General features: G+C 39.5%; 1 protein-coding gene and 1 long non-coding RNA gene across 2 annotated transcripts; one reads left to right on the forward strand and one right to left on the reverse strand.

Moving 5' to 3' along the window:
* Nucleotides 1-5,702: 5,702 nt before the first annotated feature.
* LOC148801205 (uncharacterized) lies at nucleotides 5,703-11,198 on the forward strand. Its single transcript, XR_016083779.1, has 2 exons — nucleotides 5,703-6,114; nucleotides 10,892-11,198. It is a non-coding gene; the product is annotated as an uncharacterized LOC148801205 (long non-coding RNA).
* Nucleotides 11,199-27,360: 16,162 nt separating this feature from the next.
* LOC104609530 (uncharacterized) lies at nucleotides 27,361-53,330 on the reverse strand. Its single transcript, XM_010275859.3, has 6 exons — nucleotides 52,378-53,330; nucleotides 50,277-50,445; nucleotides 49,502-49,678; nucleotides 49,260-49,343; nucleotides 28,124-28,205; nucleotides 27,361-28,028 (listed from the first exon to the last, which is right to left on the reverse strand). The coding sequence occupies exons 1-6, from the start codon at nucleotides 52,749-52,751 to the stop codon at nucleotides 27,592-27,594; spliced, it is 1,323 nt and encodes a 440-aa protein (XP_010274161.1). The 5' UTR covers nucleotides 52,752-53,330; the 3' UTR covers nucleotides 27,361-27,591.
* Nucleotides 53,331-72,089: the final 18,759 nt, after the last annotated feature.

Raw genomic sequence — 72,089 nt, forward strand, 5'->3', positions numbered from 1 at the left:
CCAGAGACCGACCAAGAGAAAAATCTGGAAGTGAAATTAGGGGGGTTTCTTGATACTAGGCCCAAGCATCGATGGTATTTAACTTGCCTCGTGTCTGACTGTCTGTATTTAAGGGGATTTGAGACATTTCATTCAAGAAACTAATAACAATTTTTAAGGGGAACAAAATCATAAATTTCCTTTTCTTCAACAAAATGTTTTTTATAATAACACATAATTCAACATGAAAATTTATCCACCCATTTTACATTGAAACCAGGGGAGCTTAATGGGACTCATTTTTGGAAATAACAAGAGTGATGGATAAAAAAAAAATCCTGCTAAAATATTCGAGTTAATATTTTTTTTTCGTTTTTTATAATAAAACATTATTTTCAAAATAAATTAAAATTTTGGAAAATAAAGCTTTTTGTTACAAAAAGGTGATTGACAATGAATCCATGATGGTGGGTCTCATGTTTAGCCAAAGCTTCTCTCTCAATGGACGAATGACCAAAGATTTTTTTAGGCACTTGTACCAAATTTCTTTGGGCATTTAATTGCAAAATTTGTGAACTGAGTTCACATCAGATGGTGGGGTCACAATCACTAAAGTGGGTTCACTTGATCCATTTGATTAGGCTTGTCTTTTTGTTCTCCATCTCCTTCGCTGGTACTTGTCAAACCTATGCTGTCACCCAGCTGTGACATGAGTCCAAAAGGAATAGCTATTGGAATTAATATTCCCACCTAAACTGATCATCACATCATGTTAATGGGTAATCAACCAATCAATGGTCCTGAGTATACTCAAGGCAGGTAGGTTAGGTAAGCTCTCTTTTTCCCACAAATACAAATTTTGCACCTAGCTTAGATTTGTATCTGTTTTTGTTTTTGTGTTACCATGAATTTCATGAGTTAAATTCCTTTCTACACAAAATTTACATTGCTTGTCAGATCTGCATTCATTGGCAATGCAAATTTTTTATTCTAAAAATTAAAGCAAAATTTGTACCACCTTTCTCCTCCCTTAATTTTATCCTATATAAAGTAATTAGGGACATCAATTTATTCCATGTTTTACTCTTAGAACGAAATCTCCTTCCTACTTTTCATTTGGAAAGAATACAAATACAAAAATGTATAGTGTAAATACATACAAAATAATATAAAATACAAGGTTTTGCACTCTAGATATTTGTATTTATGGCTCAGTTTGGAAAGAGTATAAATACAAATATATACAGTACAAATAAATATAAAATATATAATGTTTTACACACTATAAATTTGCATTTGTACTCTTTCCAAACTGAAACAAACAAATTTAAAACAAAAGCAAAACAAAATCTACACCTCAGCCCATTTACCCCCATGCATTTACACTAGTGCAAATGACTTTTACACCGCAAACAAACAGAGCCCAAAGGATCGTATAAGCATGACATGAGGTATCCAATTAGTCTGAATCTAAGGCTATTAAGAAAGATATTATCAACATGTGGGTGGTTTAAGATAGGATGTGTATGAATTATTTATGGGGCATTTCCATCCATCACGTGATAGGATATGGTAAATCACAAGGTTTTTAAAATTAGATCAGACAGGAACCGTTTTGGGTCCGATTTCTGGGTTGAACGGCTGGCTGTTTGGTCCAAACAGATGGCCTATTCAGACAAAAAAATAAAAAAAAATTAAAAACACAAAAAGTGGCCATAAACTATTCCCAGATCGAATGATTTAATGGTTCGACTGTTCAAGTCAATGATTCATTGACTAAATCAATGGTTTTTGACAAAAAAAATGGTTTTGGGGTTAAACGGAACCGATCAAGTGATCGATTCCTGGTTTTTTCAGTCCAGTTTTGAAAACATTGGTTGATCATGCCTTTAATGCCTAAACTTGCGAATGACCTCACCTCAATGCGACTAACAATATTTTTTTTTTCTTATTTTTTTGGTTGGTTGAGACACGTGCATTGTACATGCTTGATGGTTGGTTCAGAAATGCACATTGCACATGCCTGATCACTAGCCGAAACCGGATTCAGTCAACGCAAAGCCCATTGAACAACCATCATAGCCTTGCATTGAGAATATCTCCCCATGAAATACAGCATAGAAGTACAGAGATGTTCCCGATGCAAGGCTGTAAAGACTGTTCGAACAGTGTTCGAACAGGCCTTGCACTGATTGAAGCCGATCTCTCACTAGCCTTCTTTCTGCACCTAGAATTAATGAAAAAAGAGTTGGACCAGTGGGAGGCACGTTCCATGAGAATATATATCTCTCCTACTGAAGCTTAATTATTAGATATTAGAGGGGGTAGCAACTCGGGTTCGGGTTGGAAAATGCCAACCTTTGGATGCAACCCATTAAAAAAAAAATCGAGTTGAGAACAGACAATCCAGACATGGACAATCATAATATCCAAGTTGGGTTGCTCAAGATCCAGCTCCGGCTTGGGTGTGTTAATTTGGCTTATTTGGTTCAGTAACCCGATTGGATTATCTAAATAAGTGTATGTATATGTGTATGCACCTAGAGTTAGATTAATCAGTGTCTTAACTCAGACCGGACCGAATGGTCGAATGGTGACTTTTTTCGGATCTTGGTTAAATGACATTTTTCACGAATTAAATAGACCAACTGCCAAATTACCCAGTAAAATCGTGACCTATTGAGCATTTCAGTTTTTAGTCCGGTCCAAGTCTTATTGTAAGGAGGTGTTTGGCGCACTCAGTGCATCTTTGGGTTTGCAGGAAGGTTAAAAGATCAATTTAAAAATGCTTTTCCCACTTGATATTAGGTAGAAGGAAAGAGCTTAAGGTGTGTGGAAAGACCGAAAAAACCTAAAATTCACAAGCTTCAAATGAATCTTTTGGTCTTTCTTATGCTGAAAATAGCTTTCCCAGCTATTGTTAACAGCCTGGTGGATTAGGATGCAAGGGCCTGTTTGATGCGTCTTTCTACGCGGTCTTTCAGCAGTTTATAAGCCGGGCAAACTGATTTTCGGTCTATTTTTGTTTGGTTCGCGGAAGATCTAGCCACCAAAAGTTGGAGCGCTGAAAAGATACGAAAAACCCATTTTGGACTGATTTCGGAAAGCTCCAAATGAAGCTTTTCGCATATTTCACATTTTATTCTTGTGCAGAAAGACGTACGAAAAGATGTGCATCTGCCAAACTAGGTTCTGGCTGATCAGATCTTCATGCAAAAGTTCAATGTGCTTTTTGACTCTCAAAACTACCAAGACATCTTCCCAAAAAGATATGCTAAACCAGCGTCTTGAAAAATAAAACCCCAAAAGCTCATTCAATGTATTTTCGCATCTACTGAGCTATTGAGAGATCAACATAAAAAGACTTGCCAAACAACCTCTAATTTAAAACATGAGATCTAAATGGGGTAGGATTGATCTTCACTACTTGTGAGTTTGGGCCAGATTATCATCAATTAAGAAAGGAAAAGATTGGATCTTGTGGTGCAGAAAGATGTAAGAAGGGACAATCATTAATAGGTAGGAGTGTACCCCATCTTCAACATCTCCAATGGCTACAAAGTACATCACTGCAGAGAGAAAAAGGAGAAGAGTCCCTTTCATGTTGTCTTGAAAGCTAGGGACAATCCATGAGCCACAACCTTGTGGTTCTGTAGACAAGTCCAGAGATTGTCCTTTTCACATTCAAAAGTTCTGATAAGGCTGGTAATTGTGAATTCTAATGGCTGAATTTCCACAAATATAGCCTGTGGGTATTCTGAATTATAGCCATAGCTAGCAGCCAGCAGAATTGCAATTAAATGGTCCCATGTGCCCTCGCTGTTACATCACTGGCCTCATGTCTGGAAAGTAAAAGAGTGAGACCACACAACAACCTATGATGAACCACATATTCTATCAAGTACCAAATCCTTGTCTGTGGATATTGCTGGGTGGAAATGGATTTGAATTCCATTTCTGGCCACAGTTTGATGCCATTAAAATAACCAGCCTTCTAGGAGTTTCAAAAACAGATTTTACATCACTAAGCCTCTCCCTTAGTAAGTTAGTAGTCTTGGGTCATGTTTAGAAGCCTTAGGTCTATACCTCTCATTAGATGATCCTATTGAGATATTTAAGAGAGAGTATTTTATTTTATTTTTTTCTCTTCACAGTATGTATCTAAGCAGCTGTTGCAAGTTGAAGAGATCAGAAGGACCAGGGATAGAACAACAATGATATGGATATCTAGGTAGCGAGAAATGATTTAAGCGTTTCTAATTTAAGTTGATATGATAGTAATAAACAGTACAGAATGGCCAAACAGGATTAATTCATACAGTTGACCCCATATAGTCGGAATAAGGCTTAAATGATGATGATGATGATTATCATCTTAGACTTGTTGATTCCTAAGATAATTGTAGTTATCTCTTTGAACATGGCTAAAAGATTAAATAAAAGTTAAGAGAGTAAAGAAAATAGTCAAGTGAATGTTTAATTAGAGATAAATGGAGATTCAATCACTTATAAGGACTTTTCCTAGCATGATGGTCAGTATAATATTCACATATTGATATGGTCAATGGTATTTTCAGTCTAGCCATGGAGAATTAATAGAGGCCACTGATATATATATATATATATATATATATATATATATATATATATATATATATATATATATATATATATATATATATATATATATATATATATATATATATTTCATCAGCAAATGTTCATATATAGTTTATCAAAGCCATAACCAATTAAATGATTATTAGTAATTCTTTTTTCTTTTCAAAAAAATATAATTAAAAGAAAAGTTTTCAATATATATCATCAAATATGTAGGCTTTAAATCAACAATTCATACAATTCACACTCAGACAGAGAGAGAGAGGTAATGTTTGTGATGATTCTTTTTTGTATATATAGAAGAGAGAAGTTGGCTCTCAAATTTTTTACTTCTTTGTTTGTTCCCTTCTAACTTTACTCTTTCCGGCTGCATTTGGAAATGATGCAAATAAGTGTGAATGCAAATATGTAGAATGTGAAACGGTTTATATAAAAAATTGTAAAGTTGGGTTAGTTTTGCACTTACAAATTTACCTTCTTACCAAATAGACTTTTAGTTGTAATGGATGCAAATATGGATTTCAATAAAGCATATACTTTTTTTTTTATCAATAGCCCACTTGAATGCAAATTTACTTCTTTTTTATTGATGTACTTTTACATCTTATTGTCAATGTAAATATGCATTGGTTTGTCATTTGTCAATACATAAATGTAATGTTGTCAAACACAAGCAAAAGTGAACCTGAGTGCTAATTTACCCTGAACTGGGATTTACACTCCATTTGCATTGTTTCCAAACACAGCCTCCATGTATTCCATCTTTATTAGAGTATGGATCTTCCACCCACAACCTGACAACAGCTGTGCATTAGGAATATCTCAATTTTCATTCATAGGGAGATGTTCCCAATACACGGCTATAGTGTCTTGTAGGTACATGCATGTCGGTAGTGTTTTTGTTGGTAGTAGATCTGAGCTACCTTTAAATTTGTTCTTCTCAATTGGTTGCCCTTTGCTTTTCATATGTAATAAACATGCCATGTGTGAGCACCGCCATGTAGTTCACTTGGAGGTTGATATGGAACCACCACCCATCATTTGGTTAAATTGGGAGTGATGGATTACGGATGCAAATGGATTAGATAGGATTTGAGCTTGAATTCAGCTTGACTCAAAAGCTTAGATGTTTGAGTTCGGCTCAGCTTGAGCTCAATAGTTAGTCGAGCTTTACATAAAAAATAAAAATTATTTATTATTATGCATATAAAAATTAAAAATATCATATTTGAATCCCTCTTTCCAATGCTTAATGGAAGAGGGAGCTCCAATGAGCACCTTGGTATTCGGCCTGATCGACAAGTAATAATACCCTTGCTTGTGGTTCTTCAGCTGGAGAAATTGCCTAAGCATTGATAGGGTGATCTCTATCTCCTTAAGGGTGCAGTAGCAGAGCAGTTCGACCAAGTACTGAAACGAGTTCGACATCAACTAAACAGGCAGAACCTGGTACCACCTCAACACTGTCACTACCCCAGGGTGATCTCTAATTGCCTCTCACTCATATAGATTAAGGTAAAAATCTCTCTCTATTTTGTAACACACACAACTATAAGTTTAACTATTAACTTTCCAATTTTTTGAATATCAACAAAATTTTATTGATTTTTTTGAATTTCTTGTTGATGAGATCAATGACAAGTTTTAACATCTTTCCCTAAGTTCTCTATATTTTTTCTTGGCAAAACTAGTGAAATATTTCTAAAACTTCCCCATTTCTTCATGGCAAAATATCCACCAAAAGTGAAGAGGGAAATAGGAGAATTGTAAAGTAGGAAATAAAGATATAGGATAATTGAGAGTCTCACCAGTGTCACCACAAAGTGGAGGGAAAACATTTATCATCCATTCATCGTCTTATAAAGAGAGAATTCAAAGAAATCCCTATCATATCTCTTGAAACACTAATTTATTAAGAAATGACTATTCATAATAAAATCTTCTAAACATAGAATAAAGATAAATCTAAATACCTTATATATTCAATCAAATATTTTAACTAAAAAAAATTTTTGAACTTGTTCTATTGCTAGATCTCATTAGCTGTTAAACCAACTATTTGATTTGAAAGTTGAAAGCCTAAGTATTATGCATACCAAAGCCTTTCTAGCTTTAACCAGTCGCCTCAATGTTGGGAAAGATTTTTGCATCAAATGGAGTTTTGACAAAGGCTGTAAGCTTTCTGCAATTTTTTGAGTTCAATATATCACAAGTTGATATCTTCAAAAAATCAAACATATTATTGAGTTGCAAATGTCCACTAAAAGGGCAGCCCAGTACACGAGGCTCTTGCCAATGCAGGGTTTGGGAAGGGATGTCACAACCTTACCCTTGCATATGTCCACTACTAGTACTTATTTTCAAGCAATAGTTCTTCATGCAATTAGGTGACTTCAAGTTTCATCTAAGCAATCATGGATAGGAAAAAAAGCTAATTCATTTCCTGCTCCTTTTCAAATAGGAAATTGACCACAATAAACTTCTAATTGCTTTAGAACTAAGACAAACCTATAGATAACCTATAAAGGCACTTAAATAATGACTCTAATCTTACAATAACTTTTATAACCCATTACTAATCCTTCTAAAACTAAACAAACCAAAGATAATTCTAAGATGTACCAAAAAAAAAACTTAAAAATAAGACTGAAATCTCACATAGATTAACTCCCTATTAATATAACCATTATAACTCTCCCAAAACACATCAAATATACAAATATATTGGTCTAATTGGATAGATAATTCAATAGACTATTTAATGACACCAAAATCAAGTAAAACAAATAAATTTTGTCCTCTAAAAGTAGGCTGAAAGAAAAGGGATGTGATTAGAACCTTAACTTTCAATATTCTCTCTAAAGAAGAGACTTAAACTATTCATGACCATTCAAGATGATTAACCTCATTGCTAAGATAGTAATGAATTAGATCAGATGGATATGACTAGGGGTGGCCAAAAGTCGAGTTGCTTACGAGTTGTTCGAGCTCGGCTCGTGAAAAGCTCAACATGGCTTGGTCTAAACCGAGCTTCGAGCCTAACTTGAGCCTAATATATAAGCTCATTTGCTAATCGAGTCGAGCTTGAGCTTAATAAAGCTCGGCTCATAAGGCTCACGAGCCTAATCGAGTGTGTACATAGGGTATCACCTCGGCCACTAAGGGAGACCTCGACTCGGCACCTCGGCCACTAAAGGAGACCTCGGCTCAACACCTCAACAATTGAGGGAGACCTCAGCTTAGCACCTCATTAACTTAGGGAGACCTCAGCTCGACACCTCACCTGCTAGGGAAACCTCAGTTCGACACTTTTGGAATTAAAGTTTTCGATTAATGAAGTAAGCTAAAACAAAATCTTGCTTTTATGATAGGTAAAATGGTAGTGATTTAAAGTGAAACTCATAGGTGTTTGAGAGTGTCTTAGATTTGACCAAAAAGGTAAATCTTCAATCAGGTGTGTAAGATAGGAGAATGGGTTGGCCAATCTAGTGTCTCAAAATGGAATCGAGGTTTATCCAAAGGTTGAATGGTGTTTTCATGTGAAATTTGACAGGATGGTATAGGTTGGGTTGAAGGATTCAATGAAAGAGTTTGATTGGATCAGTGATATATTGATGGGAAGTTTTTAGTGTTTGTATTTTGGTCAATCAAGGATGTTAAAGTGGAATCTATGGTAAATGGATGGTAAGATCTTGGGGTTAAGGGATCAGATTTGGTATGAATGTGTATTTTTAATTTTCAAAATGTATGGTTGTGTTGGATTAGGTGGTAGGATTGTTGATGAGGGTTGAGCAAACTTGTAGATTAGGCGGTAAGATTGTATTTTTATGTCAAAATAGGTTTACTGGAAATTTTGGACAATTTTAGCATGTTTTACTTGTTTGTTGGATTTCAAGCAAGGTGAAGACTAAAGACCAAACAAAAATCGGATGCTAGCACCATGTGACTAGTAAAGGAGGTGGAAGAAGAGGAAGAATAACAACATTAGAACATTCTATACTCGTTTTTGGGTAATTTTAGCATGCTTTACTTGTTTATTGGATTTCAAGCAGGGTGAAGGGTGAAGACCCAACAAAAATCGGGTACTGGCACCATGTGAATGGTAATAGAGGAGGAAGAGAAAAAAGAACAATATTAGAATATATCCTCCAAAACATAAATATTTTCTCAAGCTCACTATGAATTTTAGACCTCAGGGCATTCTAGTATGGATGCATACTCTTATCCTTCTTATTGCAATGGAAGATATTATGTATTATTAGCATTACTGGGTAACAACCCGGAGATTATATAGGTGGCGGCTGAGATGACAGAAAGGTACTACCAATGGCTAAGAGCTAGTCTCCTTCAAGCTAAAACCTGAGATACTTGAACGCTTATCTTCTCTTATTGAGCTCTCTGGCTTATATTGAGTGCAATGAATGAAAGAGGGAATCTAAGACTCTAAATGACAATCGAAATTGTCCTGTTTTGCCATTCCGTTTTGTTTAGGCTACGTTTGGAAGGAGTACGAATACAAATTTTGTAGAGTGCAAAACAAAAAAGTTTGGTTCATGTGAGTAGGGCTGTTCATAAGAAGGTCCAACCCGACTAAACCGACCAACCCGGACCGACCCAACCCGAGTCATCTGGATTTTCATCAGCATCGGTCGGTTTCGGATTGTACAAATTCATAAACCGACCCGAATCGAACCGACTTAGTTCCTACTTAACTAAAAACTGAAATATCTGAAAATATATATTCCAATGTCTATATCTAAAAAATATATATTATGAAATATGTCAGATATATATTTCCAGAAAATATATATTCCAATATATTTGTATGTATATTTTTGTTTATATATATATATATATACATATTTCAGTTTTAAATATATTTCCAGAAAACTAGGTGGCCATGGGGGGCATGGATGAACTTAGAGCCGAAACCGACCCAACCCGACTCAAACCGACCAGGTCGGTTTTGCTTAACACTGGGTCGGTTTCAGTTTCCATCTCAGGTAACCCGACCAGGTCGGATCGGTTGGAAAAACCTCAATAAATCGACCCAACCCGACCCGTGAACAGCCCTACATGTGAGTGCAAAGTGGTTCAAGCTTTACACACCCACTTTGCACTTATCTCATTTGTTTTGAAAGATGCAAATAAGAATACAATTTTGTAGATGTTTGGCATTTTCATCAATGCAAATACAACTGTGTCTTGCTACGAAATGGTCTATCCCTGCATGTACAAAGTACAAACATTTCTTTTAGATGTTATAAATAGGACAACGAAGCTAGACTGTCTCAACTATACAAAATCTATTAGGAGTGGGTTGAAGACCAAAAAATAAAATTTAATTCACCATCCAATATATTCATCTGTGAGGGACAATTATCAAATGCTCCAGTCTCATTACTTTGATAAGCATCATCAATCATAGCTTTTGAAAAAAAATCATTAGTCCATTGCTGATAGAAGGAAGTATTTCCTGTTTGCTGTCGGTTGATGGAGATTGAGGTACTGCAAATACCTGATATATATATATATATATATATATATATATATATATATATATATATATATATCAAATTATTTGACACCAACTACTGCAAATACACCTGACTTTGATGAATCAACAGCAATACATGAAACCCTATCACCTGATACAAAACAAAGATGAGAAAGGAGAAAATAATCATTTTAAAGCTATATAATTGGATCTGTTGCTAGTGATTTGAATTAAACCACCAAAAGTGGCCATTATGGTCACTAAGGTGTTCATTTTGCTTGTGCTCAACAATTAAAGTTTATATTCATTTTGCATGTGGGAATAAACTATTAGGACTATTTTGTGATGGCATGATACCTATACTAGACATGATACATGCCCAACATGAGCATGAACTCTTGAAATATGTAGAATGATATGTTTTGATAAATCACATTAAAAAATCATATCCAGGATTTAGGAATTAGAGATTTGTATCCTTGTTTTCTACATCGGTCTATATCACTCATAAAAAAATATCTATGCCTGTATATATCTAGTCATCATATGGCCGAAGTGGGATTTAGAAATGAATAGTTGTGATCATGATCATGCCTTTGGTACACTGATTATGGTCATGCCTGTGGAAACAATATTTCTATTTTCTAAGTTTGCAAGTCTGCCATCATTAATGCAATTCTGAATGTTTCAGGCTTTCAGTCCATAACTTTGTAGGCACCTCGATTTTCTTGCTTTTTTTTTTTTGTTTGTTTTATCTGTTAATCTTGTGAATGTGTATTTCTATCTTTGTCACAGACTAAAAGCAGTTCTAGAAATGGATAGATACATGTCGGTAAAGCTCAGGATGTTGTTGCAAGCATGCTAGCTAAAGGCTCAGCTATTGGACAAGATGCCATGAATAAAGCTAAAGCATTTGATGAAAAGCATCAATTGATAAGCAGAGCTAGGGAATTATGGGATTTGAGTTGTGTGTAGACCCATTAGGTTTTTGATCAAAAGTAAAATCACAATGTACTTCATTAATTCTTTAAATGTGCAGTAGAATAGACATTTGGCTCCAATTCTAGCGTTACCCTATTTCAAATGGTTACATTTGTTTGCATATTTAGGGCCCCTCAACAACAGCTGATGTGGCTGAATTGAATGGATCATTGTTTTTTGTGGGTGAACTAGTCATATAATAAAGTGTCAGTATAATAGTAATCAACGCAATATGCCATGTAGCAATTAAAAAGCTCACAAACTACTTAATCATTAAAACACAAAAAAATAAAATAAAATAATGAGTCATTCAGTTCAGCTTCAACCATTATCAAACAATCCTTAGTTTCCATGAATCTTTATGCCTATTTTATGATTATCTAAAATCTAGTGCACCTTCTATAAGGTTTGCATAAAGTTCTGAAATCTTTAAGTACTTGGTCTCCATACTATTTCCATTCCATTCTTTTAGTTCCTCAAAGTGGTAAACAATGGCCTTTGAAGCTCATGTGTTTTTTTATCAGAAACCAGCAAAGAGAGACACCTTCTTAAGCCTTTTTTTTCCTTGAAGTAGTTTCCCCAAAACAACAAATAATTATTAAGATAAATAAAAACTGAATAAAGCACTGAAGATAACCCGCCTTTATACATACGTGGAGTTATTATAGCTATTCTATTTAAACTGAGGTTTTCTGAAGGCCCTGCTTTTCAGTTATAGATTTTGGAGGCAGTTTTGTTTCTGCTATTCTGCCTAGACTTGATCAGAACAAGATAACTGAAATTTTCTAAAATAAATGCATACCCAAATGTACACTGGAAGTGGAAAATGAACCATCATCTTCCTGGACTTTTCTGTGTGATTTTACTCAAGCCTATTGAAATGGATTTAATATAATCCATGTTGGTCCACTTCCATTGAAATCCTCTTTCACGTGCATGAAGTTCTAAAAGGCCAAATGAAGGATAATAAGCATGTGATTTGAAATAGAGAGAAACATATTAATTTATTCTTAAATAGAGGATATGACCTTAGAAATAGTAGAAATGGCAGAGCAAGACTGCTATAGACTATTGTAGCCAAACCCAAATAGTTGGGATAAAGCTTAGTTGTGTAATGCTTTATAGATCACCATTATAAAACTAACCGCAAGTACCTTCAAATAAAATGGCAATCCTGTTTTCTGCACAACTGTCACCAAAAACAGGTCTTAACCAACAGGCACCAGCTAGACATAGTTTCCCATTCATTAAAAGTGTAATGACAAATGATGAAGATTCTCCTCCTGAATTTTCGTTTCTATGTAACATGTATATGATTTGTTGTGCCATTTTTAATTAATTAAAGGAGATTGACATGATGTCTTGTGAGCTTGGATTGATCATGCATACCTACATATTGGCTTAAGTAAAGTTCCACACAAACCTACTATATTTGTTCCACAAGGAGTGATGATGTAGCTAATCTGAACCATTAACAAATTGGAGAATCCCTGGTTTATCCACCAATTCAAGGCCTCTAGATTACCTTTCTTTCTATTTGCTAGAGAGGTCAAGTCAGGAGCTTCCCTATGAGTTGCCATGTTTTTCTGTCTAGAGGGATAATGTGGATAATTTAAATTGCTCTAAGATTCTCTAGATTGGCTACCTGTTCAACCTTCCATCCACATCATTCATATATGCCCCCTTGGACTACTGTTTTCCAAAGCCATTGGAAATTTCGAACGTGACCAAGATCTTGTGAATCATGTATAGTTTTGGGAAAAATATGGTAATTCTATTGATAGGATGAGTTTTCTTTTCTATTTTAAGAATAAGTTGTAAGGGTAGAACCACCTATGGATTCAAATCTATATTGGAATTGAATTGAGTCTTGCCTTGGAAGTACCAAGGCCTATTTTTTCTACTTGTTTCCCTTTAAAAAAACATATTTCTTATTTGATCATCTCTTACTTCTCTTGTATGTTCTTCAAAATGCTTGAATTCAATTTTTGCATATATAACTCTTGGTCCAAATTTTATCATGGTGTTATGGTTTCTTTACAGCATACAAATCCATGTTTCTTTATCCTTGGATCCTTATACAGCCCATCAATGCTTTTTGTCTCATCCATCCACACCCTTCAATGGCTTACTTTAGTTAAAACAAAATATTTAATTAAGTCTAATAAAAAACTCCACTAGCAAAAGGCAAATGGTTAAACCATAAAACAAAAGAAAAAAAATTATTCCCAAACAACAAATGGACCAATCAACGTTAGTAATCAATATGACAAAACAATAAACAAAGATAACAAAATCTATTAAATCAGAAGCTCTCCATCTAATCAGAAACCCCACCAGAAGAAGACAGGTGGTTAAACCATAAAATAGAAGAAAAAATGACTTCCAATCGCTAATTGAACTAATCAGGGTTATTTAACTACAAAGCCACCCAAACCATTTTGTAAACGCTACAAAGCCTCCCAACTCAAGTACGATAATTAACTACAAAATGCAAGGGATACAGGGGAAATGTTGAATAGATCAAAAAATATATATACATCTATAAGTGTTACTACAAGATGCGGGAAAAATTTTCCATATCTGTAAAAACTACAGATCATATTGAGAAAATGAAAACAAAAGAAACAAAAACAAAAAAAAAATTAAGTCCTTACTTTCAGGCGGTCCAAGAATGTCCTTAAAAATGGGTACGTTGAAGGGGGATCGGAAAATGATAAGGATGAACAAACTTTGAAGAAGAGAAAAACTAAAGAAACAAAAAAAAAAAGTATATCAGCATCTATTTGATAGGTCAGATGGAAAAATGAATAAGAAACCTCACCTCACCTCACCTCACCAGTAATAGAACGAGTTGAACAAGAGGTTTGTTGTCTCTCAAATCTCCGTTGTCTAGATTTCAAGTCTTTGGCAATTTCTTAGATCTCACAAACTCCAACCATGAGTTCTCAAACTCATGGTGGTAGGAGCAAGTAATGATGTTGCGCGATTTGACTGCTCCCTACTGGAGGTGATCTGGCTTCCAGGTGGACGGCGAACTAAATTTGCAAGAATGTCAGAGAACCTGGGGTGACTAAACCGGCGAGGTCGCTCCGATGCTTAAGTCAGTAAACTGGTAGCGAGCTGAAATAGCTTAAGGATGTAGGAGAGCTAGAGAGTAAAGAAATCACGCGTACCTTGAACCACCGGGGGGTGGAGCCTTTATATAGTTGAGTCCTCGCGGGTTTTGCGGATCGGTTCCGGGATCTTCGTCACGATAAGGTCCATCAATTCCGCCCGAATCGGGTGGGGAGATAATGCTAGCTGTTACGCGGCATGATCCCGTGAGGTCCAGGATCCGTCGGAGGGGTTTTCGGGATCACCGCGTAGTGGCATGTCGGTATCCCCAAACTGATATCTTTAAGTCCCAAACTAGATTGAGTGCCGAAGTGCCTTGGCATCAAGGTGTTCTTGTTGCGATCTGGTACCGAGGCGATCTCATCCCGGGGTCACTTTAGCCCGGGGTAATTGGGTACCCGAGCTCGATCTGTTGCGGACTGGTCATGTTAGGCTGAGCTGTCATCTATTGGTCAAGTCCTGTCCACGTGTCCCCCTATTACGAGGTCGGGCCAAATCACCATTCATCAACTGCCCCCCACAAGCCAAGGGTCCCGACCCGATGCGGGGAGTTCATTATGAGTCCAGGTGGATTTGGCACGAGGTCTAGGTGGTCTGTCGAGCGGATCAGTTGGTCGGACCTGTTCGAACTTCTGGTTCAACTAACAATAGCCCAGGTCGCGTCAGGAGTACGCGTGGACGTCACGCTGTTTATGGACTCTATGAATGTCAAAAACGCGCTCAACCGATTTCGTCCTCAAGCATCGTGCAACCGGTTTTCATGAGAACCGTTGGATCAAGCAGATCTCAGTCGTTGATCACCTCGCGGTGAACTATAAATAGGGGGCCGAGGGACCCCTCTTCTTCGCCAAAAATTTTGTGATTGAGCTCTCTCGAGGTCGCGTCGAAGTCTTTCAGCTCGCTCTTTCTTTGTATTCCGAGGTCGTTCTTCTTTTGGTGAGTTCATTTTTTCTTAGTTTATTCTCCTTTGTTATTCTTGTTTTAATCATGTCTAGTGCTAGCATAGATAGGCTCCTAGGTGATTCCAGCGAGCTTGAGGGTGTCAAGGTGCAGTCCTCGGCTCCCGCTGGCGAGGTCAGCTCCTCACTAGGTAGCTCCCCCCTTCGCCCCTTAGAGGAAACTTCCTTACCTGAGGTTGGGCCATCTCGGCCTGAGGAGCCCGAAGCTCAAGAGGAGGGACCGACCTCTAGGGAGGAGGTCCCATCTTACTCTCGGGGTCGGGATTTGGATGACTTCGGTCCTTCTACCATGACCTCGGATAAGCTACTGTCTTTGGTAGCTCGCTACCGTCTCCTTGAAAGTTTAGTTTTTAGCGTTCCCCTAGGTCAGTACCCTTGGGCTCACGATCACAATGAGCTCGCAATTTTTGAAGAGAAGCTCGTAGCCAGGCTACGCTTCCCGCTCCATCCCTTAATCATAGAAATAGTCAAGTTTTTTAACATCACTATCAACCAACTTCATCCAAACTCGATCCGAACTATAGTAGGTACCATCTCCTTATTTCATAAATACAACCGACCTCTGTCCTTAGACGTCTTTAACTCAATCTGTTCAATTAAAAAGAACTCTGCTTGTCTGCGTGGGGACGTCCGACAGAGTTACTATATCTCTCCTCGGCCCAGGTTTAAAATCCTACTAGGTAGCCCGAACAAAGTGCCGTCCTGGAAGAGAAGGTATGTTTTTGTTCAGAATCCTGAGGGATGGCCTTTCCCGACTCACTGGAGGGTGGCTATCAAAGATCCCAGAGTGAGCTTAGACGCGGAGACTAGGGCAGTTACTAAATCTTGGAGGGACCTCGGCCTGGAGATGAAAGATTTCTTGGCCGAGGAAAAGCTTGTGCGAGCTGGACTAAACCCTCCTGGTAGGTCTTCACTTCGATACTTACTTACTTTAAGTTTTTCTTAGTTCGTGACTAATCTTTCCTTTTTTTCTTGCAGCAGCCATGCCGGAGGTTGACGCTGAGAACATGCTCAAGAGCTTCCAAAGAGGGAAGAAGAGGAAGGCTTCGAAGAAGTCTCGTCGGGAAGCTAGTCCTTCTGCCCCCGCTCCATCCGAGGTTCTTGCGCTGGAGCCGATCTCCGCTGAGCTCCCGGAGGAGGAGGTCCGTCCTTAGCCTCCCATTGTGGACCTCAAAGAGGATCAGGACGAAGGCATTCTGCCTCACGAACCGGAGAGCACTTCGGCACCCGAACCTCAGCTCCCAAAGGAAAGTATAATGACCCATCGGCTCGGGCTGCTCAAGAGCAAGGATGTTGTTTCACCAGCTGAGGTCGCGGAGTGGGCTGACATGCCTACGAGTCAGCTCGGAGACCAGGCTTCCAGCTACTGCATGGTGGTAAGTTCCTATTCGATAGCCCGAACAAAGTGCCGACCTGGAAGAAAAGGTACTTTTTTGTTCGGAATCCTGAGGGGTGGCCTTTCCCGACTCACTAGAGGGTGGCTATCAAAGATCCCAGGGTGAGCTTAGACATGGAGACTAGGGCAGTTAGTAACTCTTGGAGGAACCTCGGCCTAGAGATGAAAGATTTCTTGGCCGAGGAGAAGCTTGTGTGAGCTGGACTAAGCCCTCCTGGTAGGTCTTCACCTTGGTACTTACTTACTTTAAGTTTTTCTTAGTTTGTGACTAATCTTTCCTTTTTCTCTTGCAGCAACCATGCCGGAGGTCGACGCTAAGAACATGCTCAAGAGCTTCCAAAGAGGGAAGAAGAGGAAGGCTTCGAAGAAGTCTCATCGGGAAGGTGGTCCTTCTGCCCCCACTCCATCCGAGGCTCTTGCGCCGGAGCCGATCTCCGCTGAGCTCCTAGAGGAGGAGGTCCGTCCTCAGCCTCCCATTGTGGACCTCAAAGAGGATCAAGACGAAGGCATTCTGCCTCACGAACCGGAGAGCACTTCGACACCCGAGCCTCAACTCCCAAAGGAAAGTATAATGACCCCTCGGCTCGGGATGTTCAAGAGCAAGGATGTCATTTTACGAGCTGAGGTCGCGGAGTGGGCTGACATGCCTACGAGTCAGCTCAGAGGCCGGGCTTCCAGCTACTGCATGGTGGTAAGTTTCTATTCGAAAGCCCGAACAAAGTGTCGGCCTGGAAGAGAAGGTACTTTATGTTCGGAATCCTGAGGGATAGCCTTTCCCGACTCACTGGAGGGTGGCTATCAAAGATCCCGGGGTGAGCTTAGACGCAGAGACTAGGGAAGTTATTAACTCTTGGAGGGACCTCGGCCTGGAGATGAAAGATTTCTTGGCCAAGGAGAAGCTTGCGCGAGCTGGCCTGAGCCCTCCTGGTAGGTCTTCACCTCGGTACTTACTTACTTTAAGTTTTTCTTAGTTCGTGACTAATCTTTCCTTTTTTTCTTGCAACAGCCATGCCGGAGGCCGACGCTGAGAACATACTCAAGAGCTTCCAAAGAGGGAAGAAGAGGAAGGCTTCAAAGAAGTCTCATTGGGAAGCTGGTCCTTCTACCCCCGCTTCATCCGAGGTTCTTGCGTCAGAGCTGATCTCCGCTGAGCTCCCGGAGGAGGAGGTCCATCCTCATCCTCCCGTTGAGGACCTCGAAGAGGATCCGGACGAAGGCATTCTGCCTCACGAATCGGAGAGCACTTCGGCACCTGAGCCTCAACTCCCAAAGGAAAGTATAATGACCACTCGGCTTGGGCTGTTCAAGAGCAAGGATGCCGTTTTTCCAGCTGAGGTCGCAGAGTGGGCTGACATGCCTACGAGTCAGCTCGGAGACCGGGCTGCCAGCTATTGCATGGTGGTAAGTACTTAACTTTACATTTTGTTTCCTTATCTGCCTTTTAAGTGTACGTACCTCTACTTTCTTTACTAGGTGAACTTCGCCATTCATTCATTGGTCTACCAGTCCGAGGTCCGCCTAAAGAAAGCTCGGGAAGCCGAGGAGAAGGCACAGAAACTTTACCGCGTGCTGGACATAGCTCATGGCGAGGTTCTTCGGGCCAAGAAGGGAGCTCAGAGCCAACAGGAGTTGATCCTAGCACTGACCGAGGAGAAGGGGAAGCTTCAACGGGAGAACAAGAACCTTGAAGTGATGATTCGGGAACGCACCAAGATCTTCGAGACCGCCATACAAGAGGCACGGGCTAAAGAGAAGAAGCACGCCATCGAATGCTTCAAGGAGTCTTCGGAGTTCCACGACCTCCAGGTCGAGTACGGATTGAGCTCGTATTGTTCTGGATTCAAACTATGCAAGTATCTGATGCGGCAGAAGTTCCCCGAGCTGGACCTCGGAGTCATTTCTATTTCCGATCTTACCCCGGAAGTGGCAAAGGCGGCGAATGAAGAGCCCGGCTCTTCCGAAGAAGAAAGTGACGACGAAGTCCCAAAGGCAGGCCCATCAGGTCAAGAGGATGCAGAGGTGGAGCATATGGAGACCGACTTGCCTGGTAGTCTGAACGCGTGATCTTTCTTTTCTCCTTAGATTATTCTGATGTACTTCCCAAGCTTCTGAGCTCGGGTATAGTGAAAGCTTTTTGCTTTTTTCTTCTCCTTTGTACTTAACATCTTTATATCAAACAAAATGGAGACTTTTTGTGCAAAATTTTCCAAGTGTGAGTAATTTCCAAACTGGCGAACTAAACCAGACAGATGTGGAAATATCTAAAAATTTTTCCAAGTGTTGGTTACCCCGAACTGTTGAGCTACCGAGCTGGACTGCTAGTAGGGGTAACTTCGCATGATGTACGCCGAGGTGCATGGACATTGTAGGGTATATACCTAACCTGTCTGTGCACGGGCTACTCAAATGTCGGTTGTCCCTTAGAGCTAGCGGGTTCAACCTATTATTATACGCCAAGGTGGGCTAGACATCGTAAGGTTTATACCCGATCTGTCTATGCCTTAGGCGTGGGGAGTGATCTGCCTATGTCGAAGAGGCTACTAGGACTTGTCTGCCCATCCCGAGGAGGCGACTGGGACTTGTCTGCCCATGCCGAGGAGGCGACTAGGACTTGTCTTCCCATGCCGAGGAGGCAACTGAGACTTGTTGTAATGTCGAGGTCTTGTGTCAGCTCGGCATCATGGCCCTTGGGCTTCTGGGAGTGACTCGCAGTCTTCTCTCCAGTTCGGTGATCACAGGTAGTATCGCCTTAGGTTGCCGATGTTCCATGCTCGAGGTACTTGTTTTCCTTCTAAGGTTTTGAGCTCGTACGTACCATCCCCAAGTGCTCGCCTTACTTGGTACGGACCTTCCCAGTTCGGTCCGAGCTTACCAACGCCGGGCTCAGGTACCATAACATTTTGAAGAACCAGGTCGCCAACACGGAAATGTCATTTCTTGACCCAGGCGTTATAGTACTGAGCCACTCTCTGCTAGTAGGTTGTAGTCCGAATGTATGCTAGGTCCTGTACTTCTTCCACCAGATCGAGGTTGGTGTGGAGCTCGTCGTCGTTTGTTTCCTCGTTGTAGGCCTCCAAGCGTAGTGTTGGCACTTCGATCTCTACTGGGATCACCGTTTCTGTGTTGTAGGTGAGGTTGAAGGGGGTCTCACCCGTGGCGGTCTTGACGGTAGTCCAGTAGGCACATAATACGTTGGGTAGTTCGTGTACCCACAACCCTTTGGCTCAGGCTAAGCGAGCCTTCAGTCCACGGAGTATTGCTCTGTTCGTGACCTCTGCTTGCTCGTTTGCCTAAGGGTCTGCTATCGAGGTGAAATTTTGTTGTATTCCCATCTTGGCACACCAAATCTAGAACTTGATGTCCTCGAACTGCTTTCCGTTGTCGGAGATGAGTACCCGAGGTAGCCCAAAGCGACATACTATATTTCTCCAAAAGAAATTTTGTATGTTGCAGGCTGTGATCGTCGTTAGGGGTTCCGCTTCCACCCACTTCGTGAAGTAATCCATTACTACCACCAAGAATCTCCTCTATCCTGTTGCCAGCGGGAATGGGCCAAGAATATTGATCCCCCATTGTGCGAAGGGCCATGGGCTGGTGAGATATTTGAGGTCGGCAGCAGGTCGGTGGTGGATGTTGGCATGCCTTTGACATTTATCGCACTTCTTGATGAGCTCGAGTGCGTCTGCCTTCATTGTGGGCTAATAGTACCCCTGTCGTAACACTTTCTGGGCGAGAGCCCTGCCCCCCAAGTGTCCGCCACACAAGCCTTCATCAGTGTAGCGGAGAATGAGCTCAACCTCTAAGGGTCGCAAGCAACACAAGTAGGGGAGCATGAAAGATCTCTGGTACAGTTGTCCGTCTATAATAACGTACTTCGCTGACTGGCGCTCTACACTTCGGGCCGCATTGCAGTCTACAGGGAAGGTCCCGTGAAGCAGATAGCTCACGAGTGGGTCAATCCAGCTCGGTTTTGCTTGTACTACTGAAGTGCGTACTCCAGCTTCACCCCGCTTGGACCGTATAGGATAATGCCTGCCCCGCTTCCTTATTGATTGGACGAGCCATCTACATGGAGGATCGAGGGCTCTTCATCCCAGGTAGGCCTTGCTGTAACCGGGATTGGTGCTGCACTAGTTGAAGCTTTCTCCGCGTGCTCAAGCTCAGTCAGTTCAGGGACTATGGTGCTAAAGGTACATTCTGCAACGAAGTCAGCTAAGGCTTGGGCCTTAATTTCCATCCGAGGTTCGTACCAAATATCGTATTCGCTGAGTTCGATGGCCCATTTCGCCAGTCTGACAGACACCTTGGGCTTGAGTAGGATTTGCCTCAGAGGTTTGTTGGTGAGGACGACGACGGTGTGGGCTTGGAATTAAGGACGAAGCTTCCGAGCTGTTGTGACTAGTGCGTATGCCATTTCTCGATCTTCGGGTACCTAGTTTCGGCATCCTGTAAAACCTTGCTGACATTGTAGATGGGTCGTTGGACCCGATCTACTTCTTTTCTTAGTACCGAGCTGACTACCTTGTCGCTCGCGGTGAGGTACAACTTTAAAACATATCCCTCCTTGGGTCGGGTCAGAACCGGGATGCTAACTAGGTACTTTTTCCGCTCGTCAAAGGCGATTCTGGCACTCTGTGGTCCACTCGAAGTCTTTACTTTTCTTAATAGCCTTAAAGAAAGGCAGGCAACGATCTGCTAATTTAGACATGAAGCGGCTCAGAGCAGTCGTTCAACCTCTGAACCTCCTTCAATTTGCGAGGTGGCTTCGTATCTAGGATGGCCTTTATCTTCTCGGAGTTAGCTTCGATGCCACATCAGTTGACTATGTAGCCCAAGAATTTACCTGATGTGACACTGAAGACGCACTTGTTAGGATTTAGTTTCATGTTATACTTACGTAAAATTTCGAAGACGCTTTGCAAATCATTCATTAAAAATTTTGAAAGCTGGATCTTAACGACCATATCATCTACATAGCATTCAACTTTGTTGCCGATCAATGGCTCAAAAATTCTATTTACAAGTCTTTGGAAGGTCGCCCCGGCATTTTTTAGTCCGAAGGGCATGACCTTGTAACAGTACAGTCCAAGCTCGGCTATGAAGGCTATTTTTTCCTCGTCGGCAGGGTCCATCCTGATTTGGTTGTATCCCGAGTACGCATCCAGAAAGCTTAGAAACTCGTGCCCTAAGGTCGCGTCCACTAGACGGTCGATCTTGGGCAATGGGAAACAATCCTTTGGGTAGGCTCGATTCAAGTCGGTATAATCGACGCACATGCGCCATTTACCGTTGGCCTTTTTTCCCAAAACTAGGTTAGCTACCCAACTCGGGTAATGGACCTCCTTGATGAAATCGGCCGCTAAGAGTTTTCCGACCTCCTCGTCGACTATCCTCCAGCGCTCCGGGGTGAGGTTGCGTTTTTTTTGTCTAACGGGCCTGACTAAAGGATCAGTGTTTAACTTGTGAGTTAGGATTTTGGAATCTATGCCGGGCATTTCCGCCGCAGACCATGAAAATACATCTAAATTTTTAATTAAAAAACTTACCAGCTGAGAACAGAGTGGTTCCTCGATCAAAGCGTCGATCTGGAGAGTCTTGGCTGGATCTTCTGTTGAAACCAAGATGTGGATTGTCTCTTTCGTTGGCATAGCTCGCTCCTCGGCGTACTCCGTAGGTCACTCGAGCTCGATGTCAGATGCTAGCTTGGTTTTCCCCTTGAGGGCAGCAACATAGCACTTGTGAGACTCAAGCTGGTCGCCTCGCACAACCCCTACTCCATAGTCCGTCGGGAACTTCATGGCCAAGTAGTAGGTGGACACTACCGCGCGTAGTGCGTGGGTAATGGGCCGACCTACTATGGCGTTGTACGGGGAGGGAGTCATGACCACTAGGAATGTGTGCTCGAATCTTACAATGTTGGGCCACATGCCGACCTCTACGGGTACTGAGACTCGCCCTAGAGGTCTAACCTCTTCGCCGCTAAAACATACCAAGGGAGTATCTGTCGATTTAAGATCACTTTCTTGGAGTTGGAGCTTGTTGAAGACGTCCTTGAATAGAATGTCGGCCGAACTGCCCGAATCCACTAGGATACGCTTCACTTCGAAATCATTCAGTCTCATCTTTATCACCAGGGCATCGTTGTGGGGGTATTGGATCCTGCATGCATCATCTTCTGTGAAGTAAATGGGACCTTCGAGCCTAGGTCGCTTTGGTGGATTCTACTCTTCATGCTCTAGCTCGCGAACTGAAGCTTTACTTGCCGTTGAGGTGCAGCCCGCGATGATGGACCCGCCAGTAATCATGTTGATTACTCCGCGGATCGGCCTTTCTTCTGGTAACTACCTCTGCTGCTGCTCATTCTGCCTACTACTGGACTCGGGAGCATTTCTTCTTTGCTCCTCCTGCCGATCTGCTTGGTTTTTATTTTCTTTTTGTATGAAATTTTTTAGGTATCCGCGACGGATGAGTTCTTCGATCTCGTCGCGGAGGTTTCTACAATTTTTGGTACTATGACCGTGATCTTTGTGAAAGTGACAATACACGTTCCTGTTTCTAGTGGCGGGGTCCCCCCTCAACCGAGGTGGCCACTTGACGTAGGAGGAGTCCTTGATTGCCATAAGGATTTCTCCTCGCTTCGCGTTGAGAGGTATGTAGCTCGTCCGTTCAACTGGCAGAGTTCAGGAACACCGACCTGACCTGTGAGATTGTGAAGGAGATCGGCTCCCGGACTTGTTTCCTCCCCTAGTTGGGGACTTGCTCTTTCTTCGCTCGCTGCCACCATTACCTGCGCTGTCACCTCTTTTCCTCTTTTCTACTGGATTCTCGGTCTTTTGGTTCACCTCTTCCTTGGTCCCGATAAATTGATTGGTGAGCTTGAGGAATTCTATGATGTCCTTTGGCTTATTGGCCACCACATGCCACTTAAATTCTCTGTGTGTTATACATTTCTTCACCGCCGTGAGCCTCACTACTAGATCTAGATCGGGGATCTGCAAGCAGGTGTCGTTGAAGCGTTTGATATAGCTTCTAATTGACTCCCCTTCTCTCTGAACTATGTTTAGGAGGCTTTCTTGGGACCTCGAACACTTCTTGATGGTGATGAAGTGCGAGGTGAACAACTCTACGAACTGCGCCCAACTTCTGATCATCCCTAGCACGAGGTTCCTGTACCATGTGCGAACTACTCCTTTAAATGTTGTGGAGAAGGCTACGCACATGTAGGACTCGTCAACCCCAGCTAGGTGCATCTGGGACTAGAAGGAGTCTACATGATCATTTGGATCGAAGGATCCGTCGTACTTGTACAGAGGAGGCATTTTAAAATCTTTTGGCATTGAAGCCGCCAGGAGCTCGGAGGATAGAGGAGACGACCCGAACAAGAGAGGAGCAGTCTTAGCGGCTGTCGAGCTCGCCTCTTCTTTACCTTTTACTTGCTCTGGCTGGCTGGGCGTAGTGAGCTGACTATGAGCTGTAGTTTGGCATCCCTTACGACGCCTTCGTTGCTGCTTCTTGACCGGCTCCGCATTAGTACTGCTGACTTCTGTATGATCGGGTATTGTTCTGGCACGGAGTGGCTCTGGGTGCTGAGGCTGGCTACCATGAATGGAAGGGCCTTGCTTTGAGTCCGCAACTAGGGGCCCGAACCGGTTGCCTGTGAGTGAGCCCTCTTGATGAGAAGGCCGAGGTAACATGGCCCTGGTGGGCTAAGTATCTCCTGATCTGTTCGCAATGTTGCCCTGTGAAGCGGGCGGGGTGACTTGTCTGTCCCTCCTACCGTGGGACGAGACTTGACTCCCAAGGGGAAGAGGAACTTGGGAGGTCTCACCTCGGCGGGGAGAGTGAGTGTTATGCCGACGAGATCGATTCTATACCTCTGGGTGCCGAGGTGGAACCGGTTGCTGATTTTGCTGTAGAGGAGGGAATTGCTGCTAGTACTGTTGCTGGTAGAAATGATGGAGGACTTGTTCTTAATAGTGCTGGAACTGCTGGACCTTAATGGCCCGAACGCAGTGTACCAGGTCGTCAAGCTGGGATTGCCCGACTCCAGGAGGAACCACAAATGGTTCAGCGAATGTCGCGCCAACTACAAGAGGGAGTGGCGCGTTCACTTGTGCAGTCGCTTGGGGCATGGTCAGCGTTGGGACCCTAGCCGCAATAAGCGGTATGGTGAACTGACCTATGCAGACAGACGGGAACTGAGGTTGCCCCTTGGAGACATTCACTTCGTTGTTTTGTCCGGCGTTGCTGGAGGAAGCCATGGATTTGAGGTGGAAAAAGACTTTTTTGTAGCGTTTCCCACAGACGGCGCCAAATGATGTTGTGCGATCTGGCTGCTCCCTGCTGGAGGTGATCTGGCTTCTAGGCGGACGGCGAACTAAATCTGCAAAAATGTCAGAGAACCTGGGGTGACTAGCCCGGCGAGGTCGCTCTGATGCTTAAGTCAGTAAACAGGTAGCGAGCTGAAATAGCTTAAGGATGTAGGAGAGCTAGAGAGCAGAGAAATCACGCGTACCTTGAACCATCGGGGGGTGGAGCCTTTATATAGTTGAGTCCTCGCGGGTTTTGCGGATCGGTTCCAGGATCTTCGTCACGATAGGATCCGTTTCCGCGTTAGTTGGGGGATAACGTTGCCAACTGATAAGGTCCATCAATTCTACCCGAATCAGGCGGGGAGATAACGCTAGCTGTTACACGGCGTGATCCTGTGAGGTTTGGGATTCGTCGAAAGGGTTGTCGGGATCACCACGTAGTGGCATGTCGGTATCCCCAAACTGATGTCTTTAAGTCCCGAACTGGATTGAGTGCCAAAGTGCCTTGGCATCGAGGTGTTCTTGTTGCGATCTGGTACCGAGGCGATCTCGTCCCAAGGTCACTTTAGCCCGGGGTAACTGGGTACCCAAGCTCGATCTGTTGCGGACCGATCATGTTAGGCTGAGCTGTCATCTATTAGTCAGATTGTGTCAACGTGTTCCCCTATTACGAGATCGGACCAAATCACCCTTCATTAATTACGATGCCCTCCTTGTGCATAGCCGGATGCTCGAGCACTCATATAGACTCTCAGATGCTCGAACTCTCAAATCTCAGATAGCTATTACTTGGACCGCCGTTCTGGTAGATGAGGGTAAATTCATAGCCTATTTCCCTCTATGAAAGAAGAGCGTCAATTTTTACTTGGAAAAAATTGAAGTAGTTGTTCACCCCAATAATGATGTAAGCCATGGCATGTTTGCAATTTTACATCGATCTTAAAAGGTGTTTTTGCAACATTTCCAAACGCATGCAATTGTGAACCGGAATGCAATAATGTACTGAACCGGTACTAACACTCTTTCCAAACGCAGCCTTAATGTCATATCCCTTGTTAAATTATGAGCTCTTAAATAGGTTCTTATACTTTCACACATATTCCTTTTGGTCGGATGAAAACCTTTAACAAAAGAAACAAATGTTTAAGATAAAGGAGCATTAGTGAGAGATGAACTTGGTACGTACTCACCCGATGCTTTAAAATTTAAATTTCCTTGAGTTGGTAATTGTACGATTATGATGAATGCCTGCCATGACTTTTCTTTAAAGCTCTTATCAGTTCACTGTGGTTGTCTTGTCCTCCAGACATTTTACTGAAAATGGTTATATATCTAATTAATATCCCTTCAATCCCAACTTCAAACTCATATGTTTCGTCCAAAGACGGCTTTCATTTTCCTCCAAAGAGAATTCCGTCAAAACTCGTTTTTCTTAGTTACTACTAACTAGGTGTTCATGACATGCTTTCAAATGTTGACTTTATTGACAACAATCGATTGAGGAATCTAGTTCTAGGGTGGGGAAGAACAAGAACCTGCAGTTTCACTGGATTAGCAGTATGATTCAAAGTATCCAAACACCTTGATACATGTGTGTATCAGGGGTTTGAACCACACTTTCTTTTTCTTTTTAGGTTTTTTCTAATTGGATCTTAACAAGGTCTACCCCTAAAAACATTAAAAATATAATGCTCAATATTTAGCATATCAAGAGAGGGACGATATGGTAATAATACACTTAATACATCCAAGGTTCAAACTTCAAAGTATCGATAGATACACGTATCAGCCAGGATGATGAAATTTTGAACCTTGAATACCCCCAATGCATGACAAAACTTTGAACCTTGGTCAGCGGTGATATTGGTGAAGAACGCTAGAACAGGTTGCAAATTTAAGACACTGATAACCAAATCAATAAAGGATGTTTTGGTTAATAAAGGCAAAGGGAGAATGACTGATCAGTCCAGCTCAGAACAGAATTCTGCATTTGACTGCAGTGTACTTAACCCTAAAGACACCTAAATTCCTTGCATTCATGGAAGTGATGTTGTCAATCCATTGGACATCGAAGTCCTGAGCCCACAGCATATATCCTCCTTAAGATCTGTCATGGCAGGTCTCCTCTTCTTGGATTCATATGTTCATGCGCTGTAAACTCGAAAACAGAGAGAAATTGACTAATCGGGACTAATTTCAAACACAAACTTCAATCCAATGCACTCCAGAGTTCCAGACTTTCAATTAGGGGTGCACAGTGGCAGGACTAACCTAGTGAAACACTTGAACCTGTCATCAAATTTTGCAGCAGAAATGCATAGGTGCATCGTGTTCCAAGCAAACATTTGGCTCAGTAAATTTTCTTGGTGGAACCCACTGAATAGAAGATTCAGAGTGTCCAAAATATGGGAAATCAGACTCCCTTGAACTTCCAAAATAAATGGCCTACGTGCAGATAAAGGATATGGTTGAACTTCGACTCAGTCTAACTGATAGAGCTTTGCTGCCATAAACACCTCGCAATCATTTTACTTGGATGTTTAAGATATATAATCTTATTTTTCCCAGTTTGGGGGCTAATATCCAGGAAAAGAGAGTGACAAGAACAATATAAAGAATCAACACTACATAGGTCTGCCTCCATTAAAAATGCACGCATAATGGTTTTTGAATATAAAAAAACAGATTGCCAGGCCAAAATGGATCTACTAGTAAGACCTACAAAGGGACTCACTTCTGTGCAACCCTCCGTGCTGCTCCAAGTAACAAGGCTCTCCCGATTATACCTGTCTGTAGTCCACATACCACAGCCACGGTTCCGCCTATGAATACCCATTTCCAGTCAAAACCATGGTCCACCTTGCGCTGCTGCAAATTCACGGTTTGACCTCTTTCTTCTTCAACAGATACTGGATCTAAAGAATTGGTGCTGTCATTAACAGGAATCGTGGTGGTGATCTGTGCCATCTGTGCACATCTTGATAGTGATGACCCAGATTTCCTTGCAAGCTGGTAAGCTCTCATGCCTGAGTGTAATTTCTTAACAGCACCCCACATCCCATGGCGAACACCCAGTTTTGCTACATCCTTAGGGATCCCCATGTCCTCATAATGCACCAGTATCACCTCACATGCAGACAACTGTCCATCTCCTTTGCGAGATTCCACTGCATTTATAATTCAGATATAAACCAATCACTATAGCCAAACCAAAATGTCCAAGAAACTGTTGAAAGCATCAAGGGTACGTGATAATTATTACCGGTCTTAATGATCCAACTTGAAAAGTAAAGATCCACTCGCCTTGGTTTATCACGCTTTTGTAAACCTGGATATGGGACACCCTGCAAATATTGTTGTAAACAATTAGCAGCTAACGTGCAAATGGATATGATGGGTCCCAACATTAGACCATGAATCTTGTTTTTAAATCTCTTACTAATAGTATAATGCAAAAACATTTGTTGAGACCGATTTAAAAACAAGATACAACAATTCGGGTATTTGTTGAGACCGATTTAAATGGATATGATCAGTCTCAACTTCCAAAAGATACAACAATTCGAAATTGATGCATGTTTATGGCAAAACAAGATTGATGCATGTACGTCTCTTCACATAGATGTATCATTTGCAAGGCTCTACGTGAAACCACGTGCTGTTAATAATACCTACTCCTTTTTAATGGTATTTGGGTTCTTCCTTTTTGGACGCAGGTGGATCTGACCGTTAAGGTGGATAACCTCTTTAGGCTGTGTTTGGTTTGAAGGAAAAAGTAGGGAAAGGAAAGGTAGAGAAACCTTTACAAACCTTGTATGAACTTCCCCATCTTTCCCTTCCTTTCCCTACAATTTCCTTCAAACCAAACATAGCTTTAGTTTATCATATTCTTGTATACCTACGCTGAGGAGTCCATTGTCACTTGTTTCTCCAGTGCATTTTTTTTTTTATCAATAACACTTTCATTAATTCATCAGTAGAAAATTTACAAGTGGAAGACACACACTTATCTTCCAAGAGTCACAAAGAGCTTCAAGAAAGGAAAAAAGAAAATACAAAGACACTAACGTTACAGCTTAGCCCAAAACAATGAATCCCTTTTTGCCCCTTGTTTAGCTAAACCGTCAACTAGGGAATTAGCTGATATTTTAATCCAACATGTCTTAACTTCCATCTCCCGCACCAGCCACTTGAATTTCCTCTTCTCATTATTATACTTCCATAAATCATTTTGATCTTTAGTCAGCCACCCTATCACCACCTTTGAATCCCCTTCAATTATAAGTTTCTTGATGTTCAATTCCTTAGCTTTCCGGATTCTTTCCATAACTGCACAGATCTCAGCTCTAAGGGAGTCACCCACTCCAATTGGACCTGAGAACATAGCAGAGATGACCCCATTTTCATCCCTAAAAACACCCCCGATCCCCGATTGTCCCAGGTTTCCCCTACTACATCCATCAAAGTTTAATTTCAAGAATCCACTAGGTGGGGGGGTCCAAGCCACACTCATTACTGACTTGGTCTGCGTGCAATTTGCAATTTCACCCCACTTCCTCAACATGTCATCCACAGTGTAATCTGTGAATATTTCCAAAGATTTCAGCCACTGTACCGCCCTAAAATGTATGATAGCCCTCAGATTTGCTGTTCCTCTCTGAGTTTCTGAGAATATCCTGGAGTTTCTTTCTTCCCACAGTGTCCAACATACTGCAGCCCTTAGTCCTCTCCACATTGTCCTTTCCCTTTTTAATCGCCACCTGAAAAAGGAAGGGGAGAAAAGGCCCTGCATGTCTGATGGGGGATTCCAGCTGCATCCAAATAAGGAGAAAGCCCAATCCCACAATGACCTCGCGAAGTGGCAAGACACCATTAGGTGAAAACCAGTCTCCCCATCTGCTCTACACAAAACACACCACTGAGGTGACAAGCAAGTATTGGGTCTCTTCTTTTGGAGTAGATCACCAGTGTTGATTCTTTCCAGATAGGCTTCCCAACAAAAACTACCAACCCTAGGAGGTATAGCTCTACACCAAACCTCACCAACAGGGAAAGGGGACAAGGTAGGACTGGTGGACTGACTTAAGACTTTGAAGAACGAAACACAAGAGAAAATGCCATTGGGGGTAGGTGTCCAAATTCTAGAATCCGCCCTAGTGGGGTCTAAGACAACGTTATCAAGAAGTGCAAGAAGGCTCGAAATACAGTCGAAGTCTGAGTTCCTCAAATCCCTTCTTAGACCCAAGTTCCACCCAATCCCAGAAGTGGAAGAGGACGGGGTGGTGAAAGACGAGATCGGCTCATTTTTCAAATCAGAAAGAGCATACAAAGACGAAAACTGATCCTTTAGAGGGGCGCTCCCCACCCAGGTTTGTTTCCAAAATTTTATGGAGTTACCAGAATTCAAGTCATACCTGATATTAGGGAAGAAAACTGGTAGCAGGTCATGAATGGCTTTCCAAGGAAAATTGCTTGTGATCCTAGCTCTAATTCCAGCGTCCCATCCATTGTGCTCCAACCCATGTATACTTGCCACTATTCTAGCCCATAGCATCTCCTTCTCCATAGGAAACCTCCACAACCACTTCCCCAACAGTCATATTCCTTCTCCTAATACTCCCAAGCCCCAAACCACCACACGACTTACTCCTACACACTATTTCCCAGCTAACTCTATGACCCCTCTTCTCCTCTCCCAGCTCCCACAGGAAATCTCTCATTATCTTCTCTAATCTGTTAGCAATCTTCACTGGGATTTTAAACACCGACATGAAAAAGATGGGTAAGTTAGCAAGCATGGCCTTAATTAGTGTAATTCTCCCACCAAGAGAGAGGTAGTTCTTTTTCCAGGATACCAATCTTTTTTCAAACCTTTCCATCACCGGGTTCCAGAAACTCTCTCTCTTGGGATTATCACCTAATGGTAATCCGAAGTAATTCAAAGGCCACCCCGACACTTCACACCCCAGCACTTCAGCACTCTCCCTGATCTCTCCCTCCTCCAAATTCACCCCCACTACATAGCTTTTCCCAAGGTTAACCTTCAAATTGGACATTTGCTCAAACAGTTGTATCACCGACTTTAAGTTCCTGATAAACCTCACATTACCGCCTTCACAAAACAGAATCGTGTCATCAGCAAACTGTAAGTGAGTGAGGGGGGTTTCCACCCTCCCAACCCTCCAGCCTCTAATGAGCCCCCTAGAATCTGCTCTGTGAATCAGTTTCCCCAAAACCTTCGCAATTAGAATGAACGAGAAAGGAGAAAGGGGATCTCCTTGTCTTATACCCCTACTGGCTGGAAAGAAATCTACTACTATCCCATTCACTAGCAGTGAATAATGACAATTCCGGACACAGCCCACGATCAACTTACACCATCTAGCCCCAAACCCGAATTTAGTTAAAACTTTCCTCAAGAACTCCCAGTCCACCAAGTCATAAGCCTTTTCCAAGTCCAGCTTACAGACCACTCCCTTCTTCTTATCCCTCTTAAAGTTCTCCACACTCTCATTAGCAATTAAAATCTGATCTGTAATTTGTCTTCCACTCACAAAAGCTCCTTGATAGTGTGCAATGATATCTGGCAGTACCTTCTTCAGCCTCAAAGACAACACTTTTGCAATGATCTTATACAAGTTATTAACCAAGCTTATTGGCCTAAAATCCTTCGGTGGGATGCATCTTTCTTTTTTGGAATTAAGGCTATAAATGTAGAGTTCACACCCGGATTGACAATTCCTCTCCTGAAAAACTCCTCAAACACCCGCAAGAGATCATCTTTCAAGATATCCCAACAATCCTGATAAAAAGCCATTGTAAACCCATCCGGCCCTGGAGCTTTTGTTCTATCCATAGAAAACACAACCTCCTTGATCTCTTCTAGATTAAAGCTTCTTTCCATCCTTCTCCTGTTCTCCACCCCTACATCTGGCCATTCCAAACCTTCTACCCACACCCTTCTACTCACAGGCCTTCTTAGAATAGATTTGAAGTGCTCCATACAAGCCCTAGCAATCTCCTCTTGCTGTACTAACTCAACTCCATCTACTACCAATTTGGAGATAAAGTTCTTCCTTCTCCTGCCATCTGCTAGAGAGTGGAAATACCTAGTATTTCAATCTCCCTCTTGCAACCATTTACACCGAGATTTTTGCCTCCAGCTAATTTCCTCCTTGTGCAAGCAATCCTCTAACTGTCTTCTCAATTCTCTCCTGAGGTCATTGTCTTCCTCTCCAAATTCTCCCCTTTCCTCTTTAAAGTCAAGGCTTTCAATCTTCTTCATCAAGTCTCCCTTTCTTTCTTCTATCCTCCCGAACTCCATCAAATTCCACTCCTTGATTCTTGCTTTCAAGAATTGTAGTTTCTTATGGAATCTCATCCCCTCCCACTCCACCAGCGGGTTACACTCATGCCACCACTCCCTCACTTTGTTAGGAAACCTTGGATGAAGTAACCACATATTTTCAAATCTAAAGGGGGTAGGACCTCCACACCTTCTTTCCTCCTTACATAACACTATGGGCCAGTGATCCGAGGTCACCCTTGGGAGAGCTCTAGAAGCCAAGGTTCCCCAATGTTCTTCCCAATCCAAAGAGAACAGGAATCTATCCAGCTTAGAGCAAATGGGTCTAGATTGGAGATTTGACCATGTAAATGCCGTATGTGCTAGGGGAATCTCTTTAAGCTCAAAGGCATCCACAAAACTGTTAAACTTCCTCATGCTTTTTGTCACCCTCTGGTTAACCTTATTGGACTCCTCCGAGAATCAAATCACATTGAAATCCCCACCCATGCACCAAGGCCCATCCCACAACCCTCTAAAATCAGCCAGTTCCTCCCACAGCTCCTTTCTCTCTCTATAGTCATTCGGTCCGTAAACATTTGTGAGCACCCACATATAATCATCCTCTTGCTGCTTAAACTTCATGGAAACCGAGTACTTTCCGATCAACTCCTCCAGACCTTCAACCACATCCCTCTTCCACATTGTTACAATCCCCCCGGAAGCACCTCACGATGGAGCCGCCACCCAGCTAATCCCCCTGGCTTTCCATACACTCCTTGCCCACTTGTCATTAAACTCCATTCTCTTAGACTCTTGCAACAGCACAATGTCTGGGTCATACCGTCTTATTACCTCTTTTATTGTTGCTCTCTTCTTCGCACTCCCAATTCCCCTCACATTCCAACTAAGAATCTTCATTCCACTTCTTTTTTAAAAACCCCTTGCCACCTACCCACTACTTTCCCCCTTTCCTTCTATCTCCTTTTACCTTGAGCTTCTTGTCTCCTTCTACATCTCTCTTTAATCTCTCTACTTCACTCAACCTCCTCTTCTTTGTTATGATCTGCATCTTCCTCTTCTGTAAACTTTCTTTCAACTCATTCAAATCTTCCAGCCTACAACCCAACTTCCCTACAAATTCTGCTATTGTGTCTTCTCTCACCGATTCCACCACCCCTACCCTTCCTATAGAATCCCCTTCATCTCTGTCCACCTGCCTTTCCTTCCTCTCCTCTAGTCCCATCTCAGTTCTTTCCTCTCCAACCTTCCTCCCTTTAATGTTACCTCCCTCCTTCCCTGCTTTCTCCCCGTAATCCTCTCCATCTCTACCCTCATTCCTTTCCCTCCTCTCCACTAACCCCTCCTCTCTTCCTTCCTCCCCTTCCCTCCTCCAGATCAGCTTCCCTTCTACTTCCTTAAACACTCTTTCAATGATTTCCCACATGTTTCCACTCCTATGCCTTTCTTCCCGCACCTTCCCACATTCCTTCCTTCCCCTTTCCCCCTCCTCAGAGAGCCCACCTACTAGCTCGGCTGCATATTCATGGGCTACAGGACATGGTACAGGAACGAAATCTGGAACCAAAGACACAGGAGACACATTAGTAGTACAAACTAAAATCACATGGTTACCTGGGACTGATGGACAAGCTAGAAAAGGACTGCTCCCGGCCTCCCTCTCTTGTTCCGGAGGTTGGTAAACATTTATCTTCCTGAGTTGGTTGGGAAGTACTTTTGTCTTTTGGTCAACCTGGTGATCTTTCCACTCTACCCCTGGGTCACCCCTAGATGGCGTATTCCTGCTCTGCTTCCGGTTCTCCTAGTTTTCCCCTTCTGATAAACCTTGCACACTCTGTGGTCTTGGGAATGAGATAAGCCGATTGCAGTCTTCACCCTGAAATAATCTTACAATATTCCACCCTTCCATGTCACCTCCAGCATAGCTGCCTTCATCGTTTACGCTGCCCACGCTAGAGCCATCAACAGAAAGGTCCTCCAATTCATCATCGCCTTCACTGCACTGCACCCATCCTTCAATCTTCTCTTTCTTCTCTTCAGTTCTTCCTCTAGTGAAACTTGGCTTCGGCCTCTCTAAGAAGCCTCGCAAGGGGCTAAGCTCCTTTAGACTTCGTCGGGAGACCCACTGTAAAGCCCGCTTCTTTTCTGGTTTCCGGCGCTGCGCGCATTTCCCCCCTTGCCTCGCGACTGGGGACGATGATAGACCGTAACCGTTGTCTATCTTAGTCGACACCCCAGTCACGTGTTTCATTAAAGGCTCACGCGCCTTTTTAACAAGCTGGGTCGGGCCCGCTGACCTGTTTGGGCCTTTAAAAATACCACTAGCAGTCCACATGGGCTTTTGCTTTGGCCCATTCTTAAACACCCGCAAGCTCACGTGACTTTTAAGAAGGTCACGCACATCCAACCCCGGGCTCGGTTTGGTTTTAACAGGTCTATGTTCGGTTCTTCCTTGGACCAACCCCTTTTCCTTGTTCAAAAAAGTCAGATTGGCGCCGATTACAACCTGTGCAAAGGACCTGCCACCCTCCAGACTGTTCATTGCTTCGACACGCGAAAATCCCACCCCCTGAATGCTACCCTTTTGTTTCTCCAACATTTGTTTTTCCATTTTAGTGAAAGTGTTTTTCTTGTTTGAATCCTCCAACCCTTTCTTGCCATGCAGCTCTTCTTCTTCAACCTTCTCATCTCCCTCCCTACGAGCCTCTTTCCAGAGCACCGATTCAGTGGATGAAGCCAGCCACACTGAGTAGCAATGCCCTTCAACTAGCACCTCTATCTTCCGAGGAATCTCCTTAGGTTTTACTCCATTCAATAAAATGGAAGCTGAACAAAGGTCTCCCCAAAAGGCACCTCCTAGTGATCCTCCACACATCAAAGCAATGGCTTCAGCAGTTTCTTGCTTCCACAAGTGAAAGGGAAGACCTAAGAGACGCACCATCACTCCATCTTCAACAAAGAAATCTTTGGAGTTTGATCCCGGACACCATCTTGATACTGTGAAGTTTCCAAGTTTTGCTTGGATATTTAAAGCCTCAACTTCTACTCTGTTCTCAAGCAGATCCAACAAAGCCTTGTCCTTCTCAAAAGGTGTTAAAATAAATGTGCTCTTCAACTTTAAACTTGCTGTTAACAGATCTGTAACTTTCCTCCAGTCAAGAATGGGAGCTGAAGCTTTAACTCAGTTTACTTTCCCAATCACCTCTCTGTATGTTTACTCCCATTCTGTATTTACCTGCCCCAGCTATCACTAAAAGAGTCTCTTGCTTAATATTGTTCACCATACTATTAGAACTGCTTATCTTCCTTTTTACTATTGCTTCTCTTTTAGCACTCAAGTGTTGCAGCAGTTCACATAAGGCGCCATGAACTGCCTTCCAGCCCTGACTCTTCCTTCCTTCTGGGAAGCAGATCATCTGCTTTCTACCCTTGCCAAAAAATTCTGTCAAGGAAATAAAATAACCTTTAAGGTTTCTCTTACACTCTACAACAAACCTTCTTCCAGTTTCTGAGAGAAGCTCTTTCCAACTATTTTTCTTGCCTTTGTTACTTGCACCTTCCACAAACTCCTTGAGCCCTTCAACTACCCCCAAACCTTCTAACAGCACCATCCTCTCTTTGCTTCCCTGATTTTCAAGCTCAGCTGACCATTTAATCTCAGTTCCTCAAATAGGAGTTCCTTAGATTCAATCTTCAAAGCTTTTTTCCAACGGCCTACCTCCACAAAATCTCCCATCTCAGTTCCTCACCCTCTCACCAACCCTCTCTTTGCTTCTCTTTTTTACATTCGCTGAGTGTAAATTTTACATACCAAAAGCTAATGCAAAATTTGCACCAACTTCCCGCTACCTCAGTTCTTTCTCTATTTCTCATATAAAGTGGAGATCATCTTGCATCCTAGTTACTCTAAACAGATAACCCAGCTCCTATCCCCATTCTCTTTCATAGGTTGTGTTTAGTTTGAAAGAAAGAGCAATTTCTCCAGTGCATTGTTGCATTATCTTGATGGGATTTCTTCTACTTTTCTTTTGGGGTAGCATGGGTCTGCCCCTCCACTATGCATTTAGTCCTGTGGCTTGCTTGTCCTGTTCGTTCTTAAGGGGCAATGTTATGGATAATGGTTCCTTCTGTGATCTGCTGGTGAAGAACAGGAGTTGCAGAATTCTTTACGGTGTTGAAAGGCCCTTCCCTTGCTTATGTACACTTGTGCCTTTTTAATGGAATGGCTATTGTCATTGAAAAGGGGACAAGCCCTCAAGCAGTACAAAAAGCTATATAATATGTCCAACTGTATGCACTCTATAAACAATAATTATGAAAAGCTATATAAAATGATCGTCAAGAAAAACTTTTTGGTAAGCTCATTTTTATGCAAGTTCATACATATGCATTAAGAAATTCTTTTGGGTTACTCAAAAAAAGCATATTCTTTGCTCCTATAGAGAGAGAGAGGATAATGTGGAGATATCCAAGAACCGCGGCAAATTTTTATTGTGAAATGAAAGAAATACTGGAAACTTTGATGAGAAATCACATAGAGAAGCTTCTCTTTTTTAGACCATGCAGGGTTGGAATGTAGTAGCTTCTTAATCATCAAGAACTCTCTTGGCCTACTCAATTGTTTTCTGAAACATGTTGTATTATATTGATATAGAAAAGGTATATCAGAACCCATGTATACCAAGTGTATGGGACAGACTCTTTACCTCTATTCGGTAGTAGGTGTTCTCCACTGAGAGGGTATAGAGATGCCATTCAAAAAAGAATATCTCAAGATTCTTGATCCCAAGACTAAGAAAGGGGAAAAGCTTGTGATGTCATGGAGATGCACAAGGCCAACTACATTATGGTCCATTTGGAGAGAGAGGAACAACCAGATCTTCAATGACAAGAAAAAATCAGAGGAAATTGTACAATCTATCAAATGGAGGGCAGTAAATTGGGTAAAATCATTGAAATTCTTTGATCTATTCTCAAAGGATGATATCTATAAGGGGTTGGCAGCAAGTGCCAGACTCTTCCATCATTGTCATTTCAATCTGAAATGTTTGGGGTTGATCAATACAAATTGGTAGAAACATGTGTTATCACATTATGTAAGAGAGTCACTTTAACTAAAAAAAAATGCATGTGGGACTGATCCTTGCCATTTAGAGTTGAAATATCAAATTTGATGTTTCAGGTAAAAACAGCAATTTGTATTGATCAACCCAAAACGTTTCTGGTAGAAAATATAAAATGTCTCATAAATTTGTATTGGATAACCCCAAACATTTCGGGTAGAAACGGCAATGGTACCAAACACAACATAAATCAATTAGATCATTGGAATGGTTACCACCAAAAGCACATCATTGGAAAATGAATTTTAATGGTTGTAGCATTGGCAATCCAGGACCTGCAGGATTCTTTTTTTTTTGGGGGAGGGGGGGATAATGAGAAATATGAAGGGGGAGTTTATATCCATATTCTTATGACCAATAGGAAGGGCAGAGTCTACAACAGCAGAATTGAAAGCTTTACTTCAAGGTCTACAAGGCTGCAAGAGAATGAACCTGAGTAATATTCCAGTTGAAGGAGATTCTACGAATGTAATAGGTTGGTTAAATAACAGGACACAAGGAATTTGGCATCATAGACATACTTTGAGGGAGGCTAAGAAATTGGCCAATGTAACACTATACAGCAGATGAAAGGGTGTGGTTAGCAGATAGCAAAGGCCAGTTCTCGGTGAAATCTTTCTACAATAGATTGACTCAAGAAGAAGAGCAGGATTTCCCTATACATGTTATTTGGTGCAAACACATTCCTTCAAAAGTATCTTTCTTTGTTTGAACTGCCTATCTGAACAAGATCCCTACAAGAGATAACTTGAGTAAGAAGGGAATGTTGGTTGAGACTCCTACCTGTGTATTATGCAACAGGACTGAAGAGCTAGGCGTACCTTTTACAGAACTGCAGTTTCTCTTACAATATCTGAGTAAGGATTTTAAAGATTTTTGCATTAAGTTGTAGCTGCCCATCAACAGTGGAGGCTTTTGTGAAGAGCTGGAGATTGCAAGGCCTGAGTAAGAAAGGGAAAATTTTATGGAACTTGATTCCAGGTGCAGTTTTCTGGTCGATTTGGCAAGAAAGAAACTCAAGGATGTTCAATAACAAAAGCTGTCAAGAGGATGACCTGTGGCAGAGAATTGGGGGGAAACTGTACTCTTGGTCTGCGATACAGCTGAATATTGACAGTTCCTTATATAGGTCCCTTTTTTATTTTGAAAGTCTGTTTGTAATGCCTCATGGGATGGTGGTCTGATTGTTTTTTATGTATTCTCTCTTGTACAGCCACTGGTTGTACATTTGACCTTTATCTTTGACTGAATGGATACTTTACTTCTGCTCACAAACCGAATTTGGCCAATGTAACTTGGGTGTGGACATATAGAACAGCAAACAATGTAGTTGACTCTCTTGCTAGACAAGGAGTAAATAGGGTTGAAATATTTCGGGGCACTTTGATATGATAAATGCGTGACTGAAAATGAGAACTGGAGGGGGTAGTTGAGGCTACCCAAAATTTACAAATTTCATTACATTTTCAGTTAGTAAATATATATTTACATTGCCTTTTGAAAAAAAAAAAAAAACAAACAAACAATATTTTCTGTTCAAAAAACAAACTATAAGTAACTCTCCTGAAAGTCTTGTCCTTTATAACAAATTAAAGAAGCTTTATTAAGACAAGGAAAAGAGTACAAGATCTACGACGGGTGATGAGATGGCACCCAGATCAGCAAAGGGAAATAAATAATTCTGCTCTTAATTACAATCTATATATTTGCCTTCTATAACTTTAAAGAGGCCATAAAGGATGACTTAAAAGTTCCCTGTTGCATATCTTTAAATTCTGGATGCAACAGAATCCAATCCTACATCATGTTGCCAATTGAGGCACACTTTTTTTATGGGAAACGGTAACTTTTCATTAAAATTTAAGGAAATCAAGTACAACTGTTACCTTCATAACCAAGTTGACCCTCAACGATAAAGTAGATTACAAACACACCCAGAAGAGGTTTTCCCTACTAACCCCTTGCTTTGCTAAGGTATCAGCCATTGCATTGGCTGACCTCCTAGTCCATTTAAAGTGAACTTCAAGCTCCCTTGTTAGGTGCAGAATTTCCCTTACAGGTTGTCTAAGGGACCAGGTGCCCAAACTGTTTGTTTACATCCAGCCTACCACTACCAATTTCGAACCACCCTCCACTTCAAATGTTGAAAACCCAGTTGTTTAGCCAATTTCAACCCCTGTAGAAGTGCCAAAACTTCTGCTCTAAGTGAGTCCCCCAAGCCTGTCGGGCCAGAAAACAGGGACAAGACTCTTCATTCTCCATCTCTAAATACACCCCCAACTCCAGAGGGGCCTGGATTACCCAGAGTTGCCATCAAAATTCAGCTTAACACCAACAGTTCAAGGAGGGGACCAGTCCTCTTGAACAGCTATAGAGGAGCAGGATGTATTGTGCTCCAACCTCTAATCAAAGCATCTACAGAGAAGTCCTTGAATAGGTCCAACGATTTCAGCCAATGTATAGCCTTGATTGTGATCCCTTCTATGAGTTCATGTGCTGTTTTATATTTCCCTTGGAAGATTCTTTTATTTCTCTCTTCCCATACTGCCCAACTAACTGCTGCCCTAGTTGTTCTCCACATCACCCTTTTTTCTTTGGTTGACGGAAAAAGCTAGATTTGAAGAGATCCACCACGCTTGTAGGAGGATTCCACCTACAGATAAAGAGAGAGGAGAACCAATCCCAAATATAAGTAACAAAAGGACAGGAGATTAGTAGATGATTACTGTCTCACCACTCTTCAAGCAAAGGCTACAAACATGAGGGGATAAGCACCAATTTGGTCTTTTTCTCTGAAGCATATCCAAAGTGTTGATTTTTTGGAGAATCACTTCCCAACAAAAGGCCCTCACCTTTGGAGGTATAGGAGCACACCACACTTCTTTCACAGGAAAAGAATAAACCGAGTTGGAAGATTGCACTAAAGCATTGAAGAACGAAGAACAAGAAAAGCACCCTAAGGAATTTTCTGACCAAATTCTACTATCAAGACAATATTGGTCCAGAAACACTGAATTTAGAAGAGAGAAAAATTCATCTACCAACCCTATTTCTAACTCCCTCAGCCCCCTCCTAAAACCCAGATCCCACAATTCTCTAGAGGCACAAAAGGTAGAGATGACTTTAAATTTGTTCAAACAGAGGGAGTAGAGGGTCGGGAACCTATCCTTAGGAGGAAGATCCCCAATCCAAGTGTCCTCTCAAAAAAAGAACCTTATTACCCATGCAAGCATCATACCTAATGAACGGAGAAAAGGTGGGTAGGATACCAACGATGTCTTTCCACGAGGAGGAACAAGAAGCCCTAGGGTCAAGACAAGCATCCCATCCATTAGTTGTTAATCCATGTATACTTTCTATCACTCTATGCCATAAACACTCTTACTCCTTAGGAAATCTCCATAGCCACTTACCTAATAGTGTTGTGTTTTTTAATCGGACATTTCCAATCCCTAATCCCCCTTTGTCTTTCATCCTAGAGACCACTTCCCACTTCAATAGATGATCCTTTTTTGAACCCCCAGGTTCCCAAAGAAAGTCTCTCATTACTTTTTCCAATTGATTTGCAACCTTTAAAGGCACTTTCAAGGTAGACAAGAAATACACCAGCAAATTTGCTAGTATTGACTTAATTAAAGTGATTCTACCCCCTAATGAGATATAGTTCCTCTTCCACCCTGCTAATCTCTTTGTTAATCTTTCCAAGACTAGGTACCAAAAGCTTTCTGACTTTGGATTTCCACCCAGGGGTATACCTAAATACTTTAAAGGCCATTCACATATCCCACAACCTAAAGCCCTAGCCAAGGAAGACACCTCCTCATCTAGCTTATTAATCCCCGCCACACAACTTTTGTTCCAGTTCACTTTCAAGTTAGAGACCTTTGCAGGTCCTTCTACCAACAGTTTCAGATTGACCATCTCCTCAGTCTTTCCTTCACAAAAGAGAATTAAATCATCTACAAATTGTAAGTGAGAGATAGCTACTTCTTGCCTCCCTACTCTCCGCCCACTAATGAGATTTCTAGAGTCAACTCTAGATATCATAACACTCAACACATCCACTGTTAAGGTGAAAAGGAAAGGGGAGAGTGGGTCCCCTTGTACCAAACCTCTCTTTGCAGGGAAAAAATCCCTAGCTACCCCATTCACCAAAATAGAGTAGTGGCACGAAGACACACAACCTTTGACCCATCTACACCACCTCTTTCCAAAACCTCTCTTCTCAACACTTCCAACAAAAAATCCCAAAGTTTCCAAATCTATCCCTTTTCTCCTTTTCTCCTTTTCTCTTTTAATAATCAACACACTCATTGGCAATTAGGATTTGATCGGTGATTTGTCTCCTAGATACAAATGCTCCCCGGTTTGGAGAAATCAGGTAAGTACCTTTTTAATTCTTTGTTGGTGTGAAAATTTTAATAAATTCTCATGCAACATAATTCACTCAATCAAGTGATTGAGTTTTTATTATTTTGGATAAGGCCCATTCAGGGAATCATACGGATTGTTCCCCTTAATTACATCTCCACAAGAAAGTAGAGAATACCTTTTGATTCTGACTTGGAGAAATGAACACATAGAACAAAAGAAAAGAACAATAGGGTACTTAAAAAGAACTTTTCATTTGCTTTTCTTTTACATCAAGTGCACAAGAATGAGAAGAAAGAAAACGAAAATACAATTGAGAAACTATACAGCAATACATTTTTCTTTTCTTTTTAATACAAAGAAAATTTCCTTCTCACTCCTTTCTTCATAATAAGTTTTAATTAATCAAATGAAATTCTGATTGTAGACAGCCTTAATCCTTGGAATTTTGCATACAAAAAGGGAACCGTAGTCAATCAAATTGAATATTTGATTGTAGACGATTTTCATCCTTCTGCTCTTCATTTTCGTTTGAAGGGAACCATAATCAGCCTTTGAGATTTAGACTATAGATGGTTTACTCCCTAACTTTGTCTTGAAAGAGGGACCATAATCAACCAAGTAGAGGCACCTGGTTGTAGATGGTTTATTCCCCCTACTCTTCATTTTCATTTGAAGGGAACCATAATCAGTCTTCGAGAATTAGATTGTAGATGGTTTAATCCCTAATATTGTCTTGAAAGATGGACCATAATCAACCAAGTAGAAGCACCTGGTTGTAGATGGTTTATTTCCCTCTATTTCCTTTCTCAGAAGTGAAAATAAAAGAGAGAGGAAGAAGAATACACAGCAGAAGACATATATAGGAAGTATTCACAGAGAGGACTTTCTTTTTTCTACCTGTATTATTGAGGCTTTTCCTTCCCTGCCTTCCTTTGAGCACTTCTCTTTTCTTCTCTCCTTATCTTTGCTTTTCTTAAGAATCTCTTGTGAAAATTTTCGAAGAAGAGTCTCTCTGTGTCTTTCCAGCTTCCCCTTAAGGAGCTTAAATAGGGAGTGGGGTAGTTATGTAACTACCTCCTCTTAGGTGAAAGACACCTGTCCCTCCCACTTAAAGAGAGGGAACTCCCATATGGGATACTTTTTTATAGTTTTAATGATTTGGCTAGCAGACTAGCCCACCCACCTATTTGAGTTCTAATTTATTTAAATATTATTTAGATTCAAAAAATGCCTTCAACATTCTCAAGGCTAGCACCTTAGAGATGATTTTGTACATGCTACCAACTAGACTAATGGGTCTAAAATCCTTTGGGTGTCTTGCATCTACCTTTTTGGAAATCAACACTATAAAGGTAGCATTAGCACTCGAATTAATCTTACCTCTCTCAAAGAATTCTAGAAACACCTCCATCAAGTCACCACCTATGATTTCCCAACAATCTTAGTAAAATGCCATCGTGAATCCATCTGGACTTGGGGCTTTAGATCTTTCAATTGAAAAGACAACATCTTTTACTTCTTGGATCTCAAAATTTCCTTCTAATTCCTCCATTAGTTCTCTACTCCTTGTTTGCCACTCGAAATCAGATATGTCCTCTCTCATTCTGCTTGGGCTGTCAAGTGGGAGCTGCCAGCAAATTTGCTTGCTGTGGAGAACCTGTAAACTCTCTACAGTCAGCCTGGCTCTGACTCTGAATTAGGGGAGGAACTTCTCTGCCTTTGGTTGAGGCGTTCTCCTCCCACAGGGGAGAAACTTCCAAACCGTCGCTCTTCTGAGGCTCCAAAAAGATTGGTCGGGATAAGTATAGAGTTTTTGAAGATTAGTCTTGTTCCTAGGTCCACATCCTCCAGAAAAGCTTTAACAACGCTACTTTTTACACTGTCGATGCTAGACTGGCCATAGGAATCATCATCTGATTTTTCCTTTTCGCAACTTACCCAATCTGAACCAAAATCCTCATCTTCCACAACAGTTCCAGATGTCTGAGAACAATTCGAAACAGATTGGAAAGGGAACGATGATACACCCAAATTAGCGTCCCCTTTCCTTTTGCCTTTTCTGAAATCACCTGACCACTTAAAGAGGCACATGACCTCTTCTCTAAACCACCTGGCCCATCTGTTTTTGCTAGCTGTTTGTCTGATTTAGAAGGTCCAACCAATGGCCCACCTGTCATTACTAAATCCTTGTTCACCTTAGTAGGCCCATTAAAGGCCCACTAATGGCTTTACTTCCACTCTCGCCTTGTTGGACCATCGTTTTGGACCTTACCACTTGGGTTGGTTCAGGCGCACAATTTTCTAGAAATATTTCTGAAATTCTTGTTTTTCACTTGCCAAGAACACAGTGTTCCCTTGACTCTATTGGGATGAATTTCCCCCACACATGCTTTGTTGTTAAAAATACAGACATTTCCCTCAGTTGCAGCCTTCATAATCCAGAAAGGTCAGATATTAGTGGGGCTTTTAGAAACTATGAAGATTATATCTTGACAATATACTGAACCCTATTGGCAAGAGAAATTAGGGACTGAGCTGCTATCTTTACTCCAAGGATTGAGGTTGGCAGTTCAACTAGTGTATGATAGACTGGAAGTTGGAGAGACTAAAGTATAGGGTGGATAATGGAGGAGGTATCAATGCAGGGACCAAAGAGCCAAAATTGGATTTTTTATGAAGGAAACTGTAAACCTCACAAAATATAGTTTTGTTGGGATTTCTATGGATCAAGAGGAGTGTGCAAGAATACTGGGACGTGAGGTAAAATTGTGGCCAATTAGGTATTTGGGCCTACTGTTGGGTGAAATCCAAGAGAGTCATCTTGGAATTTAGTTATTGAGAGAATGTCCAAAAAATTGGCAACATGGGAAAAAAAACTATATCACACTTGAGAGTAAGATCACTCTTATCAAATCCACCTTTTCCAATCTCTCACAATCTACTTCTTTTCCCTATTCAGGGTGCTTGTGAGAGTCGTGAAGAGGATAGAAAAAATCATTACGGACTTTTTACAGGACCAGAGCAGAATAAGGAAGACCATTTTGTAAATTGAGAGATGGTTAGTTAAAAAAAAGTGGAGGAAGGACTTAAGTTTAGGAGAATCAAGGAAAAATGTACAGTGTTATTGGGAAAATGGTTGTGGAAGTTGCAAATTGGAATAAATTCTTTGTGGTATTCGGTGATAAAGAGAAAAATATGGTCTTCATTCAAATAGTTGCAATTTGGGTCCTACTAGGCCTACTACTTTTCATTGCCCTTGGAAGACAATTGTTGGCAATTCTTCTTTCATTCTCACAGCACATCAGGACATCATATATGATATACCAGGAGACCTAGGATGCAAATTTAAGATCTCCAGTGGGGTGCATTACTTTTACCCAATGTTGGTCCCAGCTATCTGGGGCCTTGGGAGGGGTTGACTGGATACAGCCCTAACCTTTGGCATTTTTTGCACAAAGTGGCTGCTCTCAGATTTGAACCTGCATTCTCACACTTGCCAGCCCGAGATTTTACCATTACACCAAGTAATGGACCCTACTTTTATGTCTCTTATATCCAAGAATTTTTGCTTTATCTAACACATTTCTGAGTTGGATCCCTTGACAAATACAAATGTTTACTGGGATTGGGGCCTTAAAGAGTCCAAAATCAAAAAAAAAAAAATGAAAGGTAAAGTAATAACTTTATTGAATCAGAAAGAACTCAGTACAACAAAAGAGCAAGCCACAAGTAGCTGCTCAAATTTCAGGACATGTTACAGATCCCAAATGGAAGTAGACATAACTAATACAGGAACACTTAGCTCTTTAAAATCAGGTGTAACAGCCACCCAAGAAATCAGCTTGCTGACCGCCTGCTGTACTATCTCCTCCGTGCTCTTATAGTTCTCCAAATTAAACTTCCTTTTTTCTTCAAACCTTGGAGATTCCAGCAAAGCAGCAGATCTTTTACTGAATTTGGCATAACCCAATTAAGACCAGCCGCTCCTATGAAATGGTACCAGACTTTCGAGGAGATAGGACAATGTATGCACAGATGGTCTGTGGACACAGGCAACAAGGCACACAACCCACACATCAGAGAAGGGAGCTGAATGCCCCTTCTGTCCAGGTTGAGTCTTGAGAGACATTTGTTCAGCACCATAGTCCAAACAAGGAATATAGACTTCGAGGGAGCACAGGACTTCCATACTTGCTGGTAGGGGAACTCAGTAATACCAGTACTACTAAGCTTCAAAGTAAGGGATTTGACTGAGAAGCAGCCATCCTTACTCCAGGACCAACTCCATTCATCTTCACCTGCAATGTCTATTGTCTGCTCCTGTAAAATCTGCAGAAGTTGCATCACACCTTCTATTTCCCAATCAAATAAATTTCTTCTGAACTGAGGGTTCCAGATCACTGAGTTGTTAGAAATCACATAAGACTCTGCCACTGATATTTCTTGATTAACTACATTGGAACAGAAGGGGAAACGCCTCAGCTAAAGGTCTGTCCATGCACCAGGGATCTTTCCAGAATTTCAGCTTATTTCCACTTCCCACTTTAAGTCTCCCTCCCTCATACATCACAGGAAGAGATTTTAGAATCCCTTTCCAAACCAAACAACCCCAATGTGTGTATGAATCCTGAGATTTCCAATTTCCCCAATCCACACCAAACTTTGTTGCAATTAAGGTCCTCCACCAAGAAGATCTTTCTGCTACAAATCTCCAACACCATTTACTCAATAAAGCCGAATTAAACACCTTTAATCTTCTAAAACCTAATCCACCCTCTGCCTTAGGAAGACAAACTTGATCCCAATTCACAAGGTGCATCTTCTTCTCTTCTTCCCACCCTCTCCAGAGAAAATCTCTCTGCATCTTCTCAAGCTTCTTTGCAATTTTGGATGGCATAGGAAACATGGACATGAAGTAGGTAGGGAGGTTGGCAAGGGTACTCTTGATAAGGAGGCATTCTTTATTAACCTCTTGGAAAATCTAAAGGAGGCATTCTTTGTTCTGCGGGTAGGATTTGGTCCCTTATCTAAGAGATACCTATTCCCGTGCTTCCTTCTTCAAAACCCTCTATTAAACCAACCTTTAGCATCAAGCATTTTAAAGCCATTTGGGAAGGTCTCTGTCCTTCTAAGGTGAAATCTTTCTGGTGGAAGAAAGTTTTATAGATTATCAACACATGTGCTAAATTGTTAGGTATTTCCTCTCTAGCTATTGAGGGTGATTCTGCTAATACGATAAGACAGCTAAAGGAAAAAGACAGCGAGCCTTGGAGCTTGGCCCATTTTTTGGCAGAAGCTAGAGACATTATGGACTTGATGCAAGTTAAGCTGAGCTGGATCCCCAGGGAACTGAACGCTTTAGCAGATGGGTTAGATAAATCTGATTCTCATAGAGAATTCTTATTTTAGTGACAGTGCTCTGCCTTTGTAATCTTTGTTTCCTTGTTTTGCTCCTTGATGTACATCTTCTCATGTACCTCTTTCTTTTAATATAATCTTAGTTACTCTTTGCTCCAAAAAAATAAAAACATGTGAAAGGCTCCAAAGGAAATAGAAGACATGGTGTTTGTCCCCCCTCATATGTGCATTCTTTGCTCAAAAGTAGGGAGACCATTGATCACCTTTTCTTCTCTTGCCAATTTGCTTCTTAGGTATGGAATTGATTTTTCCTTTATGTAGTTGCACAAAGTCCATCATTAAATGCACTGGACTTGTTTTCATCTCAACTAGATTCTTGTCTCACAAAAAGGCAGAGAATCTTGTGGACACTATAACTGCAATACCTTGGAGTTTATTTATTTATTTTGATCAGCAAAGAGAAAATTTTATTATAATAATTGAGGATTAAAATTAATACAAAGAGAAAGGACTGCCAGCCCAAAGTACTACATTCAGTATTACATAGCAGCCCAAAATAAATTCTGCCTCATAACTCCTTGCTTAGCAATGGAATCAACTAACCCATTTAAAATTCTTCTCACTCATTTAAATTCAGCAATTATGTCCTTTGTAATACTTTCCACTGCCCTAAAAGCATGTCTAAAAGTCCACAGAGTCTGACTTCTACCACTATCCCATGAAACAATTAGCTTTGAATCTTCTTTCACCTCTACCTGTCAGTACCCCAATTGTTTTGCTAATCGAAGACCTTGCAGAAAAGCCAATAATTCAGCTTTCAATGAGTTCGCCATTCCAACAGATCTTGAATATAGAACCAGTATTCTGCTTTCAGAATTCCTTATCACAACACCTATTCCTGCCATACCCAGATTTCCAAAGGACTTGCCATCAAAATTCAGCTTTACTTTGTTGCCTTCTGGAGATTTCCATTCCTCCCTTATCTTTTCTTTTTCTCTAGAGGACTGTGCCACCTCTGTCAAAGCTCTAAAGGTATCATTAACAGAGAAAACTTGAAAGCTTACCAAGGTTTTTATGCAGTGTGCAACCTTTATCTTAATGCTTTCCAATATCTCCTCCAAAGATCTACACTTCCAATGAAGATTCTTCCATTCCTCTCTTCCTAGACCACCCAAACCACTGCTGCCTTTGTAACTCTCCACAGAATCTTCCCTCTTTTCTTTAGTTGCCTCAAAAAGTTAGGATTGAAGATACCGGCCACACCTTGAGGGGCAGGGGGATACTTTGGAGTTTATGGTGTGAATGAAAGACAAGAATTTTTTAAACTAAGAACAAAAATGTTCATTGGAGACTATTATGGTGAGAATTGCTTAATGGACTATGTCGAGTGAAGATTTCAAAGGGGAATCCAATGATTTATTATGATGCTGGAAAACAGTTGCAGGATATTCCGCTAAAAGACAGCAAAAGCATGTTGAATGGGAAGTTCCAAATCAAGACAAAAGAAAACTGCATTCTGATGCTGTTGTCTAGGCAATGCAGGAACATCTAATGCTAGCATGGTAATAAGAACTAAAAGTGGAATATTTATTAAGCTTCTCCAGACATGCTAGGACAGGAATTTATCTAAATACAGAATGGCTGGGCCTTATTGCAGGGATTAACTTCAATAGAAGGCTGGGCTAATTTACAGGTGGAAGGAGACTGCCAAGTGATCATCACCTGACTTTTATCTATGGAGGATGTACCCTAAAGTTTATGGTTTTTGATGAGTGAAGCAAGAGATTTCGCATCTACCCTGAATTGCTTGTTGGATGGATTCCCAGAGTAACAAATATTTCAAGACTCTTTAGCTAGATCAGGTGTTTCCAAGGATCTTTTGTTATGAATAAACCAGGATCTGGGGTTGAGTTGTAATTGGTTGAAATTTAAACAAAAAAGAGTCGGTTTCATGCTGCTCTGTTGTATCCTGCTATCTTTTTGGATGGTAGGAAGTGACCACTTTATCATCAATAACTTTTCTTTTACTGTTCCTCATAAAAAATTAAAAAAATAAAAATAAAAACTTCTCTAAGTGAAAATAATTTTCAGTTAACATGTCAAGCACCAAGAGTTGTGTTTGGAAGAAGAAAAAAAAGCATTAACATGAAATACATTCATGAACTTGCAGTCAAAGAAAACAAGAAGTCGTGATCAGACCAGAATGAAGAATGTAGCCAAAGAAAGATGTGCATTACCTTTGTTACACAATAATATGTCTTTCCAGATTCCCATATCCTTCGGCCAATGATATACTCTCTATCGCTACAGAAAAAAGGAAACTACAAATCACAGATAACCAGGTCAAGAAATAAATCAGAATATTGTAGAGGCAAGATATATAGGAACAAATCATTCATCAAAAAGAAGATATATAGGAACAAATAAAGAAAGACATCAATTCCACAAATAAAGAAATAAATCAGAATATTTAACAAACCTTTTTTACCCAGTGGACAATCATTGTCCCTTTATGAGGGCATTCCTCCAACACCTTGCAATATGCAAGCATGGGATCCCATTTAGGTCGAAATTCATCATCCCAGAAGAAATCTCTAACCAGCTCAGGAGTTGCATCCTCAAAAACAGTTTTGCTACAGTAAATTGTAGGGCCTGTCTGATAAACAAGAAGCAATGTCAAATGCTAGTGCATAGAACTATAAAACTCTGATAAAAAACAAGAGGGACAGCTTGTAGACTGTAAAGCTAATTTTGAGATGCAAAAGATGGAAATTTAGAATGAAAAAGGTTTTCAATTAAATCATTAAATGCCAATAAATATTTTAAGACAAGGAATAACTATGGTGAACCAAAAATACAGAATTTGCAACAGTGAGTTGAGTAACATATTTAGTAAGCCATTTATTCTCATGTTAGAGGTTTATCCAATTAAATGATTAAATGTCAATAAATATTTTAAGATAATGAATAACTATGGTGAACCAAAAATACAGAATTTGCAAAAGTGAGTTGAGTAACATTTTTAGTAAGCCATTTATTCTCATGTCAAAGATTGCGGCATCCAAAAGTTAGAGAGAGGTTTATCCAAATAAATGATTAAATGTCAATAAATATTTAAGATAATGAATAGCAATGGTGAACCAAAAATACAGAATTTGCAACAGTGAGTTGAGTAACATTTTTAGTAAGTCATTTATTCTCATGTGAATGATTGCGGCATCCAAAAGTTAGAGAGAGGTTTATCCAATATCTACCTCAGGCTCATGGCGCCAAGCTTGGTATGCCATATTTGTGGTGGATCGTTCCATCATACTTTGCCAAGCTGTTGTATCCTCTGCCCTACGTTCTAGGAGATATAATAGGTGCTCTAAATCCTTCTCAGTAACAATATCCTGCTCCACATCTGAAGACATGCTGCTAAGGCTGCAGAAAAGGTAATAACCAAAAAATGTTATATTCACCATGAAGAACTAAAACTTATAAAAAATCAGAAATTGACAATGACAGACAATTTTGAAGAAAAGAATATATGTTTGTATCTTCTTCTGGAAGATAATTATAAAAAATGATGGAAGATACATCAAGAATCAGCAATCTACTTTACCAACTAGCTCCACTAAAATTTAGTTACATTTGCCTCTCAACAATCACATAAGGCCCCAATAATGGCACTCCTTTTGCAAGGACCTACTACCTTCTCATGAGGCAAGTCTTTTACTTTTTCCTGGTTAGGCAACTTAGCCAAAAACTAGAAGTCATGTTTGAAGTTTGAAGTGAGGCCAAGTGCCAAGTTTTTCTTGACAATCTGGCATTATCTCTACAATAAAACACAAAAGAAAGGTAGAAGTGTAAAACATGAGCAAGACTTTAGAACGCAACCAACTTACCTGCCAAAACCTGTCCAGCCAGAATTTTGTTTGGTTTAGTTCAGGTTGGGCCTGGGCTAAACAACTTGGGCTTTGACTTGGGTTGGACCAGACCCAGGCCCCAGATTGACTCAAGGTCCAAGCCTTACTTCAATCTTGGGTTGGGCAGGAGTTGGTCATAAACCCAATCCAACATGTTCAGTTACACTTGCACCCCTACTGGAAACCAAACATCTTTTATTGACATAGATTTTAGGTTATCGGTATCCTTGTGTTTCTCAAGGGTGATTATTAAGGGATTTTCAGATGGCAATATGTTGGACAAGGGACAGAATCAAAGTAGGAACACCTTAGAGACTATCAAACCAGATAAGAGAGGAGAAACCAAGATATTTGAAATCTAACAGTGATACCCCATTCCTTTAGGCTTCTTAGATCAGCCAACTCAATAGTGGATAATCTAGCAAGACAGGGTGTAACAAGAGACAAACTTTATTTGGTAATTCCAATACCAACCAAATTCCAAATTGAGGGGTCTCTTTTTTTTTTTTTTAGTAGAGTTGTATAGGGGATCCAATGGGTTCTTAGAAAGCCTGGCTTTCCTTCTATCATGAGTTGTGGTCGTGTTGAGCTCTGTACACTGTACTTACCTTTTCATCTTTACTTTTAATTAATACAACAAATTTATAGTTAGTAATTAATTCCAGTAGGATAATCTCTCTAAATAATCATATTGGAAGTTATGCAGAAAGAAAGAAAGAAAACACCTAAGAGACCCCAAAATCAAAGTTTTATTTTGGCAAAAATAAGCCACTTGGAAGACCAACTACCCGCTTGAGGAAAGAAGCTCACTCTCCTTAAAGTGCATCGTCTAACTGCTGGATCACTTAATTTCTATGTTCACGAAAATTGGAGTAAGTCGGAATTCTTGGAGACCAAATGTTTTGTGGAATTTGAAAAAGAATGAAGAAAAATCCCGTCTTGTTCATTTGTCAAAAGCATGCAAGACTAGGGATCAGATATGATTGAATCTAAGAATAGGTCAGAAAAATCTGGTCTCTGTAGAATATCAGTGAAAAAAAAAATGTATCATCGGCACCTGCGATGTTTTGAAAATCAAGGTACCTATAGGAAGTTATAATGTTAGTGCTTGAAAGGACATCAAAAGTGTTCCAAGTTATTCCCAATGGACTTAATACTTAATAGGCACTCACCTTCGTCATCAGCAATTGGGTTAATATGAAACATACAGAAAATCAGCGATTTTACATCTACGAGCTCGGAAGGAAACTACTTTTGGGTTCTTAATTATATCTAGAAATTGAAATCAGCCGTTTTTAAAATCCGAAATTTCGGCTCCAGGATATCTCAAAATGGAACCTTAAATAATATAACAATAAAATTACTAATAAAAAGATAAAATGCAAAGGAAAAAACAACGACAAAAGCGTCAGTAAGCGAAAGAGGATAAATAATAAAAAAGACTCACTCGACACCGCTGCTGCTCCGTTCCACAGACTGCGCCGGTGCCAGCGGAGACGATTCCGAAACCGCCGATTCTTCTCCTTTCCCCTTGAAATTCGACCACAGCTTGCGACCAACAGAGAATGCAGAAAGTGCGGTAAAAGCGAGCCAAAGCCGACGAGCTCCGAACCCCGGCGGAGCAGTCCAAATGAAACGAAACTTGCTACGAAGGCCCAAGAAGACGAGACCAGTCCATCGAGGTCTCCACGACCAGCCAATTACCAAGCCGATCATGACCGCCACCCAAATTGGGACTGCACACAGCAAAATGTCGACTAATGTTTCTACAACCACCGGTCTCTTCATGAACTCCATAAAATCTCCGTAGATTCCTTCCATTTCTGCACTTGTCTGATCAAATTCGAAACCCTACCACATGAATCTCCGGCCTTGAGAAATAGAGAGAGAGAGAGAGAAACAAAGGGCCCGAGTCGACTGAATTGAGGAGAGAGAACCTCGACCTCGGCCTCCTGCTGGCTGCTGGGGTAGAGAGAGAAAGAGGGATCCAACTCCAAGGGCCGGTGGTGCTTTTTTTTTCTCTCTGGAGAAGAACCAAAGAATGACGTGGAAGCTTTTTCGACGGTTAAAAGTTAAAATCAGACATAATTTGCATATTTTTCCAATATTCTTTGCTTCAAAAATCCGGTTTCCCTAAATCCTAACTACGGATATAATCAGAAATTGGGCCGTAGAAGATGCGACTCTTTTAGTCTACACGTGGCTACATGTGGGGACCACAAGGCTCACTCGGCAGGAGTGTGCCCAGTTATGATTCAGCACGCGCTCATCTTCGGCTTTACCCACGTGGCAAGAAGATTGTCAGCTATTAGATGAATGCTCCACGTGGCAAGAAATTCTCGAGAAGTGGGCTGAAATGACAAGCCAATTAATCCCAACAAATCGGAATGCAACATCTGCATTTTGGACTCATTACGTTTTACGAAGTAACAAAGTAGGCTTTGTAATGGCAGCTTAGCCACGTGGCAAATACAGTGTCGGTTATCAGATGAAAAGTCCAGAGAAATGGGGTGAATTGCTTCAAACGACAACCCAATTGCTTCGTCCATTTTCTTTTGTGCTGTGGGGCAGAAAAACAGACAGATTGGATTACATCTGCACTTTGGAAGCTATTCTGTAACCATTTTTATTTTATTTTTCGCTGGAGAGAAGTGACGAAGTTTGTTGAATTGTTTAATCTAAGTTATTTATCAAAAAAATTTGTTTAATCTAAGTTGGTTAAAGTTTGTGGATTAGTCAATGTTTGTCAATTCAATACTTTTGTATTTTGTGGTGGTTTTTCTTCTTCTACTAAGCATTTATTGCTGTATTGACTCTGATTTATATAATCTAATAAAGAAGAAAATTCCAAACAATGGGTGGTTCCAAAGATCATTTTTGCGTTCAGAAATCATAACTCAATGGCAAACCGAATGCAAAAAGTCCCCCCTCTGGTTCTTCGCATGACTATTCCTGATTATTGGGTGTAATTGGTGAAGGTTTTCTCTTGCCGATTAAGCGTACGTGCGAGATAGGTTTTTTTTGTCACCTTCTTCCTGTTTTGACCCCTTTGTGTTTTTTTTCCTTTCGATCGAAGGGATGGAACAAGAAGTTCAAGGCATTATGGAAGAAGATCATGGAAAGGAAGAGATTCTACTTGATATCCCCAGAGGATTTGCTATAGTCTGCATGGTGTTCACTAGGAAGAAAATAAACCATAACGGTCTGAAAAGAATGCTAATGGATGCTTAAGGACAACCGGGGATCAAGTGGATGGTAGATTCCTTGTTGTTTTTGCAATGGAGGTGGAGTTTCATGAACAACCTAATCCTTTGTTAACGTTATACGCCTGGTCTTAGCTTGAAGGAGATTCCCCTACGCCATTGTATTTTCTAGGTACAGTTGCATGGTCGCCCAATGGACCAAATAACTGAAACCATGGCTCAGAAGTTTGGGGCGATCATGGGAGAGGTCACCCAAGTAGCTAAAATTACCCATGAAGGAAAGGTTATATTCGTGTATGAGTCCAACTAGAGGTGTTCATATCTCTGAAGGCAAGGTATCCACTGAAGCAGAAACGTAAAGAGCCCCTGTGGATAGAATTCAGGTATGAGAGACTTCCTATTCTTTGTTACATCTGCGGAAGATTAAGACATGATGAAAGGAACTGCTCGTATCAAGCTACATCCAGGAATACGGAAGACGATATGGATTCTGATCAAGGAGGTCCAAGAGATAGGAAGTTTGACTCCAAAACTTGGGGACCTTGGTTGCGGATAGAATATCATCTTAAAAAAGAATGTTAGTTTCTCCTTCAAGAGGTGGAAGGTGATGATCCATACACCGAAGATGGGAGAGCCAGGGTTCGTACTGATGCTTGCAGCAATTACCCAACAATGGCCGGATGCATTCATTCGTTGGCCCAGGGGACAATATCTAAGCATGTACAGACAGTTGGCAGTCAAAGGTGCGTAGGAAATCACCAAATCAGTCTGGGTACCAAGAAGCCATAAAGGCATATCAATAGTACTAACGTGATGGTCGGCCCTTCAGTTGAAGTCAAGGATACAATGGCTCAAAAACACCAAATTCTTCCATCGATCCACTACTGTAAGGCATTGCAGGAATATAATATACTACATTCGAAACCTTGAAGGTCAGATTGTTAATACTCCTACTCAAATAGAATATGTTATTTTGAATTACTTTGAAAATTTGTTTGATACCTCCCATCCAAATCTGGATAATGGTATAACTGATCTGATAGCTCCTGTGTTTTCTGAGGAAATGAATGAGGGCCTTTGTGGCTCAAAGCGCTGGGACCAGACGGCTTCTTTGTGATTTTCTTCCAAAATTACTGGCAAACAATCAGTCCGGACCTGATCTCTACCATTCAGCATTGGTTCTCCAATGCAGTTGTGCATGATTCAGCGAATCTTACTGGAATTACCCTTATCCCCAAGTGCAAGAGCCCAATTGATTAGTCTTACCAATGTCACCTACAGGATTCTCGCTAAGTGTTTGGTCGTTAGACTTCAGCTCCTGTTGCCTCAATTAGTTGATTAGTCTCATTGTGCTTTTGTAAAAAGCAGGTTCATCTCTGATAATATTAGAATTGCCCATGAAATCTTCCGCTCCTTTTATATGGCCATTAAATTAGATCTCAACAAACCTATGACCATCTTGAATGGTCTTTTGTTTTAAAAGTTCTTGAGTGTATGAGATTGAATGAACACTTGAGGAACTTGATTCGGAGCTGTCTAACCACACAGTCACGTACACCTTCAACATTAACAGGACTCAACGGGGCAGAATTCAGCCTACTAGAGGGATCCATCATGGAGACCTTCTTTCTCCTTATATTTTCATTCTGGCAACTCAGGCTATCTCGACTTCTATAAAGAATGCTATCTCGAAAGGGAGGTGAAGTCCCCCAACTCTTTTTTGTTGATGACTGCCTATTATTCTTCAAGGCGGATTTCCAGAATGCAGTTCTTCTCAAGAAAAATCCTAGAGGACTATGCAAAGGCTTTTGGTCAGCTAATGAATTACTAGAAATAAGAAATTACCTTCAACAAGAACACCCCTTGCAAGTTCAAAAGGATCATCTCCATGGGCCCTTTTTGTAAACTGAACCGGTACCACCGGTTAACCGGTCTACTGGTTTTGGTTATTGACCGGTTCAGTTCTTTGGTTTTTCGGTTTTTTATATTTATAATATATATTATATAAATATATGTATAATATTATATTATAAATAATAAATGATATATAATATATTATAAATATTTTAAAAATATATAATATATTTATAAATAGATCATTATAAATATAATATAAGTATATATTTATATATAATGAATATATATATATATATATATTTATATAAAATACATAGAAAATATGTGACATATATTAAAAATATTTATAAAATATACATATAAATATATATACCGATCGGTTCGGTTAACCGTCGATTTTTTATAGGTTAACCGAAAACCGAACCGGTCCTTCGGTTTTTCAAAATTTTCAAACCGACCAATTCGATTAACCGCATTTTGCAATTCGATTTTTCGGTTTTTTGGTTTTTCATGGACACCCCTAAAAGAGGGGTATGGTCCGCCCAAGTACCTAGGTCTATCGAGCAGTATTGGAAGGAACAAATCTACTACCTTTGCTAATATAATGGAGAGAACTGACTCCAAGCTTCAGGGCTAGAAAAGGGCATCGCTGAATCATGCAGGCAGAGAAGTGGTGATCAAAGCAGCCGCGATCCCCACTCCAATTTACGTTATGAGCCATTTCAAAATTCCGAACAAGCTTTGCACCATTTTAAATGGTAAACTTTTTGGTTTTTGTTGGGGCCAAAAAAAAAAAAATCAGGAGAAAAAGATAAGTTGGATTAGCTAGAGTCGTCTCTATTCAACCAAGAGGCAAGGAGGAGTAGGTTTTCGTGATTTAAAGAGCTTTAATTGGGCTCACCTTGCTAAAGCTGGTTGGCAACTCCTCGAAAATCCAGATTCTTATTGGGGGACTGTCCTTAAAAGAAATTATTTTCCAAGAGGTTCTTTACTTTCAGCTAGCCCAGGTTGATGCCCCTCATGGTCTTGGAGGAGTATCTATTACGAGCTTTCTTTGCTTAACAGCTTAAGAAGGGTCTTATTTAACGCATAGGTGATGAAAGCTCAGTCCATAACTGGGGAAGACAGTTAGATACTAGATCTACCAAACCAAACCAAAAAACCTTTCACCCCCAGGCCTACAAACTATGACATTCACATGGACATGTTTTGACACCCCCCCTCAAGGATGGATCAAAATTAATTTGGATGCCAGTTTTATAGCGAGTACGGGTAGTGGCTCGGTGGCCTATATAGTTAGAGACCACTCGAGTTGAATTATAGAAGGTTGCATCCTATCCTTTCTATGTGGTTCAATTGAGGAGGCTAAAAGCCGAGCGCTAAGACTTGCCTGTCTGGAGGCAGATCAAGGAGGATTTCAGAAGGTCATGTTTGAATCAGACTCTAAGGTTGTAGTTGAAGGGAGGAACCTTGCCAAATCCTCCTCGGAGTCTCTATCCTTCTCCCCACTTGGGGCCATCTGGCATGATATCTCCTTGCTTATGAAGACTAATTTCCTTTTCTCTCACATTAGTTGTGAATGTAATTCCTTGGCTGACACAATCGCCAAGCGTGTATCTATCTTTAATCCTTTTTTTAGTAATGCAATATATCCTCTTAAGTAGATGAGACAAAATAATGTTTTTTTGGTAAATTGTCGAAACCTCCCTTGAAGTTTGATAATTGCAATCTTCAACTCTCTAACATAGTAGCAAGTAGACCCCCTTTGTTAGAATCCTCTAAAATGAGGCATGAAAATGTCTAAAATACCCATGCAGTTACATTTGACCAAAATGTTTATTTTCTAAATTTTCACCTCATATGAATGGGTAGCCCAAACCCTTCCAATCTCTTTTCTGAAATAGATTAATTTTCCAAATTTTTGTTCATATCAATCTTTCAAAGGTAAAGTTGCAACTTTAAATTCTCTTTCTTTTTTTGTTGTTTATAAAGATTGTATTGCTTTTCTTTCTATAAAAACCAGCCTCAATAGTAATTGTATGGGAATTTTGGACATTTTCTTGCCTTTTATTAGAGGATTTTAATAAAGGGGGTCTACTTGCAACTATGTCAAAAAGTTTAGGGGAGGCCATTGTAATTACCAAACTTTAGGGGAGGTTTCACAATTTATCCTTTTTTTTTGCATATGTGTCACCATATTTTAGTGATTTTCTATATTTTACTTGTTTGTTCTTATGTTGTGTTTGATTGCAATGTGAATTTATTTGCACTAATGCAAAATCATGGTAGTGCAAATGATTTAGGTGCAAATTACATTTGGAGATTATTTTAAAATTTAGGTGCAAATAAGACCTGAAGTAGAATAAAGTAAAACCCAAAACAAAATTAAACCATAATTCATATTCTTTTAATTTGCACTCCCATACATTTGTACTAGTTCAAATAAAATTGCATTGCAACCAAACATAGCCTAAGGCTCAATTTAGAAGGAGTACAAATACAAATATGTAGAGTGCAAAACTTTGTATTTTGTATGTATTTGCATTGTGCATATTTGTATTTGTACTCTCTCCAATCTTGAGCCTAAGAGATTTTGCATTGATGCTTGGTATTATTAATTTCATAGATTTAATGCATATTTACCTTTAAATCATAAAAAAATTATTTCATTTATTTATTTTAATTTAGTAATCTCCAAATCTATGATTTACTAATTTAAAACCAAACTATGTATAGAAATAAATATACAAAAAAAAAATTGGGTATAAAAATATCTATTAATCCCAAATAGGGGTGCTGTTTGGACAGGTTTGGGTTAGGCTTTTGTCAAAATTTGAATAGGCTTGATTTGGAAGCACAAACCTGAATTAGTGTAAAATTCTAATTTAGGTCAACCCAAATTGCACCAGTAGTCCTAGATAACATGATTCTTTATCTCGAATACATTGTATTAGTGTATTTAGAGGCCAAAATACTCCATTTTCCTATGTTGGCCCTAAATTCACACTTGCTTTGTTCTAATGAAATTTAAATATTAACAAGTTCCAAATTTAAAAAAATAAATAAATGATGTATCTTTATCAAGTGGTAAATCTTTGATGCCAGAAAGACATGATATTGAAAATTATAAGTTGAGAAAGTTAAGAATAATTTTGTAACATCAAAATTTGAAGTAGTATTTTTAGCTTTCTTTTCTTTTCCCTTTTTAAAATGAACAAACTAAAGTATCCACTAATGGGAGTAAGTTACATTACCATGAAGAGTATCATGAATATAAGATAAGTTGGTTCAAATAGAGTCAATTTATAACAGGGTACAATACTTAAAATACCTCTATGGTTTAGAAAATGGATTAAAACTTATCTTATTGTTCCAAAAATTACTTAAAATTACCCCTAGGTTTTTTGAAAATGAACAAAATCACCTGTTACCATCAGCTTGTTAGAATCTGCTAGCATGTGACCCATGTGACATGTATATTTTTGCTAAATCCCTAAACTACCCTTTTATGGTAAAAAATACCTTCAACCTCTTACAACAAGGCATGTTTATAGTGGGCATGCAACATCAATTCATTAGACTTGTCAAGTATAGACATCAATGCAAGTTAAAATGTAAGGCTACAATTGATGTGGATAGGAAAACATCCATTGTGTATACTTGTCAAGTATAGTGGGCATTGCATTGCACTTGTTCAACCAAACGCCTGGCTGCCCACTTAACCTATTCGCCCAGCACATCCTTCCCAACGCAAATGCCATGCACATTCCAAACGTGCGTGGCATGTCCTACTTACTTGTGGTGCTTGCATCTATGCCTACCTAGCTCGCTTGCCCACCTACCTCACCTGCCTACCCTATATGCCCAATCACCCCTACTTGCCTAGCCTACTTGCCCATCCAACCAAACTAGCCCACCCGCCTACCATGACTAGCACCTTACCTGCCTACAACATGTTCAATGAAATCAATTATTTTTCCCTTAGAGCACATCCAACATTATCCATGAAGATTATGTGCCCACATGGACGTAGAGAATGCATCACCATCAAGTCTACAAATGGGAAGCTAGAGAATGATGGGCGCATGTATTATACATGTCCTCACCGAAGGAATGAGAGATCCATTATATGGATAGCCGAACCCTGCAGGTGGGTAGGGCAAAATTTTAAAAATTTATCTCTCTCCCATGTGGGAATCACATTCCCTGTTTTAGAAAATCTGTATTTTCAATGATCAATCTTGAATCTAAACCGAACTAGATTTGAAACCAAAAGGTAGAAGAGGGATATACCTGATACGGAGTAATAGTAACTCCCAACGAAGGTGTTCACGCCCAAGGAAAGTTCCAAAGATTGCTACCACTGAAGATGACACAGTGTAGGGTGGAGCAGAGTCAGCAGGTTCTTCACAAGAACCGAATCCTTCAACAAGAATTCGATGGAGGGTATGTGAGCACAACTTCATATCAGTTTTTCTCCAAAAACTAATATCAATAACTCTTCTTGATCGCTCCTATGGTGGAGATCAAACTGGCAATAGCGGCAGCAAGAGGAGGGCGCAAGAGCAGAAAATGGCGCAGTCTTACTGTAGTTGTCTTCTCTTTTTCTGTGATCTGAGATCTGTTTAGTTGTTGTGTCTAGAGGTTTGCCCTCCTCCTTTTATAACCTTAAAAAGAGCTCATAATCTCATTAAGAGTTTCCAAATCCAAATTTGTATTTGGATCAGGACTTCTCTTTAAGAGATAAGCTAAGCCCTTATCTTATCTACAGATTAGATCAGTCCTCCTAATCTTATTAGGAGTTTCCAAATCCAAATTTGTATTTGGATCTGGACTCTCTAAGTGGATAGGGATACCTCCCTATCCTATCTGTTGATCCAAATCCCAGATCCGCCCCCTTCTTTAACTAATCAAATTAGACCAGTTCGAATTGGGCTTTAGGCCCATTAAGTCTATGTGCTCACTAACCTTACAGACTACTGCCCAGTTGGATTTCCTTGTATGGCGTGGGACCCAAACATTGATGTAGACATCAGCCACATGGGTTCAGCCTAGCCTTTGTTACAAGGCCTGGCGAATTCACTGTTATGGGCAGTGAACCCCTGAGCCCATCACCATGGGCTCTTAATGGGCCCAACACTTACACTAAGTGGTCCTTGGGCCAAGCCACCTTATAAAAACCCAGGGACTGTGGGTAAATGCAAGATTAGCCCATCAGGTATTACCCTCAATGGTCTTACACTTAACCTCTCAGCATAATGATCAAGCACTGCCCGACAGGAGAGGACCTCTCCCTCGGCTACAAGGAACAGTGCTGCACACTCTCTACTCATGGATCTCGGGAATTAAAACATTTTGCAAACATTTTGAAACTATAATATATATGTATATCTTTATATAAATATATTTTGCAAAAACAAATTTCAACGATTGAAATCGGCTGTCGGCAGCTTTGGTTTCCATCAGAGAGAGTGCATCCCCGATCATTACCTTTGTTCGACAAAGGGGCTGATCTTGTCACTATGATCGCCCACTCAAATGAATTCTCGAACTGTCCCAACATACCCAGGTTTTGACCCCCTCTAAGGATCTCACTGATTGGCATATCAAAGATAGCCCAATCCGATACATAGTGCAGTATCATAATCGAGTCTAAGGGTCAGGTGTAACATTCCAGTTTTGCCCACTAATCACCAAGGTCCAGGGACTGGAATTTTGGTCCGGTTCAGGGTTTCAAGTAAACCTACACTGCATATACCTCGGGTCGCACCCGTCAGCTGAGACAGGCTACCCCAACCAACTTGCCGGCACATTAGTGTCAGCCTTAACAAGATAAATCTCCCTAGATTTATCCAACGGCTGTGAACATTCTAAACTAAAATGAGTCTCATATGTGTCCAGTTTAAAAGTATTATACAGAAACACACCATAATAACATGAATCAAATATGTACTTTATTCATTTACATTAAATGTCATAAGGTACATCATTCTGATTAGAGCTAAGGGCATACACTATCTAACACTCACTATGTAAGTGATTTTTATGAGTAATATGTTAAATTTCACATGGATAATATATGGAACTAATAATAATTATTGGATTGTTGTAGCATAATAGAGATATTAGTTGTAGTTTCTTCTTATGGATAGATGAGGTGAAGTTGTGCTCATGTGGACTCAAAGTTTTCCAAGTGTCTTCATTCAAACGATCTGACTCATATTGTAAACACTTCTTGGTTTGTGCCAAGCCTAAGGTAATATATGAATTAATTATGTGTATTGTTTACTTAGATATATTGTATATAATAGTGCATGGGATACATAAGCTAAAGGAACATAGCACAAGGAGAGGACTTATTAAATGAGAAATTTCTAGATCTTCTACAACCAATCCCAAATATCCTAAAGATACATTAGAAGAAATTGAATCAATAGTACAATTGGAGAAGGGCAAATTTGATAGTATGTCTCAATTGTGTGACAAGGTGTTAAATTATGTACAAAAATATGTGCACTAAAGATGTATGATTTATTTTGTGAATGTACTTGTAATACTAGTAACTTTGCTTTCCATTGCTAGGACAAGCATGGTCAAACCTTTGTTGGATCATTAAATTTTTGGTTGCTTTATAATATTTTTCTATATAGTCATCACTAAGTTAAAGATATGTCTTTGCTATGTTATTAGTGTAACTTTAAATTGAAATGTTTGGCAATGGGAAGGCGTTTATTCATTATTTGAAATGAATGAATTGGTTGTCATCATCATCATCATGGCAGCCAAGCCTTATCCCAACTATATGGGGTTGGCTATATGAATTTTCAAGTGAGTAGTTAACCTAATAAGCTTAGGTTATTGTGGAGGTAGTTAAGGTTAGTTTCTTTTGATCATTAAGTTGAAGATTTGTTTTTATGTTTTTCATTAATTTGTATGAAAGATAATTCATTATGTAAAAACATGAATTCATGTGAATGAATAATTTGATATCGAACATTAATTAAAGGGTATTCTAGATATATCCAACTAAAATTGATGGATAATGTACTAAATATGGCTTACTTATCATGTGCAAACTTGGGCTTAGATGAATGAATTGTTTGAGATTGAATGTAAAAGGGTGCTCTTGATATATTACATCTATCCTTATTACAATTGTTGAGAATCTAACAAAAACTTTTATTACATTTATCCTTATAAGGAACCATGCTCATATAGAGAACCATTATATATATATATATATATATATATTTGCATCTTATTACTAGTGTATCACTAATATAAGGCAATTTAAAAGTTAATAGACTACTACTACAAATCAAAGCCTTAAACCCTTGTTCTTGATTGCACATAAAGAATTCTCAAGTGTCCAATCCAGCTTTTAAAAAGTAATGGTGAGCTGGTGATAAGTAGGAAATTAATTCTATGGACTCCCTTAATCTTTTGGTCACTTTCATCATTTTTATATGTTTCTTTTCTTTGTTTTTAGTATAAATAATGGGCCCTAGTTTCCAACTATTAAACACTTTGAGCTAGATTTACTTGTTGATTAATAGCTTAATCCAAGTTTTTAAATCAAATGTGACATTGGGTGCCAAAATTGGAACATAGAATGACTAAGGGGTCCATAGATTGGTTATTTTGAAAGGAAAAGGTGTAGGATTAAAGGAAGGCAAAATTATTAAAGGAAGCATATATCATTGACTTACACTAAAAAGGAGTAGGGCACATAAGCATAAAAAAAAAAACCAAAAAGATAAACTAAAAGAGGTTTATCTATCAAGGGCCTAGGTTTCTCACTTCATTCAACTTATAATTCCTATCTCCTTCTACATAAAGATTCTCATACCCCAAGAAAAGGCCTAGATAAACACCATATGATAATGAAAAGAGATTTCTCACGATAGAATACTAACTCGTATTGGACTTGCATATATCAATACCAATAAATTCTCTATATTAGATGGGTTTTAAAAACTCCATCCAAACTTGAAGTGTCCATGTTTCCATAGTCCTACACTTAGCACTTACAATAAAATTCTTCCAAACTTTAATTCAGATTTCCATTTTTGTTTTCTAAAATTCTTTTAATCCTGATTTGGTGCCATTAAAGATAAGGTTTATTACATAATAGATAAAGGTTCACTTCAGGTTAACCTACAACCTTAGAGTGCATCCTTGAAAAACAAAATTTGACACATTTCTAGTGAAAAAGGATAGATGTAACAGTTTCTATTACAAATTTTTTGACACCTTCCAATCTAACAATTTCTATTAAATTCTCAACATCTGTAATAAGGTTAAATGTTTTAATAATCCTAAATATTTGAAATGTAAATTTTATACAATCTATAAATGTAAGGGTCAAACCAAGCATGTAAATTTTACCAGTTGGACATATATCCAAAGTACAAACCGATATTTCATCCAATTGTTAAACCAATATTTAATTATAATGAAACTAACATATCCAATATATGAAATGTAAATTTCAAAGTTTCTATTAATGGGATGTAAATCTAACCAACATATCTAATATGTAAATGGATTGGTCAAACCAATACATTAATTTCACCTGCATATCTAATCTGTTAGTTTAACCTACATATACAATAATCAATATTTTAACTAGAGTGATACCAACTTGTGATAGCATGATCTAGAGTTAGGATACGTAACTTGTAATAGCATGATATATCTTGATCAATCATAACCAACCACAATGAACATGTGATACCATTCAAATATAATGATTTGGTGTTTTATGTTTGTCATCTCTATACAACCAAACCAAAGGGGGGTTATGGTATAGTGACATAGAAGTGTCATCTCTATACACAAAAAAAATAGAGTTCTAACCAAAAAAAAAATATTGGAATTCTTCAATTCATATTGAATTATTTGTAAAGAGACTGGCCGAATGGGCTCTAGCCCATTATTGTCTTATTATTAGTTCTTCCTAGTTGTTTTGTTTGTTAATGGGCCTTTCCTTTATGGGCCCATTAATCCTTTTTATGCTTTTTTTAAGTATGTTGATAAGCTGGTCACCTACTTAAAAGTAAACTTATAACTTGTTCAATCTTAGTAAGATAAATAAAAGATAAAGAGGTAGAAAAAGTGATCATTGAACTCTTCTTTTCTCCCTTATTCTCCATCTTCTTCTTTCTTCTTTTCTTCTTCTTCCATTTCTTTCTTCATTATAATCTGAAATTATTTTATAGATTTTTATTGGACTAAATAACATTTTGGTATTAAAGCAAGTCTTCATTTCTTCTTTTTGCTTTTCTTTCTTTTCCCATACACCATTCAATTAGAAGAGTGTATGGAGAGATAAGTTGCTAATTATCCAAAGAGCTTTTATGCCTAATCGGTAAAAGTGTTTGGAGAGTAAAAATGCTGCAAATTGCCAAGAAAGTGAGGTTGTTGATCTTTTTCCCAAAACCTTAGTTGAATAGAGAGTTTCTAATTATAAGTTAAAGAGATAGTTTGGGTGTGGCAGTTGGAAGAGGTTTGGAAAGCTATGATAGGAGCAATTACTTCTCTCTCTCTCCAGAAGTCGAGTGTAGTAAAACCCTAGATTTGGGACTTTTAGGTATTGAATCGATCTCAGTTAGGTCCATAAATATTGAAAACCTTGTTTTTGGATTTTCGTTTAGTTAATGGAGCAATCTGGAAATGAGATTAAGCATATCTCAGTATTCGGGGTTGGTTCAATAGATTCTATTTTGATTAGAGTGATTATAATCAAACTTGATAGAACAAATTATCTAGCCTATGCACAATCCAAAAAGATTTATGTCTATAGTAGAGGTAAAATGGGGTATCTCATGGGTAGTAAGAGAAATCGACAGAGACTAATCCTATATATGAAAAATTATGTAAAACTACATAGTGATTGGGTGGTAAGTCAACTCTATGCAACCTCACATAAGTCAACATTACCTCTGGATAACTTTGGCTAAGGAGATTTGGGATAGTGTCATAGAAACATGTTCTTAGAAATTAAATGTTGCAAGAGCTTATAATTTGAATAATGATGTGAATAATTTGAGACAAGGGGAGAATAGTGTAGTTGTCTACTACTCTATTTTGAAGTCATTATGGCAGGAGATTGATGTTATGGGGACGATTGTATGGGAGAGAATATTTTGGCCAACAATAAAATAACCCTTGTTAAAGCATATTCTATGGTAAGCAGTGAAAAGAGTAGGTAGCAAGTACAGTTTTAGGGACCACCTTTAGAGCATTCATTGTGCATATGCTAGAGTAAAACCAAAGGGGCTGATTGAGAAGAAAGAGGTGATATGTGAATACTGTAAGAAACCGAAACATACTAAATACACTTGTTGGAAACTTCATCCAAGTCTCCTCCTAAAAAGGTTTTGGAATAACAGCAAAAACAACAACATTGAAAATAATAGTCAGCCTAGAAAGCCTAAAAATGCAAATGTCGCTACAACACCTAGACAAGGAAATAGAGAAAGTAAAAAGAAATATGCTATAGAGCAATCGGCAACAGTGAAGGTAGAATTTTAAAGGTATGGAAGGTTAATTAATCATTTTAAGACTACTGTTATAGCTTCCAACTCCTTAGGCAACACCTCTTCATCCACATTTGCTCACTTAGGTATTTATGCTTCTGCAAATCATTCTACTATTTCTGATAATCATAAAATCCCATGGATTATTGATTCCAGTGCATCATACCATATGACCATCATATCTAACCTTTTTTTTATCTAATATTAGCTCTTCTCTGGTAAAGAGAAGATATCCATTGTCGATGAGTTTCTTTCTCCCATTTCTGTCAAAGGGAATATCAAAGCCTCTGACTCCCTTGTTTTATCCTCTGTTCTTCATGTTCCTAAACTTAGCACAAACCTTTTATTTGTCAGTAACATGACTAAATCAATGAATTGCAGTGTGACGTTCTTCCCTATTTATTGTGTTTTTTAGGACCTATAATCTTAAAGGATGATTGGGAGTGGCCATGAAGCAAATGAAATATATTTGCTAGATACTTTTGATCAAAGTCTTGGACCACATACTGGAGTAACTTTGGAATTTGTTTCATAAGAGTCAGTTGATAGTCATGTACGCCATTTAAGAAATGTTTAAGGTAATATCTTTGTCAATTCTTCATTGTGAATCATGTAAACTTACAAAACATTGTAGACAATCTTATTCAATGACTAATAAAATATTAGTTTCTCCTTTCCATATTGTGCACTCTTATGTGTGAGGGCCATATATCATTTATTTTCTATGGGGAGTTACAAGTATTTTATCTTTTTCATTGATGATTTCTCTCACTATACTTGGATTTACCTTACGAGATCCTAGGATGAAGTGGCAACTATTGTGAAGAAATTTAATGAACTTATTCTTACCTAGTTTAACACTTGGATCAAAATATTCTGATCTGATAATATTAAAGAATATTTTGAGAAAAACTTTTCATCTTACTTTGATACCTTTGTGGTTATTCATCAGAGTTCTTGTTCCTATGCTCCACACTAGAATGGAGTGACAAAAAGGAAGAATCGTCATGTGGTCGAGGTTTCTAGAAGCCTCTTTTTGCTTCTCATGTTTCTATTAAGTTTTAGGGGGATGTTGTTCTTACAGTTCCATACTTGATAAATCATATGCTTTTCAGAGTTTGGGTTTCAAAACCCCATTTAACCTCATCTTTTAAAATGAGAATATATTCATTCTTCCTCTTCAAGATTTTTGTTGCACTTGCTATGTTCACGTTCACAGTCATCAAAGACATAAATTTGAGCCTAAAGTACACAATTTCCTAGGATATGCCTTTACACAAAAGGGATATTAAGGTTTTGATCCAGTTTGTGTTCATGACACTTACTCTGTTTCTAGGGATGTCACATTTACAGAGTTTGCCCCTTCCTTTGGTACTTCTCTTAGGGGAGAGCATTCAAAGGAGTTGTTTTCTATATCCCTAGTTATTTCTTTTTCGATTCTTCTTGAGTCTTCCTTATGTGTTTCTACTCCCCCTCCTCCTCTAGCTTATCCTCCTATGTTTACTTCTTATCCTATTGTTCAAAGGTAGTACCAAAGACAAAGGCTCAAATATGAGAAAGTTGTTTCAACTCCTCGAAATGAGCCTCTTGCACCTCCCATCACTATTGAAGTAACAATCCTCCTCTACCCCTTCTGATACCTTCTTAGACATTGATCTTCCTATTGCCCTTTGTAAAGGAAAACAGAAGTATATAACCCATTGCATTTCCAAACACCTATCCTACAACCTTCTACCCCCACCTATTATTCTTTTCTTTTTACTATTTTTATACATGTAATTCCCACGTTTGTCTCAAAAGCCTTATCCAAACTAGAACCGAGGGATGCTATGATGATTGAGCTAGATGCTTTGCATAAGAACAATATTTAGGAAATTATGGATTTGCTTAAGGGAAAGGAACAAGTTAGTTATAAATGGGTGTTCACTATCAAGAATCATTCTAATGTACCATTAAAAGTTTAAGGCTTATTTGGTTGTAAGAGGCCATACTCAGATGTATGATATTAATTACATAGAGACTTTTGCCCTTGTGGCTAAAATGACTTCAATTTAGGTTTTTCTATCTCTAATTGCTATTTTTTATTGGCTACTAAATAAATTTGATGTTAAAAATGATTTATTAAATGAAGATCTACATGAAGAGGTCTATATGTCTTTACCTCCAGGGGTGTATGAGAAGGAAATGCAAGAGAAAATGCATATGCAAATTGAGGAAGCCCCTTTATGGCCTCAAGTAGTCTCCTAAAGCTCGGTGAGAAATTCCGAGTTGCCCTTGTTACTTTTGGTTACACATAAACTCAGTCTGATCATACCCTATTTATTAAGATGAGAGATTCCTAGGTGACCCTTCTGATTATCTATGTTGTTGACATTATGGTCATTAGTGATAACACTCAGGAAGTAATTCATCTTAAAATGTTTCTTGACACTAAGTTTGAAATCAAGAACTTGGGTGAACTCATATATTTATTGGGAATTGAAGTTGCTTGGTCTAAGGATGATATCTTCTTTTCTCAATGTAAGTATGCCCTTGATCTACTTGTAGAAACTAACAAATTGGGTGCTAAACCATCATTTACTCTTACATACCTCAATTACAAGCTCTCAACTACTAATGGTGAACTATTGACTGATAGGGAAGTGTTCTAGAGAGTGCTTAGGAAGTTGTTATATCTTTGCATGACTCAACCAGATATTTCCTATGCAGTCAGTGTTATTAGTCCGTTTATGCATTCTCCTAGAGATACACATTTAGCAGCTATAGAGAGGGTTTTGTGTTATTTGAAAGGGACTCCAGGGAAGCGTATTTGTTTACTAAGCATGGACATATGAAGTTGGAAGCATAAACTGATGTTAACTAGGCTAGATGTATTGATGATAGGAGATCCACTTCAAGTTACTAGGCTATGATGGTAGGGAACGTTGCATCATAGAGGAATAAAAAGTAGTCTGTAGTGGCTAGATCCTCGGTTGAATCAAAGTATAGGGAAATGGCACATGGAGTTTCAAAACTATTATGTTTGAGATCACTTTTAGGATAATTGGGTATTGATTTTAAGAAGTTAATGATACTATATTGTGACAACCATGCCACTTTCAACATTGCGCATAATCCAACTTAGCATGATAGAACTAAGCACATAGAAGTTAATAGGCATTTTATACGAAAGAGAATTGCTTTGGGAGAAGTCTACCTGCCATTTATCACTTATGAAGAACAATTAGCTAATGTTTTGACAAAAGGTGTTTCCAAAGGAAAGCTAACTATATAAACAAGATGGGTATGACTGATATCTATGCTCAACTTGAGAGGGAGTGTAGAGAGATTAGGTCAAAAGCGTCATAGCCCATTATTATATTGTTTTATTATTAGTTCTTCCAAATTGTTTTGTTTGCTAATGAGCCTTTCCTTTATGAACCTGTTAATCCTTTTTATGCTTTTTTTTAAGTATGTTGATGAGCTAGCCACCCACTTAAGGGAAGACTTGTAATTTATTCAATCTTAGTAAGATTAATAAAAGATAAGAGAGGTAAAGGAGGCGACCATCAAACTCTTATTCTTTTCTCCTTTTTCTTCTTCTTTCTTGTTGTCTTCTTCTTCATTTTCTCTCTTTTCTATAGTCTGAAATTATTTTATGGACTGAATCACATCTTTGTTCATGATCCAAACATAGACATATAAAGAAAGAAATGTACTTTCAAGGTTGGGATTATCTAATGGGATTATATCCAATAAGGGCAACTTTTTGGCCCTAATATTAGTAAAAATAACTTTTTAAATATAATTTCTAGACTAGATTAACCTTTTTGAGAAAATATCAAATAAGGGTAGGAAATACTATTCACCTCCTCCCTCCTTTCGAACCACCAAACAACGACAATAAATCTCTCCCACCTCCAGTCTCTCTCTTCTTCTTCTTCTTCTTCTTCGCATCTGAGTTGTTCCAAATTCAGAGCATAGTAGAATGGGGATTTCTCATTGTTCACAATAGAGTAGAGTGAAGAGGAAGAATCTGATCAGGTTTGTCTTCTCTCTCTCTCTCTAAGAGGAATGTATAGTCCAACCTTTTTCATATATTTTATTTCCATCCCACAAACTAAATGGAGCCTAGGTAAAACTATTAGAAGTCGTACATGTCTTATACTAATAAAAAGAGTAAAAAATAGCTTGTATTCATAGAATAAAAAGATAAAGAAATCCTGTATTGATAGAATAAAATTTCAGCCTAAAAGACAAAGTCACATGTTCAAAATAAAACTTTTTTATGAAATTAAGAATGGAGACAGAAATGAATTCCCGGGATTTTGTAGATTCTTCAATGGGCTTGAATCCTAATCCAATCCCAATTTAGTTGAAATTCTTCAATTCGAGTAACCCAACTTGCAGCAATTAGGGCCATGTTTCACTCAACCCTCATTCTTTCCAATAATAAAATTCTAGAATGGGCAAAAATAGGTAAGTGGGAAAAATGAGGAAATGATGTTACAAACCAAATGCTTTTTTTTTTTTTGAAAAAAAAAAGAGTTCTTTTGTGGCAAGGATGAGAATAAAATTTTAACACATTTGGTTACAAATTTAATTTTCATTCATTTTTATCATCAACCAAAATAAAAATATAGGTATACATACAAGACTCATTAGCAAATATATAGTGGAAACATGTAAGACCTACACCAACAAAATACAAATTAACCATGTGGGCCCCACATTAGTAAAAAAAATATAAAATAAGAAACTAGAAAAGCTTTTGCATTTGGTTCATAGAGAAAATATAAAAAAAAATTAAAGGAAGCAACTAGCACCTATTTAAAATAATTAAAAGGAAATTAGTTTGTTGAATTTAATAGGCATATGTGCAAGTGAAGAAAATACCTTGGAACTTTCAAATAGAAATGGGATTTAAAAAATATAAAATTGAAATAAATTTAATAACATGAAGAAGTATAGAATGTCTAACAATTTCATCAAATGGAGAATAACATATTCAATAAACATAATATATTAAGAAAGTCATAAAATGTAGTAAAACATCATATAATTGTGCCTCGTATTGCTTATTTTAAATTTTCAAAGAAGCTCTATGCCAGCGGTCATAAACCATTGGCCTAAGTCTAAAAAACCTGCTGGCATAGATTTTTGGGAGAAGTACAAATCAGCCCAGCTCAGAATTTACTAGGCCCAAAGTACAGGGGGAATGCATCCTGACCGTGAATTGATGCCAAATTCACGGGCAGGATGTGGTTTATAGGGGGGATAGGGCTAGTTGTAAGGGGGGGGGGGGGGGGGGGGGGGGCTGGGGGCTGGAATTCAGAATTCTGCATCGTGTGTCTCTGTACTTTTCCCTAGATTTTTACCGTTAGATGGCTGACAATCAATGTTCGATAGATAATTAACCGTTGGCCACATCCGCCAGTAAAAATCTATGCCAGAAGTTTTTAAGACATAGGGCAGCGGTTTATGCCATGGACTCATTTTTCATTCTAAAATGAATGAGACCCATGGCAAGAATTTTGTAACCAAATGCTCTCATGTAATTCATTGTAATGAACCAAACA

Source organism: Nelumbo nucifera, chromosome 3 (genome assembly GCF_055504915.1).
Source record: "Nelumbo nucifera cultivar China Antique chromosome 3, China Antique-T2T, whole genome shotgun sequence".
Lineage (NCBI taxonomy): Eukaryota > Viridiplantae > Streptophyta > Magnoliopsida > Proteales > Nelumbonaceae > Nelumbo > Nelumbo nucifera.

Excerpts from the sequence above, each read along its gene's own strand:
- LOC104609530 (XM_010275859.3), bottom strand. The coding sequence starts at position 52,751 with ATGGAAGGAATCTACGGAGATTTTATGGAGTTCATGAAGAGACCGGTG. Across the intron at positions 28,206-49,259 it reads CATATTATTGTGTAACAAAG|GGTGTCCCATATCCAGGTTT; the intron begins GTAATGCACATC and ends CAATATTTGCAG. Across the intron at positions 28,029-28,123 it reads AAGTTGGATCATTAAGACCG|TGGAATCTCGCAAAGGAGAT; the intron begins GTAATAATTATC and ends TTATAAATGCAG.